A 72,089-nucleotide genomic window follows, 5' to 3' on the forward strand; every position below is an offset into this window, starting at 1 on the left:
GTGAAGCATTTCTACCTATGCTTCCATCTTGGTGGGAACCTGACAGTTAAATTCTTAACTGTGTGAATTCTTAACTGCTTTGTGTGTGTGTGAATTCCTGACACTTGAGGCTTAACCTGTTAAAAAAAATTCAGTTCAACTCTCAGATACCACTCTGGCTTTTACAACCTTTGACACCATCATTTACCCACTCTTCTAGAATGAAAGACCTAAAATTATTTTTTAATTCCTTTCTTTCAGTGTTTCTGTCTGCCATACTGCTATATCTAATCTAATCTAAATTCTAATGAGTCTTCTTCTACATATACATTAAAGTTATGATTTTTCCTATCTGATACTCAAATTTTTCATCTATAAAATGAGGGGTGTTGAACTTATGTTCTTTGAATTTCCTACTAGCCTTAATAATCTAGGATTATAGTAAATATATGGGAATGTTAATAGCTTCTATTTCTGGTAGTGTAATTGCTTCCATTATTTCTTAATTCAACAAATTCATATAGTAAGAGCTAGAATACAAACAGGCTTCCATTAATTACTTCAGAAACATGGGAAGGAAGTGGGTAGTATGATGCATCATAAAATAGGCTTTCATTTTATGTCTTTGAAATCTGTTTTCATTGATCTCCACAAACATGAGTCACTGTTGTAATTTGAAAAAAATAAAGGAACTAAATATAAAACAACCCATCTCTTCCTTCAAGAAGCATTTTTCAAGCATTCAGTACCTTCAAACTCTGTGGGATACAGTGGTGAACAAGACAGAAATGGCTCTTGTACTCATGAAACTTGAAATAGTGACTTAGAAACTTAAAATAGGTTCTTTGAAGAAGTATAATAGGGACTGCTGACCTACTTAAGACATGTTTCTTGGAGCATGTTCTGGAGACTGCTTGCATCAGAACCACTTAAGCCCTTGAAAAATTCAGATTCTCAGGCCTCACAATGAATTAATTGAATCAAAAATCTGGATGTGGTGTCTAGGACTCTCAAGTTTTTTTTTTTAATTTAAATTTTTATTTTCCAATTACAGTTTACTCTCAATATTGTTTGTATTGGTTTCAGGTGTACAGTATAATCATTAGACAGTCATACTTTTCAAAATGTTCCTCCTAAAATTTCCAGTAACCATCTGACACCATACATAGTATGATTGACTATATTCCCTATGTTGTTTAACAAACAGTGCAAGAGGTTTTTCTATGCATTGTAGTTTGAGAAGATCTGTTTTAAGGCATGACTAGTCTTACATTTTGTTCTTTTTATGTTCTTCATTATCTTACATTTTGTTCTTCATTATCTACAGTTTCTTCAGTAAATGTGAAATAATTAAGAAAAATCTTAAAATTTAAGAAAATTCAATCAAATGTGTGAGTTAGACTACTAGTTAACAGAAATCATTGGAGTGATCAGAGTGGGTTTTAAGATAAAGGATCAAAAGTTAGATTTTTGAAGGATGTGATGTCAATAGATTAGCTGAAAAATATTCCAAAAATACAACAGAGTCTGGTAAGAAAAATATAAAGATAAGAGTCAACAAAATAAAATTTGGGGATAAGTGAAGCAAATATTTTGAGAACAGAGTTAAGTCACGGAGGAATGGGATGAGGTTAATGGGCATAGGATAATATATCAATGAAAAGTCTTGTTTTCAAGCTGAGATGTTTTGATTTCATTTAGGTTAATCAAAGAATTTCTTTGAATAAGGGTGGATGAGATTATGCAAATCATGCTTTCAAAAGACGCATTGAGTAGTGTTATGTAGACTAGAGAGAAAATGAGAAAACTAGAATAAAGGAGATCAGCTAGAAAGACTAGTAGACTAATATATATCTTTTTATGAGATTTTGAACTGTAGTGATAGTTTTAAAATTTCTATTGAATGAGAGGTTAGGAATAGTGAATGATTTTTTTAAAATTTAGGTTTTAAAAACGATATTCTTCATTTTTTTTCTTATTTGTTTTTTTAAGACTTTATTTATATTTAGAATGAGGGGAAGGGAGGGAGAAAGAAGGAGAGAAACACCAACACGTGGCTTCCTCTCATGCACCCCACACCAGGGACCCAGCCTGCAACCCAGTCATGTGCCCTGGTGAAGAACCAAACCAGGGACCCCTTGGTTCACAGGCCAGTACTCAATCTACTGAGCTACATTCACTGTGGCTCTTGTTTTTTTCTTAATAGGCATAGTCTTTTCCTCTTTGATTAGAGGACAGTGTTTTCTATATTAGGATATTTGGCTCTTTCTTACATATGATGAGCTGATTTGCCATGTTTAAGGACTGGCCCATTTGAGCATTTGTTCTACATATTGTAAATTTTTTAGTAACAAATAATTGTTCTCTTTAAATGTCCAACAAACAAACAAACAAACAAACAAACAGAACTGTTATTCACTTTACCAGCATTTGTATTATGGGATTTTAAGGACAAAGCTCTTAGAAAGCATTATCCCATAGGTTCAGGGTACAGCAAACCTGATAAGGGAATTTTTTTTTCTGTATTTAGACAATTGTTTAACGAAGAGCTGAAGGGGACCATAGGGATTATCTAGTCCCACTATCTTACTTTACAAATAAGGAATTTGAAGAACAGAGAAGTTAAGCAGCTAAATTAGCATTAGCCAACAAGCCAGGGTCACAGTAGAATCCAGTACTCTGCCTCCCATGGGGGGAAAAGAGTTCATCTGTTAATGTGGCAGATGCCCTCTCATAAGCATAGTCATGGAGTACCATATTTGCTAATTTTAATCCAAATGAATCAATATTTCTGTGAGAAAACCAGGCATAAAATTTAAAGTCCTCTAGGTCCATATTTCCAGTTTTAACTTAATACACTACCCCCTCAATTAAATAGCCCTCTCAGAATGCTTCAGGACCTTAGCTTTAAAACAAAGAGAAAAGATTCTAGATTTTATAGTTTCATGCATTTAACATCACACTAGAACCACATGGGTGCCAAAAATATCCTTATGTTTAGATGGCCAGGGATAAGAGTATGAGGATAAAGAACAAGGGAAAATTTAGTTATGAACTGAACTAAATTTACTCAGAGAACCAAAATTGAAACAGTTGTTGTAGTACAGCTCATGTGTTGCCAGAAACAGTGCTGCTCTTGTACCAAATGAAGCAGCAATGCAGAGGGAGTGTGTCTATGTCTCTGAGTGGGATATTTCCTTCCTCCCATGGGGGATATGTTTCAAGTTATAATTATAAACTCTGGCCAGGAGATGATTTCTCTAGCACCTCACATACACGTGCGTGTGTGCACACACACACAAAGACAGAGAATGAACACACACCATCAAAGTTTATTTATGGATTTATCTCTTGATAAATCTAAGTCCGAGTTATTGAAGAGTGTTCACCTTTTACTGCGTGGCATCTTACTAAAAGATCCAAGACAACTGTCTGGTCCCCATTCCCACATCCACCCTTACAATGACCAATTACCCCATGGCCAAGTAAGGGTGCATTTATCTACTATGCAACAAGTGAACTTGCTTTGGGAGGAAACAACCACTTCTATCTATGTCTCTGTCATTCTGTCTCTCTATCTCTTACACACATATAGGGCAGAAACATCAAATAAGACCATTATCTTGTGTTTGGGTACTTGGAGCAATTACTACATACCCTTTACTTTGCCCAGACATAAAACTTTTTTTACTATTTTCAGAAAGTGATTCAGAGATAGAGATCCTCTAGAAGAGGAAAATAAACTATCTTGAATACTGGAAAATTCCACTTCAAATCTTACACATGAAAGCAGTTCATAAAAGCATACTCCCCAAAACATAGCTCCTTCTTAATTCCACATTTGCTCACCCTCCCTTTCTATTTTCACATTGTAATAATTTTCTCCACTGCTAGACTGACCTTAAATCACAAAGTTCCAGCCGTCCAACTTTTCTGTAGTTCAGAGCAGCTCTTCTGGGCTCTACTGATCTGTTTGCTTGAATATCAGCTTTAGCCCAACCCATTAAAATATTTTGGACAAACTGATTCTGCCATTATTGAACCACCAATTTAGCAACTGCTATTCTCAGGACAGAAATTTCTGTATTAGATATCTCATAGAAATAAACTCATCTATTTTGTATCAAGTAATTTCAATGTACTAAGTAATGGATTGACATTGTGTGCTTGTATGTTTGGAGGGGAACATGGGAGGGAGGTTGTTCAAGGACAAAATAAACAAGCTCCCTCTAATCTCATAATATTTTCAATCTGTTGAAAGAAAAAAATATTAAAGCTTTCTAGAATTTAAAACATTTTAAAAAATAACAGGAAAGAAAATAGTAGGGAAGTGTCACTCTAGCTGTACTTTAGATCCAACAGATGATAACAAAATTATTTAGCTACTTCATTTCAGTTCAAAGTAGATAAGACCCACAACATAATAGTTTTCTCTGAACTTCATCAACCAATGTCTTCAAACATTCTCTGGAAATTCTAATCCCTCTTTTCTGATACTAAAGGCTCATATCAATATTGCAATATATCAGATAAAATGTGAAGTATAAAACTGCCCAGATAGCAGTGATTTAAAGAATTTTATTGCAAAACTTCTTGGCATTTTTGATATGTCCACAAAATACACAAGATAATTTAAACTAAAAATTTGGGTTATAAATGTGTTACCTTGTTACTTAAGGCAAATATTTGTAAGGGAACATGTTCTTGGTGAGATTGAACATACAAAAATTCAATACTTGATCATACCATTGCTTCATTCTCATTCTCTCTCCCTACCCCTGCTTGACATGAAACATTCTTCCATGAAATGCCATTAATAACTATAGCATTTCCAGACATTCTGTGCAGCAAATCATTCAGATGACCAAAGTGGTAAGCAAGTACATGCAGCAAACTGAATAGGGTCATGGCTGCAAGTCACAAGCATTCAGATTCCATCTTTGCCATTAACTAGTTGTGTGACCTTGGGTAATTCCTGTAATTTCTCTGTGGCTCAGTCACCTATCAGTTAACTAAGGATGTCTGACTATATAATTTCTTCTACCACTTATAAATTTCAAAATCTATCAATTTAATTTAAAAGTTAGTCAACAGATACCAAAACTATCCTCTTACCTCTGAAATTTCAGTGTAATGTTTTATACATTTGTAGACGGCTTATTTGATGCTCATAAAAGCCCAGAGGTAGGCATACATCCTCACACCTACATTAACTATAAACAAGTTTAACCTCAGAATGTTTAAGAGTCCTTTAACTAAGATCACTCAATAAGTGATAGTGATTCAAAGGCAAATGTTTCTGTGATCCTTCTCATACCACTATACAATTAGTTCATTACTAATAAGGAAAGCAATTCCTCCAAGAGGCGGAAAAAATCTGGCTTACTTTTAAAAAATTAACTATATTCACCATGCTGTATAATATATCCCCATGACTTATTTTATAACTGGAAGTTTGTACCTTTTGTCTCCTTCAACTATTTCATTCACCACCTGCTTCCTCTGGCAATTCTGTTTTCTGTATCTATGAGCTTTTTTAAAATCCTTGACACTATTACAGATGTCCTCAATTTCCCCTCCATTAGCAGCTCTCCACCCAGCCCTCACCCCCTAGCCTTCACTACATTGTTGTTTGTGATTTAGATTTCACATATAAATGAGCTCAAACATTATTTGTATCTGACATTTCTTTTTTTAATTTAATTTTTTATTTTTTAATATTTTTTACTTTAACTATTTTTCAAGTACAGTTTTCTTTTACTCCCATCCCAGCCTACCCACCCCCAGTGCTCCCCATCTCCCTCCCATTTCCACCTCCCTTAGTTTTTGTCCATGTATCCTTTCTACTTGTTCCCGTGAATCCTTCCTGTTTTCCCCTGAAATTACTTCCCCTCTCCCCTCTGGTCCATGGCTACCTGTCCTCTATTTCAGTGTCTTTGGTTACATTTTGCTTGCTTCTTTGTTTTGTTGTTTAGGTTCCTGTTAAAGGTGAGATCATATGGTATTGGTCTTTCCCACTGGCTTATTTCACTCAGCATAATGCTTTCCAGTTTCATCCATGCTGTTGCAAAAGGTAGGAGATCCTTTCTTTCTGCTGTGTAGAATTCCAATGTGTAAATGTACCATAGATTTTGGATCCATTCATTTACTGATGGGCACCTGTGTTGCTTCCAACACTTGGCTATAGTAAATTGTGCTGCTATAAGCATTGGGGTGCATAGGCTCTTTTGGATTGGTGTTTCAGGGTCCTTAGGATATAATCCTAGCAGTGGAATTGCTGGGTCAAAGGCATATTCATATTTAGTTTTCTTAAAAATTCCATACTTTTTTCCATAGTGATTGTACCAGTGTGCAATCCCACCAACAGTGAACTACGGTACTATTTTCCCCACAACCTCTTCAACATTTGTTGTTTGTTGCTTTATTTATGATAGTCATTCTGACCAGTGTAAAGTGGTATCTCAATCTGGTTTTAATTTGCATCTCTCTAATAGCTAGCAATATGGAGCATCTTTTCATGTGCCTCTGGATCCTCTGTATGTCCTCCTTGGAAAAGTGCCTGTTCAAGTCATTTGCCCATTTTTTAATTGGGTTGCTTATCTTCTTAGAGTGCAGTCATGTAAATTCTTTGTATATTTTGGAGGTTAAACATATGTCTGAGGTATCATTGGATTGGCAAATATGTTTTCCTGTAGAGTTGGCTGTCTTTTTATATTAAAGCTGGTTTCTTTAGCTGAGCAGAAGCTGTTAATTTTGATGAGATCACATTCCTTTATTCTTTCCTTTATGTCCCTTGCTCTAGGGTACATATCAGTAAAAATGTTGGTGTGTGAAATATCTGAAATTATCCTGCCAATTTTTTTCTCAAGGACGTTAATGGTGTCACAGCTTATATTTAAGTCTTTTATCCACCTTGAATTAATTTTGGTGTATGGTGTAAGTTGGTGGTCAAGTTTCATTTTTTTTGCACGTAGCAGTCCAGTTCTCCCAACACCATTAGTTGAAGAGGCTATATTTACTCCATTTTATGTTGCTTCCCCCTTTGTCGAATATTAATTGCCTGTAGAGACTTGGGTTTGTTTCTGGGCTCTCTGTTCTATTCCATTGGTCTATGTGCCTGCTTTTATGCAAGTACTAGGCTGTTTTGATTAAAGTGGCCTTGTAATACAGTTTGATATCAGGTATTGTGATCCCTCCTACTTTGTTCTTCTTTCTCAAAATTGCAGCTGCTATTCGGGGTCTTTTATGGTTCCACATAAATTTTTGAAGTGTTTGTTCTATGTCAGTGAAATATGCCATTGGTACTTTAATAGGTATTGCATTGAATCTGTAAATTGCTTTGGGTAGTATGGACATTTTGATGATGTTAATTCTTCCAGTCCATGAACATGGTATATGTTTCCATTTGATGGTGTCTTCCTTGATTTCTTTCTTCAGTATTGTGTAGTTTTCTGCATACAGGTCTTTAGCCTCCTTGGTTAGATTTATTCCCAGATATTTTATTTTTGTTTTTGCTATATCAAATGGGATTTTTTTCTTAATTTCTGCTTCTGCTGTTTCATTGTTAGTATATAAAAATGCCTTTGATTTCTGGATATTGACTTTGTATCCCACAGTTTGGCCAAATTCATTTATTAGTTCGAGCAGTTTTTGGGTAGAGTATACAGAATTTTCCATGTACACTATCATGTCATCTGCAAACAGTGGCAGTTTTGTTTCCTCCTTTCCAATTTGGATGCCTTTTCTTTTCTTTTCTTGTCTGATCGCTGTGGCTAAAACTTCCAATACTATATTGAATAGACGTGGTGAAAGTGGACAACCTTGTCTTGTTCCTGATCTTAGTGGAAAAGCTTTTAGTTTTTACCCATTGAGTATGATGTTAGCTGTAGGTCTCTCATATATGGCCTTTATTATATTGAGGAATGCTCCTTCTGTTCCCACTTTGCTGAGTGTTTTTATCATAAATGGATGTTGTCCCTCATCAAAAGCTTTTTCTGCATCTATTGATATGATCATGTGATTTTTGTCTTTGCGTTTATTTATGTGATGTATTACATTTACTGATTTATGAATATTGAACCATCCCTGCATCCCTGGGATGAATCCCACTTGGTCGTGGTGTATGATCTTTTTGATGTATTGTTGGATGTGATTTGCCAATATTTTATTGAGGATTTTAGCATCTATGTTCATCAGCAATATTGGCCTGAAGTTTTCTTTCTTTGTTGTGTCTCTATCTGGCTTTGGAATTAGGGTGATGCTGGCTTCATAAAAAGAGTTGGGGAGTTTTCCCTCTTTTTGGATTTGTTGGAATAGTCTGTGAAGAATAGGGGTTAGCTCTTCCTTAAAAGCTTTGTAGAATTCTCCTGCGAAACCATCTGGTCCAGGGCTTTTGTGTGATGGGAGTTTTTTGATTACTGCTTCAATTTCATTTGCTGTTATTGGCCTGTTCAGGTTTTCTTCTTCTTTTTCATTGAGTTTTGGAAGATTATATTTTTCTAGAAATTTGTCCATTTCACCTAGGTTTTCAAATTTCTTGGCATACAATCCTTCACAGTAATTTCTTACAACCCCTTCTATTTCTATGGTATCAGTTTTAATCTCTCCTCTTTCATTTCTGATTGTGTTTATTTGGGTCCTCTCTCTTCTTTTCTTGATAACCCTACTTAAAGGCTTGTCTATTTTGTTTATCTTTTCAAAAAACCAGCTCCTGGATTCATTGGTCCTTAGAATTGTGCTTTTAGTCTCTGCGTCAGTTAGTTCTGCTCTGATCTTGGTTATTTCCTTCCTTCTACTTGCTCTGGGCTGTCTTTGTTGTTGTTTCTCAAGTTCTTGTAGGCATAGGGTTAGGTTGTTTGTTTGAAATGTTTCTATCTTCTTTAGGTAAGCTTGTATTGCTATGAACGTCCCTCTCAGGAGTGCCTTTGCTGTTTCCCATAAGTTTCGGGTTGCTGTGAGTTCATTTTCATTTGTTTCCAGAAATTTTTTGATTTCTTCCCTAATTTCATTTTTGACCCATTTGTTGTTTAATAGCATGCCATTCAATCGCCATGATTTTGTGTTTTGGTTGTTCTCCTTTGTGGTTGGTTTTCAGTTTCAGTCCCTTGTGGTGAGAGAAAAATGCTTGGTATGATTTCAGTTTTCTTGAATTTGTTGAGGCTCATTTTGTGTCCTATCATGTGGTCTATCTTTGAAAATGTTCCATGTTCATTTGAAAAGAATGTGTATTTGGCTTCTTTGGGATGAAGGGCTCTCTATATATCAGTTAGGTCCATTTCATCTAGGGCATTGTTCAATGCCACACTATCTTTGTTGATATTTTGTTTGGAAGATCTGTCCATTTTTGACAGTGGGGTGTTAAAATCCCCTACTATAATTGTGTTGCTGTCAATATCTTTCTTGAGGTCCTCTAAGATTTTCTTTATATATTTGGGTTTTCCTATGTTGGGTGCATATATATTTACAATGTTAATGTCTTCTTAGTGGATTCTTCCCTTGAGTATTATGAAGTGACCTTCTGGATGTCTTTGTGGCCCTCTTTTTTCGAGGTCTATTTTGTCTGATATGAGAGTATTGCTACCCCAGCTTTTTTTTTTCTTGTCCATTTGCTTGGAAAATTTGTTTCCATCCTTTCACTTTTAGTCTGTGATGGTCTTTTGTCCTGAGGTGGGTGTCTTGTAGGCAGCATATGTGTGGGTCATTCTTTCTTATCCATTCAGCTATTCTATGTCTTTTGATTGGAGCATTTAATTCATTTATGTTTAAGGTTATTATTATCAGGTACTTATTCATTGCCATTTTTGTACCTGTGTTCCTCTCTCTCTGTCTCATTTCCTTCCTTAAAGCAGTCCTTTTAGCATCTCTTGCAGAGCTGGTTTGGTGAAGGCATATTCCTTTAAACTTCTTTTGTCTTGAAAGCTCTTTATTTGGCTTTCTATCTTGATTGAGAGCTTTGCTGGGTAAAGTAGCCTCGGTTGCAGGCCTCTGGTTCTCATTATTTGGAATATTTCTTGCCATTCTCTTCTTGCTTGGAGCATTTCCATTGAGAAGTCAGTAGCTATCCTTATTGGGGCTCCTTTGTATGTTACTTCCTTTCTCTCCCTTGTTGCCATTAAGATTGTCTCCTTGTCTTGGAGTTTTGCCATTTTAATGATGATGTGTCTTGAAGTGGGCCTCTTTGGGTTCCTCTTGATTGGAACTCTCTGTGATTCCTGGATTTATGTGACTTTTTCTCTCATCTAATTAGGGTAGTTTTCCTTCATTACTTTTTCGAATAGATTTTCTGTCCCTTGTTCTTCTTCCTCTCCTTCTGTTATCCCTATTATTCAGATGTTATTATGTTTCATATTGTCTTGTATTTCTCGTAATCCCTCTTCATTCTTTCTGAGCCTCTTTTCCTTTTCTTGCTCTTTCTGGGAGATTTTTCCTTCTTTTTCCTCTAACTCACTGATTTGATCTTCTGTTTCATCGATTCTGATTTTCATTCCTTCTACTGTGTTCTTCAGGTCAGAAATTGTATTCTACATTTCCTCTTGGCCCTTGCTGATGGTTTCTATTTCCTTTTTCATGTTGATATAGTTTGCAGTGAGTTCATTGTAGCTCCCCTGTAGTTTCTGGTAGCTCATTGTGAGTTCCTCAAACTTCCTGATAACCAGTGCTTTGAATTTAATAGCTGACAGTTGACTTGCCTCTATTTAATCTAACATTCTTTCTGAGGCTTCTTCCTATCCTTTCATTTGGGGATTGGTTCTTTGTCTTCCCATTGTTTGTGAGACTCTTCTTGTTAGCCTCAGCTTCTTAAATTGATCTGTTCTGACTCCCTGTGTTAATGGTGTGAACTTCTGTGGTGGAATGCCTGTGAAATTCAGTGGTGCAGTCTCCTGCAGTATCTTGGTGTTCTCCACTTCCACCTACTCCCCCCTTTTTTGTGATCAGTTAGAGGAGGAGGCAAAATGATTTATTACAGCAGGAGAGTATTTTATGATATTTACAGTCACAGCCAGTAGAGAAGAGATAGAAAATCTGTAGGCTATATATAGTGTTAACTGTAATCTTTAATCCAAGTTGCCACTTTTAAGAGAGGATGAACACAAGTTAAGTCTCTTGTTGGAGAGGGAAGGCTTGTGAGTTTGATCTAGAAAGCAGTGAGCTTGTGGGCAGTCAGATTCTGAGGTAAGGCGAGAGAAAAGGATAGTAAGTAGGTGTAGCATGTGAGCAAATAGAGTTAATCACTACAGTAATAGAATTCAGGAAACTGTGAAGTTGACTAAGATGTGGGAGATGTTTTGTGAAGTATTTACAGTTGTATAGAACAGCTATTATTTGCAATAATATTAGAGCAAGAATCATATGACAGACTCTATGTGATCTGTATAACATGAATAGGGGGGATAGAACTTTGGGTAGTGTGCTAAAAGAAAACAAGTGGCATGAAGTGTAGAAAATTGGCAATACACTGTGGAGGAGAGAATAGGGGAAACCTGTCAAATGATACAGTATAACCTGCGAAGGCAAAGAAGCCTATACAGAAAGAGCCTATACATTCAGAGCCCCACACTGCACCTCTCAGTTCTCCCGGGCTGGTGTCCACAGAGTCCTTGGTTGATCTCGGCCCTTTGTCCTCAGTATCGTCTCTGTGAACTATAGCAAACAAGTTTCTACTGGCGCCCAACTTGCTTGGCCAGGAAAGAAGGGAGCTGATAACCCACCTCTCTCCCAAGGACCCTTTGTCAGGCCTGGGGCTTCCAAAAATTTCACAGGAGACGCACCGAGAGCCAAGGCTGAACACTGAGCACCAACCAATGGTGCCTGCTGAGGTGCACTGGGCGCTGTGCACCGGGCAGTTGGCTCTTAGCTGTGCACCGGCTGAAGCCACTACTGCTCCTGTCTTTGCTCTGGTCCCTGATACTCTATTGTACTGCAGCCCTCTCCTTATCATCTGGCTTTTCCGTGACCATTATGATTTCTCGTCCCTCATTTTCATATATGCTGGGGAACTGTTGGCTTTTTGTGCTGTTCCTCCATAGATTGGCCAGGATTTTCTCCCATTTGTACAAGGAAATGGAATCCACTTTGTCCACTCCTTCACCATCTTGGAAACCCTCTGTATCTGACATTTCTATTAGCATAATGTATGGAAAGTCTATCCATGTTGTTATAAATAATAACATTTCATTTTTTATGGGTTAATGGTATTCCATTTGTGTGTATCCACAAAAGGTCACTACTACAAATTCAATCTGCCCAGGAGTCTCTGATTTGAAGAGAGAAACTTTATTTTAATGAAAGCTGTTTGAGGAAAACAGCCTCAAGTGAAGCACCACAGCAGCTCAAATGAAAGTCTTAGCAGCTCAAATAGATATGCGTTACAGCTCTAATGAGACCAAACTAGGGGAAAAGCAGTATTCTATGGTAAACCAAAACTGAGCTCCACCAAGACTGAGGGTAAAGCTGAGTTATAAAGTGAGAAGTTCCCACCTCTTCTCCCTGATTGGTTCATTTATATGCAAATGAACATTCCATGTCCACATTAGTTTGAATGGTCCACAAAGCACTGTCCTGGTTGGTCCTTGTGGAACTACTGTGGTTGGTCAGTAAATGTGCAAGTGAGAATATAGCCCTGCAGCTCTGATTGAACTGAGTGTATCTCAGCCCATTGGGCAAAATGAGATTCCAGAAATTCCTTTAAGAATGATCAGCTTGGACAGCAGGAGTACAGTACAGGAGCCTTGGAAGTTCAATCTGTGGCCTTTATCTGATATTATGCGGTGCACATAAAAGACTTTAGTACAAAAATGAATGCTAGACTCTGATTATGAATTTCGGTCTGATTACTTCAAGGAGACCTTCTTAGTAGGTAAATTCTTTCTCAGCATCAAATATTATATGCATTGGTGACACTTAAGTTGTTTCCTATCTTGGCTATTGTAAATAATGCTGCTATGAGCATGGAGATGTATATATCTTTTGAAATTATTAAAGTTTTATTTATTTACTTATTTCAATTACAGTTTATTTCTGATATTATTTTGTATTGGTTTCCAATATAGACCATAGTGGTTAGAAAATAATATATTTTATCAAATGTTCCCCCTGATATTCCCAGTAATGGTATGTAAAGTATGGCATGGGGAATATAGTCTATTTAGTGCTTTTGTTTACTTTGAATATATACCGAGGAGCAGAATTGCTGTATCATATGGTAGTTCCATTTTTAATTTATTTTTTTCTTTTCAATATTTTATTTATTTATTTTTAGAGAGAGGGGAAGGGAGGGAGAAAAAGGGTGAAACAGCAATATGTGGTTGCCTCTCACACACCCTCTACTGGGGACCTGGCCTGCCACCCAGGCATGTGCCCTAACTGGGAATTGAACCCATGACCCTTTGGTTTGCAGGCCGATACTCAATCCACTGAGCCACACCAGTCAGGGCTATTTTTAATTTCTTGAGAGACCTTCATAATGTCTCCTTTTTTCTTTTTTGGGGGGGTCAGTTACCGATTTTATTTCTAGACGTTTCATGTTTGTCTTGTTTTCCTCTGGAAATATGCCAGTTACATGTCTGTGCTGAGAAACACTGTGATGTGCAACTCAGAACACATACAGACCCAACTACCCACCTGCCAGAGACTGTCACAGATATGCTAGCCACAGGACAGGTTCCACTGTGCTCTCACCCACCCCAGGCCTCTGAGCACATGATGTTCGCCCTCCACCAGGACATACCATGCCTTCAGGACACTGTGTGGTTCAGACACAGAGGCTACAGCTAGAATGGTTGAGGTAGGCAGACGCAGAGACCCTGCGGACAGGGTGGGGCCTAGGAGCACACCAGCCACACCACTGGGGAGGCTCACCAAATATGTAAATCTTTTTGGTTTGGCGGAGTGCTTGGTGATTGGGGCATATAGCACTATGGGCAGGCTTCAGTGAGATCTAGAGCCTCTTTAAATGAGCATCATGAGGCCCTGAACAGAACATACAGAACAGAGGTACACAACAAATTCAACACACCTGAAACTGAATGACTCCAGAAGCTAGTGACCAAGTGCTAGGCACAGCACCACAGTGGCACATTGAAACATACTTGTAGTAATAATAATAATAATAATAATAATAATAATGGAACTTTCATAGCTATATGCCAAGAACAATATGCTATATAATCTACCAGGATGGTCAGTGCCAGTTCAGATGGAGAGTCCATAATAACAGGAGCAGGGAGAGGATACAGACACGGGTTCATCCTCAGAGACACCAGGTGGCCACAGCTGGAGCCTGTCCCCACTAGGCCTATGTGAGGATCTCATCTGCATGTCTGTTTGTGGAAGCAGGAGGCCGTGGGAGATCAGCTAGCCACTGGTCTACCCATGGCTAAGTGAAGCATGAGGTACTGTGGAAGGACAACCTCTTTGGAATAGAGCAGTAATCACATTGTCAAAATTGATAACATAAAAAATGTCTACCAATACCAAAGGCATCTGTAATACATTTTTTCTATGAGAAAATTAGAACTACATGGCAGTATATAACATTGTAAAACAAACAAACAAACAAAAAACCCTGATCCTCCAATAGCAGCACAACAGTGTGAAAGAGATACAAACATTGTGAATCTGTTTCCCAACCATGCAGGAAAGTCATCAGTAGCAGTGAATGAATGAGAAAAGTAGGAAATGGGGCCACAGCCCACCCCTCCTCATCTAGCCTCCCACTCTCCATCCCTCACATCCCTTCCCAGTGTCCGCCTCACCACCTCCTGCCAAACACACCCTACTCAGTAATGATCAAAGGTGCAGAGCCAAGATGTGAAAACTGTCTACAGGCTGCTAATACTTTTTTAAAATGAGGGAGCAGGGGATAAGAATGTGCTAGAACCGAGCTTTATTTGAGCACCCTAATTTTCCGGGAACTCTGATGCCTCTCAGATCAGATTGTTTTGGGCAACACCAGACAGGCCGAATCACTGTGTTTGTGTTGTTTTTTTTTTTTTTCTGGGGATTTTCCCCTCCTATGAAAGGACCTACCTTTTCTAAATGGTATTAAACCTGCCCTATCAAAGGCAGCAGGCATGTGTGGGTTTAAATCAAAGGGAGATTGCATTACTTCATAAATCATGCTGGCCTCAGGAACATCCTCGGCAATAAATATCATTTTTAGCTTTCACTATAAATTAATATATTTTAGTGTTTAAAAAACTTCCTAACCATTAAACTATGTGTTCTTAAGGCAAACCTGTAAGGCCCCTACTTTCAAACACCAGTTGGCATCAAAGGATTCTTAACCTCCAACTTCTCTACAGAAAAAAGACTGTCGTGATGGCAATGTGAGGATGCACACTTTTTCCTGGAGTAGATCCTGGTCTTCTAAGCACCCACTTCACCCACCGCTGGCACACACGCTGGCCTCATGCTCCCATATGCATGTGAGCACATGAATATCCCAAACCATTCCATTAAGAAACTGCCCCCCTTCCACACACAATGTGAACAAGAGACCTTCCCTGGAAGTACCCCAAAAGTGTTTTGAAATGGAATGATTCTACAGCATGGAGTATAAATGAGGGAGTTATGGATTTCACCTAGACTAAGCAGGCTATACTAACACTAGGAGAGTTATAAAAATAGACTCTATGATGTCACTATTGCAGCTTCTCTCTAAAAGCTTGTTGGCATGGAAGGGTGGGTCAGTTTCCTGTGACTTCTCCGCTGGCCACACAGACACCCGCTTATGTGGCGGGTCCACAGGCAGGAAGATGGTTAGCACTCTGTGGTGCTCAAGTACACTACACTCCCCAATGGGTTCCATTAGCACGAATGAGGGGAAGGTTTACATGCTAACCTACAAATAAACTAAACACACAAATAACATAAAGTGACTACCTGCATGAGCAAGCAGGATACAGGATGCCTACAACTGTCTTAAAGCTGTGCTCCATAAGAAAAGCACAAGAACATGCCTATCTAAACACATACTTCTACCTTAAAAATTGGTCATTGAATTTTTGTATTTTTAAAGAACATTATTATGGTTTAAACATGCAGAGACTCGGATCTAAGCCTCTCCTGTGGACTCCTTCTTTATGGTAATGCCTATTCTCAAAACAGAGACACAAACACATAAAAATTGGGGTATAATATCCTCTATTTTGGTAATACAACCCTCTTCCCACCCCACTGAGCTCAAGGTTATGCAAATGTTATTTTTGTGTTTTTTTAAAGGAAGTTTTGCGATATCTTTTTTTTTCACTTACGTCAGAGACAGGAGCAAGAAAGACAAAAAGAAAAAAACCAACCGAAGGAGAAGGAAGCCTCCCCTTCTGCAGTGATTGGTCCAGGGGAGGGGCAGTTGGTTGCTTAAGGTGGGACCTGGGGCCGGCTTCTCCCTTGCTGTGGGCAACCTCAAATGTTCAAGTCTGAAACTTCAGTAGGCATACAGGCTAGGTCTGCTTCTTCCTCCTGCTCCTCCCACTCCCCTCCCTCGCCCCCCCCCACTCCTCCTCAGCAGTCTTGGGGTCCAGGCTCTGCTTCTGGGCCTGGTGCACACTGGACTCCAGCAGGACTTTGATCTGCTCCCAGCAGGCCCAGAGGCAGCCCGGGTCCCACGTGATCACTTTGGAGAGGGATCGTGGGAGGACCAGAAGCTGTTGGAAATTCCCAAGTATAAGCCTTGTGCTATGGACCACCACGCTCCCAGAAGGACTATGGAGAGCAGGTTGGATATGAACTTCATGTCTGTGGCACAGAGGGTGATGAAGGTCTGCCCGTGTTTGCGGATGATCTGTTTGTTCTCCTCGTTCACTGGCATCTTGGAGAGGAAGTGGTTGATGAAATTGTGCCGGATCATGGCAGCCAGGTTCTTTTTGAGTTTGTTCACCAGAAGCAGCTCCATTTGCCGCAGCTCGTTGGACCAGATGGAGTTGTCAGTGTAGATGCACACCTTCTCTGCTGTCAGGGGGATGGGCTCCTTCATCTTTGAAGCCATAACCAGGCAAGTGGCCCCCAGCAGCTGCAGGCAGCTCTTCTTCATGGGCTCCGGGGGTAGGAAGTGGTCCAGGTAGCTCATGGGCAGTTGGAAGACCTCCTCTTCATATTTCTGCTCTTTGCAGACCTCTGGCACCCACATGGACACAATCTTGCGCAGATGGCAGGACCCCCTTTTGCACACACTTGAAGTAGGACACGGAGGGTGCATAGGTCTCTTCCACCTTGAGTATGGCCTGGAGCACACTGTCATTGAAAAGGTTGGTATCTGGGTACGTTTGGGTACATTTGGCGGAAGGTCTCCACCTCACAGCACAGGGGCTGGGGCTCCATGGCTGGGACTCTACAGGTTCCCTGGGGCTGGTGGTGGCTCATGGGCTTGGTTCACACTCATCTCCAGCTCCTGTGCCCTGTGCTCCCCGGAGCTCTTCTGCCCCTTGCCTGAGAGCACTGACCCTGCTGCTCAGTGTTACTGTGCCAAGAGCCCTCTCCATACTGTTTTCTATAATGGCTAGACCAATTTACATTCTCAGCAATAGTGCACAAAGGTTTGCTTTTCTACGTATCCTTGCCAACACTTATTTGTTGTCTTTTTTATGATAATTATTCTAGGTGCGAGGTGATATCTCATGGTTTTGATTTGCTTAACACCAGACCCTGATGTTAAGCATCATTTCTTGCACCTGTTGGCAATCTGTGTGTCTCCTTTGGAAAAAATAGCCTATGCAGGTCTTCTATCCATTATTTCATTGATTTTTTATACTATTGAGTATTTTTATTGAGTTATTTGCATTTCTTATACACAGGGTCTGGCACAAATAATGCCCCTTTTATTACAAAATCTTTTATTACCAAATCATAAGCATGTAATTCTGTAACACGATATCACACTGAAGCACACCATATGACATTTTAGGTAAAACGTTCAGATTAAAACTATAAATTATTACACCCATGTGATTACCCTGCCACCCACACGGAAGCAAGTGTTTGTTCTGCTGGACCCTGTATTTTGCATATTAACCTCTTATCAGATATAATTTGAAAATATTATCTCCCACTTAGTAGGTTGATTTTTTATCCTATTGATGATTTCCCTTGCTGTGTGAAATATTCTTAATTTGATTATTTCAGCTGTTTATTTTTGCTTTTGTTGCCTGTGCCCTTGGAATCATTCCCCCCAAAATTATCACCAAGACCAATGTCAAAGAGATTACTGCCAATATTTTCTTCTAGGAACTTTATAGTTTCAGGTCTTAGATTCGAGTCTTTAATCCATTTTTGAATTAATTTTTGTAGATAGTGTAAGATAGTGGTTGAGGTTCACTGTTTTTCATGTGGCTGTCCAGTTTTCCCAAAAACATTTGTAGAAGAAGCTGTCCTTTCAAAAGTGCATATTCTTGGCTTCTTTGTCATAAACTAACCATATTTGTGTTGCTATATTTCTAGATTGTTTATACTACTCCACTGATCTATGTTTCTATTTTTATGCTAATACTATACTGTTTTTATCACTAACTTTGTGATATAGTTTGAAATCAGGGAGCATGATGCCTTGTTTTTATCCTTCAAGATTTCTTTGTCTGGCTACTAAGATTTTTGTGGTTCCATGCAAATTTTAGGATTGTTTGTTCTATTTCTGTGTAAAATGCCATTATAATTTTGATAGGAATTGCATTGAATCTGGTGATTGCTTGGGAAGTATGGACATTTTGACAATATTAATTCTTCCAGACCATGATCTTAGAATATTATTTAATTTATTTGTGTCTTTTCCAATTTCTTTCATTAGTATCTTATAGTTTTTGTTGTACAGTTCTTTCATCTTTGTTAAATGTATTCCTAGGTATTTTATGTTTTTGATGTAATTATAAATGAATCTTATCTTTTTCTGATAGTTTGTTATTAGAGTATTAGTGAATTTTCCAGTTCTCTTCTGGCTAAATCAGATTTACTTTTATGTACACTTGATATTTAGATAGAAAGACAGAGACCAGACCACTTCTCAGTGCTGACATAATTCCCTATGCCTACTCAAAATATCAACTTTACCTGAAATTTAACATGTCCAATAATGAAATAATGGTCTCTCTGCCATCACCATCACCAAACACACACATACACCTGGAGGGCAGTGTTCCCTGTCTAGTTTGTAACTTAAGCAACACAAGTGTCACCCTTAGCACCTTTTCCCCCTTACTTCCCATAATGTATCCATCACCAAAGCCTTATGTTTACTGCCTAAATTTATCTAAATATATCTATGTGTAACCAACTCTATTTCCAATACACTACCCAAAGTTACTCTGTCTAGAATAGGCAAGATAGTCACCTAATCTATCTCCTTGTTTCCACTCTCCCCCTTCCCTAAAGTATTTGCTTTCCATTCAGCAGATTCCAAATCATAGTAATAAATTCAAATTGCAAATTCAGCTATGCCACTCTTAAATCCATTCCTTGGTTTTTCACTGCATTAATTGTTACGCATTAATCTTTACTATAGCCTCCAATACTTTGCACTGCTTCTATGATCTAGAACATCTTTTAATGCAGTCTCCCCCTTGTTCTCTAGGGTGTTTCAGCCACATTGGCTCTCTTTTAATTTCCAAACTGCCATGTTAACTGCCTACAATGGGGTCTTCACACATACTGTTTCCTTTGCCTGGAATGTTGTTTAGGGATGTCTGAAGAAGAAAGTGGTGTCCTCTTTCTGTAGTAGCATACAAGGAAGGCAGCAAAACCCTAATGCAGTGATATGTTACCAATGGGATAGGCATGGGGTTCAACTTGAGACAGTCTTATGGATAAGAGATAAAACAGCATTTAATGGTGCTTTGGGGGCTTTAAAGAGAAGATAACATAGAAGTAAACTGTGTCCTAGCAGATGCCAGACTGGTAAATCAAGACCCACACAAATATCCCCCCTCTACAACTGATAACTACAAACCACATAAACCCAACCTAATACTGAAACTCAGAATCAACCCATGGGAAGATGAAACATTTAGTGGAATGTGGACTCATAATATAACTTCAAGTCCCTTATAAAAAGTGTTTTATTTCTTGCACACATGTTTTAGGACTGAAATCTCTACCCTATACAATATGCTGAATATGCATTACAGTGGAACCTCGGTTCTCAAACTTAATTTCTTCCAGAAGGTTGTTCAAGAAGTGATTTGTTTGAAAACTAAATCTCCTTTGTTTGCTGCCTGAAGGGATGTATGAGTGATTATACAAGTATCAGCATGAAAGGGTTGTCGGGTCGAGAACTGAGAACTGAAGTTTTGTTCAGCAACTGAGACTTTTTTCCCATGAACAACTTGGTGGAGATCAAAATTGTTAGAGATAGGAGACATTTGGGAACTGAGCTTTGACTATATTTATTTTGTGTGATTGTTCAATTAATGTCAATTCATCTCATAAGATTATAAAGTTCATGGGAATGGAGACTGCTCCTGTTTAATATATCCCCAACACTATCATATTTTCTGATACATAGTTTGCACAGTTTATTTTCTAAGTGTATGATTAGACAAAAATTACAATGATAAATGATTGATTTTAAAAAGAAAACCCTATATTAATTTTGTAGGGCTGCAATAACCAAGTACCACACCTGGGTGGTTTGTAACAACAGAAATGTATTGTTTTACAGTTCTGGTGGCTAAAAGTCTGAAGTGAAGGTGCTATTAGGGTCATGCTCCCTCTGAAATCAGTAGAGGAATCTTTCCTTGCCTCTCTTAACTTCTGGTGGTTTGCTGGCAATCTTTGCTATTTTTTTTTTGGCTTGCAGCTACATTACTATAATTTCTGCCATTGTTATCACACAGCATTTTCCCTATGTGTCTTTATCTCTTCACTTGGTCATTTTTTTATGAGGATACCAGTTATATCAGGAGTTGATCAATTGATGTTTCTCTCACGTTAATGTTTCTCTCTTTGTCTCTCTGTCCAAAAATCATCAATAAACATGTTTTTTAAAAATAAAAATCACCATGTGCTTAGTGCTACACAAGAGAACTTCCATTGTTAAAAATACAAAAAAAAAACACACAAATAAATTGGTTATATTGGCATTCTCTTTATATGGCCTTAGCAAGATAGCATGTTCTCAAGGTCTCAGATATACTTGTTGAGTGTTGGCTAATTACTCTTATTCCAAAAAACCAAAAAAATAAAAACAAACCACCAGCCTTTCACTCATACCTAACCAAGAGCCAACAAATTGCAAACTACCCAGCTTACAGACTGCAAAAATTATATATATTTAGAATTTTGACATTGTAGACAGAACATCTAGCATTGAGTTGGTTTATATTCATATAGCCATTACAAGTGTGCTTTCCTCTCCACACCAGACATTTAAACATTTCAGTGTTTAGGTTTATTATTGCTATATTTGGCTTCTTTAAATAAGTATATAATTCAAGTAACCAAAGATTGTCTCAAACAGTGGAAACTGCCATAGGTGTCATTGCTATTTTAAAGTATAATTCGTGCATGTGAAACACCCAAATCAATTATAAGACTAGTTATAAATCTTTGTACATATTTCTGTAAGTAGGCATGAGGTATGCTTAGTTTTTCATGTTTAAGATTTTTTCCAACTTTTCCCAGTGAATGGGAGTTGTGGTAGAAGTTACAGAGGGAAAGAGGGGATGAATAGGAGAAACTAAAACTACCTGGAGAGTAAAAGTAGTAAATTAATTCATGCTCAAACAGAAAAGTAATGAGAAGGAGACGTGTTAGGTAATATTGAGTTGAAAATCCTAAGCCTGTACAAAGCCCCAGGCAACCTTTTGAGGCTTGGTTATTGTATGTATATGTCCTCCTTTTTCTCTGCAAATGATTTATGCCTCATTACTGGTGTCTTCTCTACAAGATATTTTGACTTTTTGACAATAGAATTTTAAAGAGTGCTTTTGGGCCAGAAAAAATTTCTGTACATTTATAGTAGATAAACACATACCTGGTTCACTTTTGTTTTCTGGACCAACCTGGTATGTGTATATTGCTGTAAACCATCATTTCCTTTGGATTTAATTAAGACTATAAATTACCAACAGCATGAACCTCACCATCTCTATATTCTGATATACACATACTGTGATGCCATGAGACTTATCCTCTCAGGTGTCTAGGTAACATGTGTATTTGGTCTGATTATACTGGGGTAAACATGGTTCTTCATAATGATGTCTCCAGTCCTGGTTCTGGCTCTAATTCTAATCAGCTCTTAAGCCGAATGATTCTTTCTGCAGCCATGGCTACACATAGTCACTGACGCTGGCACCTATTAGGAAGTCTCTAAGAGGTATAAAAGTAAGGCATGCAGCTGATTATTGGGTCTGATATGATTTCCAGAGAATTTCTAAGGAAGCATACAAACTTTATTCATCACAGAAACTCTCTGTAGGTTTACAACAGCTCACAATCTATGAGTTCAAAGAATTGAAGCAAATAGAATTAATCAGGATTAAGTATCAACAATGTTGTTACTAAACTGTTTATTTCTCCCCCCAGGAATTATTTTCAATCCCAATTTAAACAGAATATGGTTTCCATCATTCTCAAATACATTACAGGCTAATTCCATATAAGTAAAAACAAATTAAAGTTATATTGCACCAGACAATTTTAAAAGGCTGCCTTATTTTTCAGTAGACAATGTATATGCAATATGAATTGATATAACAGCAAGCTCCTTTATGTTCTTAATATACCTGACCTTACAACTTTTAATAAAAAGTTTTATTAACTTTTACAATTTTTAATAAAAAGTAAATATATGCCAACTGCATAAAATTGATGAAACACAAAAGAGAACAAGACCAAAAACATCATTTTCTATATCACCATGCAGAGAAAATTATTGTAGACATTTTTGTATATCTATACAGTCAAATTTTGGTTCTCAAACATCTCCCATCTCAAAAAATTCCGTTCTTGATCAAGTTGTTCATGGAAAAAAATGTCTCGATTGTTGAAAAAACTTTGATTCTCAACCTGACAACACTTTCATTTTGATACCTGTATGAACAGTCACACATCTCTTAGGCAACATACAAAGCTGGTTCAGTTTTTGAACAAATAGCTTCTTGAACAGGCTTCCAGAAGGAATTAAGTTCAAGAACCAAGTTTCCACTGTATATTTTTAGTTACTTTTATAGCTACATTTCTGTATATATCCCAAAGTGGTTCCATATTGTGCAAACTTTTTTGAAGCCTATTATTTAATGTAGCATTTTTAAAATATAAAAAGCCTACATTTTAATTTAGCACTGGGTTGTATTTTCCCATGTTAATAAGTATTCTTCAACAACATGATTTTTAATGGCAGTATACCTTACCTCCATGTAGACTTACTATGGTTAAAATAATTTTCTAATACTGGACAGTTTGATTGTTTCTAATTTTTCAATATTATAAGTAATATGATTAAAATCTTTATGTATTATACTTGCATACATCTTTTATGATTTCTTTAGTATAAATTATTAGGAGAGGAATTGCTAGATAAAAGGTCATGCATATTTAAGACTTCTTATGTTTGTTTCCAAACTATTACTGGCATTATCATAACATGTTTACATTACATGTTTATATCATGTTGCTGCAGAAAGAAAACCCATCAGTTTTTTAATATGAAGAAACAGCTAGATGAATATTTAAATATTTATACTTGTTTTGTACATGATAAAACATCTGCACTTTAAATGCATTTATTTCTGTCTAACTATTAATTATGTGCCAAATTAATGTTGTACACTTTTTTTATTATATTCAGGACACTACACAGAAGCTTTTACCTTAATGCAGATATCACTAAATGAGAATGGAAAAAGCAGAGCACCAAGTAATTTTCCATCGGCAAAGTTGAGCATTTTCAGAGTGTGTGTTCTCTGGACATACAATGTAAATGAAAGTGTAGTGGGGTCAAAATGGCATGGGGCTTTCAACAGTCCTATATCAAGTGCCTATTTTGTACACAGTGTTATGCTAAATACCATGAATTTGCATGTTCATGGGGTGAGGGAGAATGGTGCAAATTTATATATAGAAACACAGAGGCTCTGCTTTCAACAACTGCCAGTAAATGGTTGCTAGAAAATGAGACACTTGATTAAAATGATTTATGGGGGATGTAGTAAAGCCATTTCACCAAACAAAAACAAATCTACATGAGTAGATTAAAACTATAACATTTGGTTTGTAATTATCATAATTAAAGTTTGTTCTAATAACTCTGTATTTTAATTTCAGTACCATACTCCTAATATGAGAAAGGACTTTCCAATTGCATGCTATAATGCAAAAAGAAGTAATCACAGAATGTAGAGAAATGGCATATTTTCAAATCAGTCTTGACGGTGTTGCTCCATTGTAAAAATTGTTGTAGAAGAAAAGAATAGATGATCATTAAAGGAAGACTGAGATGGGTATAAAGAGAGGCCAAATTCGTGGAAAGCATTTGTGCTATGATTTATTAAATTGATTCTTTACACTGGTTCTTTGATCACTTACTATGTTATCAGCACCGTGCTAGGCTCAATGGAGAGAAAGACAAATAAGGCAAGGTGCTGCCCTTATCTACTGCCCTTATCTATTATTTCCCATTGCCCTTAACAATGAGAAATAATAATAATAGATAATTTATGTTGAATGCTTAATATATGGATCGGGGTTCTTGGTTGCAAGAAAACAAATGACTGGATAAATTCAACAAAAGGGCAGTTCATATACTTTGAGTCTAATGGGACCAGAGAACCAAACTTGAAGTTTTCACAGGTTGCACTAATGAGATCACAGACACTAGAAACCACTACTAGATCTTATACTATTTCCAGTAATTTGTCATAGTTGTTGCTACTGCCTCCACTCATCACCAGAGTTATTTCTGGATGATCCCAATGTCCTCACATTTCAGAGTTTGGTGTGTGATTATGATTGGCAGAGGCTTAATATTCTCATGCCTTACTTGCAAGGGAGGTTGTGAAAATAATTTTCAGTTCCTATAGTAGGAGGTGAGATATGCCTCATAAAATAAAGGATTGCCAAAACATAAGCAGATTTTCAAGATACTATGCAGCTAAGAAATTATAGATATCCATTATGGTTACATACTATCCTAAGTAATACATATATGTGTGTATATGTATATGTGTATGTGTGTGTGTGTGTGTGTACATGTGTGTGTGTAAAAGGTTTGTCTGGAAAAAGTCCAGCCATTAATATAACAAGAATGGTTTGCACAACATTGATGTAACCTCTCTGCCAAGGAGAGTGGACTGGAATGCACACGCATGGACAATACCAGTCAGTGGGGGCAGTAGATGCCATTGAGTGAGCATGTGTACTGTGTGACTGTCACATTCAAAATGACTGAGTGAGTAGAGTCATGCATTTGCATCCAATTTTGCATTAAGCTTGAACATTCCTCTGCAGAAACTATTCAGATGATTCAGAAGGCCACAGCTATGGGCAACTGGTGATTGGCGGCTTCATCATGACAACATGTCCACTCATGCATCCTGTCTCCTGCAAAGTTTTTTGGTGAAACATCAAATCACTCAGGTGACTCAGTGCCCCCTATAGCTCAGATTTGGTGCCTTGTGACTTCTGGCTTTTCCCAGAACTAAAATCATCTTTGAAATGCATTAAATGATTTGGAAGTCAAACAAGTCAGCTCTACTCCCATTTTGTTGTTCAGAACTATACATGTAATCATGTTTATGTTAAAGGGGGTATAAAAGCATAATCCTCTATACATCTATAAATAGAGAGAGAAGTAGGCTTAGGGGGAATATTAGTAATGTCTACCACAGTAGACACTATTTTTAGTAGCACCTTCAATTTTGAAGGACAGTAAGCAGTGTTTAAGTAAGGTTGTAGTAAATAATAGAACTGGAATATGAATTTTTAAAGATTAAGTTTTACAACAACAATGATACCTGATATGCATTGAGAAACACTAAGCATCATTTAACTTCCACAACAATCTTGTCAGATAGGTTTGCATCATTGCCTCAATTTAATAGACAAGAAAGCTCGGACAGTTTCACTAATTTTCTCAACTTTACATAGCTGGTAAGTAACAGATGAAGCTTAGAAGCAGAAGTGTAATCTCAAAGCTCATATTTTAACCACTCTACAGCTTCCATATACTATGCTTTCTAACACAATATAAATAATGTGTAGTTTTCAGCTGATTTGAAATAATATAACTGACTACTCAAGTGCCTTTCTAATAATACATAAATCTTTAGAGCTCCAAGGAATTATAGAGGTTGTCTAGTTCAATTATTTTCTTTCACATTAAGAGATTAAGGCCAAAAGAGAAAAGGTTTTATGTAGAGTCGCTGTTTTTTTAAGATTTATTTATCTTTAGAGAGGAAGGGAAGGAGAGAAGGAGAGAAATACCAATGTATGGTTGCCTCTTCTGAGTCCCCTGCTGGGAACTGGCCTGCAACCCAGGCATGTGCCCTGACTGGGAATCGAACCGCGACTGTGTGGTTCACAGGCCCATGCTCAATCCACTGAACTACACCACCCAGGGCTGTGTAGAGTCACTGTTATTCAGTGGCAGATCTAGGACTCAAGTGCAGACCTGAAGCAATAGTTGGTCATACATTGAAGCCTGCAGAAGTTCTCTTAATCTTTAGATGTTAGGATTACCTGAGAAGCACGTCCTAGAACATATCTCATCCAGGCTCATCAATATGTCATTTTTCCTTTACTCACAAAGATATTCTCATTTGTTTGCAGGGAGACTTAGAGTAGGGAGAGAGAGTGGGAGAAAGGTAAACATATTTGGGTAGAGCAATTAACAAAATCTAAGAGGGAAGGATCTATTAAGAGACTTACAGTGCCTGTTTCTACTTTAACTGTAGAAAATTGTAGTGAATTGATTAAAGGAAAAGGGATAGAAAAGTGGCATATCATGGTCAGTTAATGAGTGTCTATCACATTGTACTAAATGGACCCAAATCAGAAATTGATATAAAAAGGTGAGATGAGAAAAGATGAGCAGGTTTCATGTTCTGCTGCCTAGAACCCTTTGTAGCATTTTATTACCCTTTCAATGTATATTTGTTGTGATAGAATAGCTTGTTTAGTAAATGTCAATCTTATAGTAAGTATTTCTTACTGTTATTTATATTTTAGTTAGGATAATTTTATGGGGATCTTAATTACACAGTTCTCCCAGTGCATTTTTGGAATTAGTGGGCAGAAAGCACTGTTTTAAAATCAAATCAGTATTTTTATCCCTTTATTATTAGTAGAAGGTACCACGTAAGGTGTTTCATCAACTTTTTTAAATAGCTTGAAATTCAGGGGCAGTGGGACCAGATAGAGAGAGGAGGAAGAATGTAATGATTGGTAATATAAGATCACCAGTGCTTAAGATGAAAGCTATAAATGTGTCCTTCTGATATACAAATAGTGGCTCTTATGAGAATGTAGTAGTTAGATAGATGTTGGACAGAGTCCATTTGTATTAATAGCTATACAATTAAGGTAGATGTTCTTTGATGGTTTTATGTGAGTGATTACAGCTATTATCATTGAAGCTTTAACATGAATTTTGCACCTCTTGGGAATTCCTAAAACCAAATTAAGAGCTATAAGAAACTTCCTCTAACCAAATTGTCACACAAGAAAAGCAGAAATCTAGCTAGCTAGCTAGCTATCTACCTACTCACCCATCTTTATCTGTTTAAATTAGGCTTGAAAAGTATCAAAAATAAGTTACGAGCTTTGAAAAAGTACTTTTGGTGACATCAACTGGAAAAGAACCTATCCAAAACCAAAATGATTCTTTCTCTCTCACTAGCAAGTCCTGACTTTTTATTTTTATTTTATTTTTCCTTTTCCTTACCCTCCACTCCAAGAAGTGGCTAAGTTCAGAACTATGGCGGGCGGGAGGGGGGGTCTCGAATCCATCCTTTCCTTGCACTTATGTTAACCCAGACTTTTAATAGCCTTTACTTAAATTTTTACAGTATCTTTCCCACCTTGCAGACACACCACTGCCACCTTGGACCTTCCAGCGCCCAGTCATGGTCAATCCCACCCTGTTCTTCAACATTGCTGCTGACAGAGAGCCTTTGGGCCGCATTACCTTCAAGCTGTTTGCAGACAAAGTTCCAAAGGCAGCACAAAACTTTCATGCTCTGAGCACTGACGAGAAAGGGTTTGGTTATAAAGGTTCCTGTTCTCACAGAATTATTCTGGGATTTATGTGCTAGGGTGGTGACTTCATACACCACAATGGCACAGGTGGCAAGTACACCTATGGGGAGAAATTTGATGATGAGAATTCATCCTGAAGCACACGGGTCCTTGCATCTTGTCCAATGCAGACAGTTCCCAGTTTTCATCTTCACTGCCAAGACTAAGTGGCTGGATGGCAAGCACATGGTCTAAAGCTAGGTGTAAGATGGCATGGATGTTGTGACAGCCATGGAGCACTGCAGGTCCAGCAATGGCAAGACCAGCCAGAATATCACCATTACTGACTGTGGACGACTTTAATAAATTTGACTTGTGTTTTATCTTAACCACCAGACCCTTCCTTCTGTAGCTTGGGAGAGCACCCTTTCACTCCCATCTGCTTGGAATGTTCTATAATCTTCATGCTCTCAATGCGGTTCATTGGGTTCCATGTTTTCCCTATGCCTTCCAAGTCTAGCTGGATTTCAGAGTTAAGTTTATGATAATGAAATAAAAACTAAACAACAAAAAATTTATAATATCTCCAACTGGTTTTCCTACCACTGACCATTTCTCTCTCATCTAGTGGTTCACAAAATTTATTGTGCATCAAAATCATACTTAAAAACATTAAAACACAGATTTTAGGTTCCTGTCCACAGTTTATGACTCAGTAGGTCTGTATGGGCTCAAGAATTTGTATAAGTAGCAAATCAATGATGTTGATGCTGCCGGTTCTGGGATCACACTCTGAATAGTCTGACTCTAATCCGTTCTTCTTCCTGTACACTTCTGCGAAGTCTACCTTCTTACTAAATAGTTCTGGTTGTGTTTTATTTTTTTACAGAATTTACTTAAAAATAACATTTTTTTTATTCTGAAAGCTTTCTTTTACCTTGTAGCCCCAACTATCTTTCCTGCCTTATCTTCTACCTTTACTCTAAATGATGTTAGGTTACATAAAAGAGCCTTAGAGTATATGTATTCAATACTTGAGTTTGAATTCTATCTCCATTTAATGAGCATGGAGATGAGGGACTATCTTTAGTCTTAGATTTCTAATTTGTAAAATGAGTATAATAGTACCTACCTCTTCAGTTCGTGTTAGGATTATATTAATTGATACACATAGAATACTTAGAATAATGTCTGGAACTCAGTTAATGGCAGTGGTCTAAATGACCTGCATGATCCAATACCTGCCTATACACATTATTCTGTCCCTATTTTGTGTATTTTGGTCAAGTTAAAATTTTCCATTCCTGGAAACCAACATGCTGTTTTTTTACTTCAGGGTCTTCACACATGCTATTCCCTCAACCCACAGCATTTTCTTCAGGAGCCCTTCCCTGCTATTTAATCTGGAAGTACCTTGTGCTTCTTTGTCACAAATGACACTACTTTTCTATGTAGTTGTTTCATGTCTGTTTTTCCCACTTCTCCATGAAGAAAAGGAACATCGTTTTGTTTAGTCTACTATTCCTTAATCTGCTTTATTCACCTAACTCTATATCATGAACATATTTAGAGATTAGTAATCAATACCTACAGATCTACACATTTATTTTAATGGCTGTACAATAGTCCATTTTATGGATGATCCATTATTTAACCTTCTATTTATGGACACATTGTTATGCATTTTTCAATCATTTAAATTAAACTCTAATGAAACTGTTTGTACACTTGCCTTCTTTTTTCTTAGAATGAAATCCTAACAAGATACCTTTTTTAGTCAAAGAATGTGAGCTTTTAAAATGGCACTGTGTAAAACAATATGGAATTTCCTCAAAAAACAAAATGGAACAGCCTTTTGACCCAGCAATTCCACTGTTGAAATTACACTCTAAGAATCCCAAAAGCACCAGTGCAAAAGAACCTATCCATGCCAATGTTCATAGCAGCACAGTTTACAATAGCCAAATGCTGGAAGCAACCTAAGTGCCTGCCCTTCAGTAAATAAGTGGATAAAAAAACTGTGGTACATTTATACAATGGAATACTACTCAGCAGAAAGAAGGAATTCCTACCCTTCATGACAAAATGGATGGAACTGGAGAGCATTATGTTAAGTGAAGTAAGCCAGGCAGTGAAAGACAAATACCATATGATCTCACTTATAAGTGGAACCTAATGAACAAAACAAGCCAGCAAGCAACGTACGACCAGAGACATTGAAATAAAGAACAAACTGACAGTAACCAGGGGGGAAGGGTAATGGGGGGGAAGAAGGGGAAGGGTCAACTCAAGGAACATGTATAAAGGATGCATGGACAAAGCCAAAGAGAAGGTGAGGGTGGATCGTGGGGGTGGATAGGGCAGGGGAAAGTGGTAGCAGGAAAATGGAGACAACTGTACTAAAACAACAGTGAAAAAATTAATAACATTAAAAATAATGTTAAGACTTCCAGTTTTTAGACACATAAAATGTCAGGAGTCATCACTCCTGTCCTTTCAACAAGAGAAGGCAGGGCAAATTGCAAATCAACTTTTTTTCCTTGGCCCATGAGAGGACTGAGGTCCCAGGACAAACTGCCACCCAGATATCAGCAAGGACAGGCAAACCCAGAGAGTAGCAGCAGAGATGATCATATTATCTGGATAGAAGTGCTGGAGACAAAGTTTACAAGAACACTTAATAATTTGGACAAGCTGCTGGAGGCTGAGCAAAAATAATACATCGCAACCAAGTGGGGTTCATTTCAGGGATTCAGGGCTATTTCAGTACTTATAAATCAACTGATATAATTCATCATGTTAATACCTAAATAAAAAACATTAATAGATGCAAAAAAAGCACTTCACAAAATAGAATACCCATGAAATTTTATATAAAATTCTCAAAAGCTAGAACTAGTGAGAAACTTCCTTAACTTAGTAAAGATTATAAGCAATTTGCCCTGGCTGGTGCGGCTCAGTGGATTGAGTGCCAGCTTGCAAACTGAAAGGTGACAGGTTTGATTCCCAGTCAGGGCACGTGCCTGGGTTGTGGGCCAGGTCCCCAGTAGGGGACACTTGAGAAGGAACAACACGTTGATGTTTCTCTCCCTCTCTTCCTCCCTCTGTTCCCCTTTCTCTAAAACATAAATAAAATCTTTTTTAAAAGACTATAAATCATGAAGTCATATCTAACATCATATAGTGAGAGATTGAGGGCTTTCTCCTTAACATCAGGAAGAAGGCAAAGGTATCCTCTCTCATCAGCATAGTACAGGATGCCTTAACCTGTGTGATTAAAGCATAAAAAGGAAATAAAAGTCATTCAAATTGGAAAGGAAAAAAATAAACTTTCTGTATTCACTGTTCACATGATTGTCTATGCAGAAAATGCCAAAGATATACAAAATGAAAAAACATAGAACTGTGAGTTGAGCTTAGTACAGTTGCAGGATAGATGAGCAATATATGAAAGTGAATTGCTTTCCTATATACCAGCAATAAATAACTGGAGTTTGAAATAAAAACTACAGTTGCATTCAAATAAGATACTTAAGTCTAAATCTGTGCAGGATCTGCATGCATGCATACAACTGAAAAACACTGATGAAATCAAAGTGGATATAAAGATTGGAAGACTCAATATTGTAAAGATTTAATTTTCCCCAGTATGATCTCCGCATTCAACATAATCCCAATCAAAATTCCAGCCGACACAGGAACAAGTATGGAGGACACACGGACAAAAACTAACAGGGGTGGGAATAAAGGAAGGTGGGGAGCACGGGGGGGGGGGCTGGGATGGGAGTAAAAGACAGAAAACTACTTGAACAATAATTTTTTTAAAAACCAAAAAAAGAAGCCCAATTTCAAGTCTGTGAATGTATCCTAATGAAATAATATAAAATTTAGCAATGGTAATACAGACATGTACACAAATAATTTAGTTAAAAATTGTTTAAGTAATAAGACATTGGAAACAGATGGTTAATAAACTCTTACAGTAAACCCATAAAAAAAATCCCAGCTGAACTTTTGTAGATGGAATTGAATGTACTATAAAATTTATGTGGAAAAGCAAGAGACAGAATAGCCAACAGAACTCTTAAAAATATGAACTAAGTTAGAAGATTCACATTACCTCATTTCAATACTTATCATAATCAAAGTTACCCGTTAACAGAATCTAAACAAAACAAACAAGCAAGCAAAATATGACCAATGACACTCAAATATGGAACAGGCTGACAGGGTCCAGAGGGGAGAGGGGAGAGAATCATAGGGGAAAAGGGGATGGACTCACATGAAAAAGTATAAAGGACACATGGACAATAACTGAGGTGGGGGACGGAAATGGGAGGGAGGTGAGGAGCACTGAGGTGGCAGGGCTGGGAATATAAGACAGAAAACTGTACTTGAACAAGAATTAAATTAAAAAAATTAAAAAAACAAAAAACAAAGTTACCCAAATCAAGACAGTGTTATATTGGTGAAAGAATAGACACATTGATCACTGGGAAAAGAATAAAGAGCGTAGAAATATACTCAAACCAATATAATTGAATTTTAACAATGGTGCAAATAGTCTTTAATAAAAAGTGTTAATCTATTCAACACATGATGCTAGAAAAATTGAAAATCTATATGCAAAAATTTGAACATAGACCCAGATCCTATACTTTACAGAAAATTTAGCTGAAAATGAATCATGGACCTAAATACAAATATAAAACTATAAAACTTGTAAAAGAAATCATAGGAAAAAATTCACATTTCCTTGAGTTTGGTAATGAGTTTTTAGTTACAACACCCAAAGCACAATCCATGAAATTAAAAAATAAGATAAATGGACTTCATACAAAATAAAAACTTTTGCTCTGTGAAAGAGGGAGAGAATATTCTCAAATTCAAAAACCTTTAAAGAACTCTTAGAACTTAACAAATAAAAAGCAAACAACGTGATTAAAAATGAGGAAAAGAGATAAACAGACACCTTATTAAAGATGATACATAGTTGTCAAGTATTTAAAATATGCTGAATAACATTTTCCATTAGGAACGTGCAAATTAAAACAACATTGAGATACCACTATAGTCTTAATTATAATGCCATTAATAGCTTTAAAAATGTGGCAAATAACAAGCAATAAAAATTAATGGAGAGAATGTGGATCAATGGCAACACTGTTTCAGTGTTGTTTTTTTAAAAAATTCACTTATTAGACTTCCGGCCAAGATAGAGGTGTAGGTGGAAACACTGTGCCTCCTCCAACAACCAAGTTTAAAGACGACAAAGTTTTAGTAACAAAAATGCAACCAAAACACAGAAAATTGAATTGTATGGAAATTTGACAACAACGAACCATTCATCCAGACTGGTAAGAGGGGCGGATTGAGCAGATGGCGGAGTCAGCAGCTGGTGGTGTGGAGTTGCACAGGAAAAAGCAGCCTGACCAACCCAGGCACGCAGGCGGCAGTTGGCAGATCCCAAGTTTGGGGTGGCAACAGCGAACCCAGTGAGGGCGTAAGTCTGCTGGCTGGCCATGGTCACACATTCACACTCAGATAAACCAGGCAAAGGAGTGAACAGTGAGACAGACTACACAAACTAGGGCCACAGCAATGGGAATTAAAGCCTAAAAGCACCAATTGCAAAAACTTTTCGGGTCAAGGTGCTGGGAGAAGCTCCCAGGTCCACAGAGAGTTCATTGGAGAAACCCACAGGGTCCTGGAGGGTGCACGGGCCCACATACCTGGGAGCCAAAACCAGGGAGGCCCAGTTTGCTTGCAGGAAGCAGCAGAGGGTACTGAAATCTGAGAGAGAGCATGAGACGAGTGCCATTTTCCCTCTCTGACCCCGCCCACATATAAGCGTCAGAACCCAGCGACTGGGTCACCATGACCTGGTGAACACTTAAGGCTCCACCTCTCATACGTAATAGGTGCAAACAGACCAAAACATTATGGCTAAAGAAGAACAGCTCACAGCCCAAGAGCCAATACTTCTAAGTGACCAAGAGATGGCCAACCTACCAGATGCACAGTTCAAAATACTGGTGATCAGAATACTCACAGAATTGGTTGATTTTAGTCACAAATTAGAGGAATAAATGAAGGCTAAACTAAGTGAAATGAAGGGAAATGCACAGGAAACCAATAGTGAAGGAAAGAAAACTGGGACTCGAATCAATGGAGTGGACCAGAAGGAAGAAAGAAACAACCAAACAGAAAAGAAGGAAGAAACAAGAATTCAAAAAAAAAATGAGGAGAGGCTTAGGAACCTCCAGGACATCTTTAAATGTACCAACATCAAAATTATAGGGGTACCAGAAGGGGAAGAGGAGTAGCCACAACTGGAAAATTTACTTGAACAAATAATGAAGGAGAACTTCCCCAATCTGGCAAAGGCAATAGACTTCCAGGAAATTCAGGAAGCTCAGAGAGTCCCAAAGAAGTTGGACCCAAAAAGGAACACACCTAGGCACATCATAATTACATTAGCCAAGATTAAACTGAAGGAGAGAATCCTAGAAGCAGCAAGAGATAAGGGGACAGTCAACTACAAAGGAGTTCCCATCAGACTGTCAGCTGATTTCTCCAAAGAGAGCTTACAGGCAAGAAGGGGCTGGAAAGAAGTATTCCAAGTCATGAAATCCAAAGACCTACAGCCAAGATTGCTCTATCCAGCAAAGCTTTCATTTAGAATGCAAGGACAGATAAAGTGCTTCTCAGATAAGATCAAATTCAAGGAGTTCATCATCACCAAGCCCTTATTATATGAAATGTTAAAGGGACTTATATAAGAAAAAGAAGATGAAAAATATGAATAGTGAAAGGACAGAAAACTCACAGTTATTAACAGCCACACCTAAAACGAAAGCAAATTAAGATGACAGCCAGATCAGGAGTGGAACATAGAAATGGAGATCACATGTAGGGTTAGCAATAGGGGAGTGGGAGGAGGAGAAGGGGGGAGAAGGTACAGAGAATAAGTAGCATAGACGGTAGGTAGAAAATAGATAGGGGGAGGGCAAGAATAGTATAGGAAATATGGTATCTAAAGAACGTGTGACACATGGACATAAATGAAGGGGGGACTGGTGGGGGACGGATGTGCAGGGTGGAGGGGAAAGAAGGGAGGAAAGTGGGACAACTGTAATGGCATAATTAATAAAATATATTTAAAATTTTCACTTATTACATGGAAAATCCTATAGCCTCTACTAAAAAACTGCTCAAACTATTAAATGAATTTGGCAAAACAGCGGGATACAAAGTCGATATCCAGAAATCAAAAGCATTTTTGTATACCAACAATGAAATAGCAGAAGCAGAAATCAAGAAAAAATCCCATTCGGTATAGCAAAAACAAAAATAAAATATCTGGGAATAAATCTAACCAAGGAGGTTAAAGACCTGTATGCAGAAAACTACACAACATTAAAGAAAGAAATCAAGGAAGACACATAAAAATGGAAACATATACCATGTTCATGGATTGGAAGAATTAACATCATCAAAATGTCCATACTACCCAAAACAATTTACAGATTCAATGCAATACCTATTAAAGTACCAATGGCATATTTCACAGACATAGAACAAACACTTCAAAAATTTATATGGAACCATAAAAGACCCCAAATAGCAGCTGGAATTTTGAGAAAGAAGAACAAAGTGGGAGGGATCACAACACCTGATATCAAACTGTATTACAAGGCCACTGTAATCAAAACAGCCTAGTACTTGCATAAAAACAGGCACATAGACCAATGGAATAGAACAGAGAGCCCAGAAATAAATCCAACTCTCTACCATCAATTAATATTTGACAAAGGGGGCAATAACATAAAATGGAATAAAGATAGCCTCTTCAACTAATGGTGTTGGGAGAACTGGACAGCTATGTTCTGTTAAAAAATGAAAGTTAAAAAATGAAGTTAAAAAAATGAAACTTGAGTAACATCTTACACCATACACCAAAATAAATTCAAGGTGGATAAAAGTCTTAAATATAAGCTATGACACCATTAAAGCCCTAGAGGAGAACATTGGCAGGAAAATCTCAGATATTCCACACAGCAATATTTTTACTGATATGTCCCCTAGAGCAAGGACTGTAAAGGAAAAAATAAACATATGGGATCTCATCAAAATAAAAAGCGTCTGTGCGGCTAAAGAAACCAGCATTAAAATAAAAAGACAACTAACTGCATGGGAAAACATATTTGCCAGTGATACCTCAGACAAAGGTTTAATCTCCAAAATATACAAAGAACTCACAGGACTTCACTCTAAGAATTCAACTAACCCAATTAAAAAATGGGGAAAGGACTTGAACAGACACTTCTGCATGGAGGACAGACAGAGGATCCAGAGACACATGAAAAGATGCTCAATATCACTAGCTATCAGAGAGATGGGAATTAAAACTACAATGAGATATCACTTTACACTGGTCAGAATGGCTATCATAAACAAAGCAATAAACAACAAATGTTGGAGAGGGTGTGGGGAAAAGGGGACTCTGGTCCACTGTTGGTGGGATTGCACACTGGTACAACCATTATGGAAAACAGTATGGAATTTTCTCAGAAAACTAAAATTGGACCTGCCCTTTGACCCAGCAATTCCACTGCTAGGATTGTATCCTAAGAACCCTAAAACACCAATCCCAAAGAACATATGCACCCCAATGTTCATAGCAGCACAATTTACAATTGCCAAGAATTGGAAGCAACCTAGATGCCCATCAGTAAATGAATGGATCAAGAAACTATGGTACATAAACACATTGGAATTTTATGCTGCAGAAAGAAAGAAGGAGCTCCTACCTTTTGCAACATCATGGAGGGAACTGTAAAGCATTATGCTGAATGAAATGAGCCAGGTGTTGAAGGACAAATACCATATAATCTCACCTTTAACAGGAAGCTAAACAACAAAACAAACAAGCAAGCAAAATATAACCAAAGACACTGAAATAGAGAACAGGCTGACAGTGACCAGAGGGGAGAGGGGAGGGAATTTCAGGGGAAATAAGGGAGGGATTTAGAGGAACCTATATAAAGGATACATGGACAACAACTGAGAAGGGTGGAAATGGGAGGGAGAGGGGAGCATGCGGGGTCAGATGGGATGGGAGTAATAGACAGAAAACTGTACTTGAAAAATAATTAAATAAAAAAATGGAGAAAAAAATAAATAAATAATGAGGAAAGGTCTTGAACAGACACTTCTCCAAGGAGGACATACAGAGGATCCAGAGACATATGAAGAGATGCTCAATATTACTTGCTATCAGAGAGATGCAAATTAAAACCACAATGAGATACCACTTTACCCCAGTGAGAATGGCTATCATAAACAAAGCAATAAACAACAAATGTTGGAGAGGGTGTGGGGAAAAGGGGACTCTAGTCCACTCTTGGTTGGATTGCAGACTGGTACAACCACTATGGAAAAATGTATGGAATTTTCTAAGAAAACTAACATTGGACCTGCGTTTTCACCTAGCAATTTCACTGCTGGGATTGTATCCTAAGAACCCTAGAACACCAATCCCAAAGAACCTATGCACCCCAATGTTCATAGCAGCAGAATTTACAATAGCCAAGAGTTGGAAGCAACCTAGGTGCCTGTCAGTAAATGAATGGATCAAAACACTATGGTACATATACACAATGGAATTCTATACAGCAGAGAGAAAGAAGGAGCTCCTATGTTTTGCAACAGCATGGATGGAACTGGAAAGCATTATGCTGAGTGAAATAAGCCAGATGTTGAAGGTCAAATACCATATGATCTCACCTTTAAAAGGAACCTAAAGAACAAAACAAACAAGCAAGCAACATATAACTAAAGACACTGAAATAGAGAACAGGCTGCCAGTGACTAGAGGGGAGAGGGGAGGGAATTTCTGGGGAAATTGGGGAGGGATTTAGAGGAACAAATATAAAGAATACGTGGTCAACAACTAAGAAGGGTGGAAATGGGAGGGAGGGGGGAGTGCAGGGGGGTGCGATCAGATGGGAGTAATAGACAGAAAACTGTACTTGAAAAATAATTAAGTAAATTAAAAAATAAAGAAAAAATAAAATTTTCACTTATTAATATTATTATTCTACTACAGTTGTCTGATTTTCCCCCTATTGCCCTCCTCTGCTCATCCTACCCCCTGCCCACACAATTTCCACATTATAGTTCATGTCCCTGTGTTATTCATACAGGTTCCTTGACTAGCCCCTTCCCCTTCTTTCCACCCTTTTCCCCTTCCTTCCTCCCCTCTGGTCACTTTCAGTCTGCTCCATGTTTCCATGTCTGTGGTTGTGTTTTGTTGATTAGTTTATTTTATTCATCAGCTTCCTCTTATCGTTGAGATCGTATGGCATTTGGCTTTCACTGACTGGCTTATTTCACTTAGCATAATATTCTCCCGTTCCATCCAGGCTATCATGAAAAGTAGGAGTCCCTTCTTTCTCTCTGCTGCATAGTATTCCATTGTGAAATTATAATGAAGACTGTACATGAATATTGTACTTTATTGATATTTGTTTCCCACAGGATATGAGTTAATGATTCTAAAACCATTATACTTGAGTTGAATGATGAAGTAAATGATGGCAGACAGTGGGAGCCATCCACTCATTGTTGCAGTGGGAAGTTAAAGACAAGTATGGGGGAAAGGCTAGAATGATCCTTATGGTCATGGATCAGTGTTGGAGACATTACTATAAACTCATATTTAGTTTAATATATTTACAAATTAATATGTACAGAAATAGTACAGATGTAAATATACATATGGGTTAGTATACAAATGTCTATTTCCTCATTCTGCCACCTGAAAGCGTCTAGAAATAATAACACTGCAGTAGCAATGAGCACACCTAAGAACCCATATTTGATTGCTGATACCATTCTCAACAAAAGAAACCTAGGCTCCTTCAAGAGATGAATGATTAGAAAGCTGAAGCAGGGAATACACAAGATGAGCCTGGAAAATGTTTTAGTCTCTGAAAATAAAGAAGTACTCAAACACATACACAGATAAAGAGATTGAGAGATATTGAGAGAGAGAGAGATATACCGAAAGAGAGGAGAGAAGATGTGAAAGGATAATAGCAGACAAATGAAAGCATTCAGAATTAACAAAGCTAGAATCATTTGAACAACAAAGTAAGTAAAATGGAATTGAATTATAATCCAGAATATAAAATAAGTATCCATGAATGAATACTAATTTAAATAAATAGTTGGATAAGTAAATAAATAAATAAAAACTAGACAAAACTTCCATTCAGAATAATTCCAAATAATTTATCTGGATAGCCCACCTCAAGGAAATATAGTTTCCACTACTGAAGTGTGGACTACATAAAGTACAGTATGAAACAGAGGAAAAACAGTAACTTTACAGTGGAAAAGCCTGACAGGTGCTACTTCAGTGATAACTCATTTGGTGGCATGTACACTTGATATGATGGGATGAGAACTGCCTTTTACATCTGTGAGCTTCTTCCCCAAAATACATAGTGCCAGTCTAAGCATGAGAGAACCTTCAGGCAATCTCAAATTGAAGTACATTCTACAAAATATCCAACCAGTGCTCCTTAAAACTCTCAAGTCATTAAAAACAAGATTCACAGCTGTCTAAGGGGAGGGGGTACTGGATGAAAGAAGGTTAAGGGATTAGCCAGAGTTCCCATAAGACTGTCAGCTGATTTCTCAAAAGAAACTTTTTTTTCAATTTCCTCTATTCACTTTATTTGCCACACATAAAATATTTTTTGAGTATTAAAAGTCAAACTTATATTAAAATATGAGTATCCACATTCTAATTGAATTCTCAAACATTTTCATGTCTTCATTGTTACTTTTTATATCACTTTTAGATTCATTTCTTAGAACAAAGAAGATGCTACATTTACTCCTAAGACCCAGAGACAGGGTAGAATATTTACTACCTTCCACTTGCTCAACTACTTTTTCTAGCTGAAGAAAATAAGTTCAATAAATCAGATTATGTATGTACACCAGTCCTGTTAAATTTTGACTCATTACTTAAAACCAAAGTACATTTACTATCTAAATTCTGAATGTTATTGACTTATTTTTATTTTACTTTTTTCTTTTTAAAAAATTTATTTAATTGTTGTTCAAGTACAGTTTTCTGTCTTTTACTCCAATCCCAGCCCCCCCACTGAGTGCTCCCCACCTCCCTCCCATTTCCACCCTCCTTTGTTGTTGTCCATGTGTCCTTTATACTAGTTCCTGTAAATCCTTCCCCTTTTCCCCTGAAATTCCCTCCCCTCCGCTCTCCTCTCTGGTCACTGTACACCTGTTCTCTATTTCAGTGTCTTTGGTTATATTTTGCTTGCTTGTTTGTCTTGTTTAGGTTCCTGTTAAAAGTGAAATCATATGGTATTTGTCTTTCACTGCCTGGCTTAACTTTTGCAGGCTTGGACTGGCAAGAAGTATTCAAAGTCATGAAAAGCAGGGACCTACATCCAAGATTGCTCTACCCAGCAAAGCTATCATTTAGAATTAAGGGCAGATAAACTGCTTCCCAGATAAGATCAAGTTAAAGGAGTTCATCATCACCAAGCCCTTATTATATGAAATGTTAAAGGGACTTATCTAAGAAAAAGATCAAAACTGTGAAAAATAAAATGGCAATAAATTCACAACTATTAACAATTGAATTTAAAAAAGAAACCAAGCAAACAAGCAGAACAAGAACAGGATCATAGATATAGAGATCATTTGGAGGGTTATTAGCTGGGAGGGGGAAGGGAAAAATGGGGCAAAAGCTACTGGCATTGTTAAGTACAAATTTGTAGGGACAAAATAGACAAGGGGATGTTAAGAGCAGTGTAAGAAATGGAGAAGTCAAAGAACTTACATGCATGACCTGTGGATGTGAACTAAGGGTGGGGGTTACTGGAGGGAATGGGGGTACTGGGTGGAAGGGAGCAAAAGTGGAAAATTAGGACAACTGTAATAGCATAATCAATAAAATACACTTTTAAAAAAGAAAGAAATAGAATACCTTTAGGATCACCTTTCATGATTCATCTCAATCACTATTTTCTGTCTCTCTGTTCCTCCAATTGTAATATTTTCCCACCTCCTTGTTTTTCTTTAGCTTAATAATTACAGTATTTTGCCATGTATAATGTGCACCCACATTTTTGGCCCAAACTTTCAGGAAAGAAACCTTTAATTTACATTTTTTAGTTCAATTATTTATTTATATTTGGAAACGAAACTGATTATTTTATTCAGGGTATTATTTTGAATACGGATATCATTATTGCTTTGTAGAGTTACACTTTAATGCATAAGCATGAATAAAATAATTAAAAACATTTACATAGATATGGAATTAGAACTACCCATGTATAATGTACATCCTTATTTTTCCCTAAAAAATTTGGGCAAAGAGTATGCATTATATATGGCAAAATATGGATAAGTATGTGTTCCTAAACAAAAGTATTCAGTTTTTCCTTGTTTTGTATTTTACATAAATGAAATCATTTTATGTAATGATTTAGGATAGCTTCTTTTGTGTTCAACAGTAAGTTTCTGAAATTTATGCTGTATGTTTCTGTAGTTTGTTCATTTTTACTGCTTTATACTTTTACATTCTATGTAAATAACCACTTCTTTAACAACAACAACAACAACAAAAATCTCCACCAAAATTAGTCTGAAAAAATCATCACAACCCATAGGAGCCTGATGAAACATGATGAATAAATGTATGGTAATATCCTGAATAGGACCTTAGAATAGAAAGAGTATTAGATACAAACTAAGGAAATGTGAAGAAAATATGGATTTTAGACAATAATAATGTACCAGTATTTGTTCATTTGTTGTGATAAACTATAATGATGTTAGCAATAAGGAAAAATGAGTGTGAGGTGTACACAACTGTCTGTAATATTTTTAACTTTCCCTTAAATCTAAATTTTTAATTTACTAATTATTTTTTAAAAAAGAAAGTGAGCCCTGGATGGCATATCTCAGTGGATTGATTGCGGGCCTGCGAACCACATGATCACAGTTCGATTCCCAGTCAGGGCATGTGCCTGGGTTGCAGGCCAGTTCCCAGCAGGGGACTCACAAGAGACAACCATACATTGATATTTCTCTCCTTCACTTCCCCTCTAAAGATAAATAAATAAAATATTTTTAAAAAGAAATGGGCTAGAGTATAAGATTTCTACAAGTAAATATAATTTAGCGATTACAAGTTTTAGTGGTAGGTCAAGAAGAGGCAAACCAACCAAAGACAGAGAGTAGAACTCAGGAATTACACTAATGGAAAGAGTACAAGCTTAAGGTGCCATTTCACTAAATCTGCTAAAAATGTGGAATACTTAAAAAATGATGTTGGAACATTTAAAAAAATTCAAGGTATGTTTAACAAAAGATAAGACGTTTGAAGTGACTGAGGGATGAAATATGTGGTGAGGAATAAAGAGAAAAGATAGGACAGGGATATGGGAGAAATATCAGAGTTAGTATAATAGTAGTTACAAGCTTTATTCTTTGAGACAGGCTTACTGAATTTTGAGTGCTGACTCCACCAATCAGTAAATATGTGACTTTTGGTGCCAAAGTTTTTAAATATTGGAGAGGGCAGTTGATCTGTAAAATGAATATAATAGCTTCCTTTCTAATAAGGTGCACTAATTGAGACAATTCATGAAAAAATCTTAAAGACTACTTAGTGCAAGGAAAATGCTAAATAAATTTTGTTCTTTGTTTTTTTACAACAATTAGTGTTTATTTTCCATTAATTTTCCAACACTATAATTATCAATTTTTTTCCAATTTCATAGGTGAAAAATGTCACCTTGTTGCTACGATTTATATTTCTTAGATTATTAGTTTAGAAAGAATACTTTATTATGTCATTGACTATCTATATTTCTTCTTTTTTGAATTTCTCATCAAAACCCCAAAAAGCGATTTTTTCTGAATGATTTATATTATTTCTTTATATATTAAGAGTAGTCAAAATTTCATATTACATATGTTGCACATAGTTCCCCTAAGCTAACCTTTTGCCTTTTAAATTTATTTGAGGAGAGCAAGCTTTTGATAAGGTACAACACCCATTTATGATAAAGGTACTCAGAAAAATGGGAATAGAGGGAACATTCCTCAATATAATAAAGGCCATATAGGAAAGACCTACAGCCAATATCATACTCAATGGGCAAAAAATAAATCTTTTCCACTAAGATCAGGAACAAGACAAGGTTGTCCACTTTTACCACGTCTATTCAATATAGTATTGGAAGTTCTAGCCACAGCAGTCAGACAAGAAAAGGAAATAAAAGGCATCCAAATCGGAAAGGAGGAAACAAAACTGTCATTGTTTGCAGATGACATGATAGTCTACATGGAAATCCCTATAGCCTCTACCAAAAAACTGCTCGAACTAATAAATGAATTTGGCAAAACAGTGGGATACAAAGTCAATATCCAGAAATCAAAGGCATTTTTGTATACCAACAATGAAATAGCAGAAGCAGAAATCAAGAAAAAAAATCCCATTCGATATAGCGAAAACAAAAATAAAATACCTGGGAATAAACCTAACCAAGGAGGTTAAAGACCTGTATGCAGAAAACTACACAATACTGAAGAAAGAAATCAAGGAAGACACAAACAAATGGAAACATATACCATGCTCATGGATTGGAAGAATTAACATCAACAAATTGTCCATACTACCCAAAGCAATTTACAGATTCAATGCAATACCTATTAAAGTGCCAATGGCATATTTCACAGACATAGAACAAACACTTCAAAAATTTATATGGAACCCTAAAAGACCCCGAATAGCAGCTGCAATGTTAAGAAAGAAGAACAAAGTAGAAGGGATCACAATACCTGATATCTAATTGTATTACAAGGCCACGGTAATCAAAACAGCCTGGTACTGGCATAAAAACAGGCACATAGACCAATGGAATAGAACAGAGAGCCCAGAATTAAACCCAACTGTCTGCAATCAATTAATATTCACCAAAGGGGGCAATAACATAAAATGGGGTAAAGATAGCCTCTTCAACAAATGGTGTTGGGAGAATTGGACAGCTACATGCAAAAAAATGAAACTCAAGCACCAACTTACACCATACACCAAAATTAATTCAAGGTGGATAAAAGTCGTAAATATAAGTTGTGACACCATCAAAGCCCTAGAGGAGAACATTAGCAGGAAAATCTCAGATATTCCACGCAGCAATATTTTTACTGATATGTCCCCTAGAGCAAGGGACATAAAGGAAAGAATAAACAAATGGGATCTCATCAAACTTAAAGCTTCTGCATGGCTAAGGAAAACAGTATCAAGATAAAAAGAGAAGCAGCAGTTTGGGAAAACATATTTGCCAGTGATACCTCAGACAAAGGTTTAATCCCCAAAATATACAAAGAACTCACTCGACTCCACTCAAAGAAGATGAGCAACCCAATTTAAAAAACGGGCAAAGGACTCGAACAGACATTTCTCCAGGGAGGACATACAGAGGATCCAGAGACATATGAAAAGATGCCCGATATCACTAGCTATCAGAGAGATGCAAATTAAAACCACCATGAGATACCACTTTACACCAGTCAGAATGGCTATCATAAATAAAGAAACAAACAACAAGTGCTGGAGAGGTTGTGGGGAAAAGGGGACCCTAGTTCACTGTTGGTGGGATTGCAGACTGGTACAGCCACTATGGAAAACAGTATGGAACTTTCTAAGAAAACTAAAAATGAACGTGCCTTTTGACCCAGCATTTCCACTATTAGGAGTATAATAAGAACCCTGAAGCACCAATCCAAAAGAACCTATGTGCTCTGATGTTCATTGCAGCAGAATTTACGTAGCCAAGAGCTGGAAGCAACCTAGATGCCCATCGGCAAATGACTGGATCAAAAAGCTATGGTGCATTTACACAATGGAATTCTATGCAGCAGAAAGAAAGAAGGAGCTCCTACCTTTTGCAATATTATGGATGGAACTGGAGAGCATTATATTGAGAGAAATAAGCCAAGCGATGAAAGACAAATACCATATGATCTCACCTTTAACAGGAATCTAAACAAAGAAACAAACAAGCAAGCAAAATATGACCAATGACACTCAAATATGGAACAAGCTGACAGGGTCCAGAGAGGAGAGGGGAGAGAATCACAGGAGAAAAGGGGATGGACTCACATGAATAAGTATAAAGAACACATGGACAATAATTAAGGTGGGGCGGAAATGGGAGGGAGGTGGGGAGCACTGGGGGGGCAGGGCAGGGAATATAAAACAGAAAACTGTACTTGAATAAGAATGAATTTATTTGAGGACAGGTCATTTTAGAGGTATCTTAGTAGTCATACATTATAAGAGGATTTTATTTGAAGCAAAACAACCTTCAAATCAGAGTTAGAATATACTTTAGTTCTTATAGCCTTATGACCCATTTATCTCTACCAAACCCAAACATAACACCAGAAATGTATTCTATAACTTTCTTGAGAGATGATCATCCATGCTCTGCTTGAATGCTTCCAATTATGAGAGTTCTTTACATTATGACACTGAGTGCATCACTTTGGACAGTTTTAGGTATAAAGTTATTTCTGATATTGAACTCAAACTTATCAGTTTACAATCTCTTTAAGTTAAAGGGAAAACAGTTACTTTTTCTCCATACGACAGCCCTTCAAAATGCATTAAGGCAAACTTCATTGTTCTCCTCAGCTTTATTTTTTTCCAATCTAAATAGTTGTAAATATAGAATAAACGTTTGACAGTTAAGGCTGTGATTGTGAGGAGTAATTTATTTTTCACTGGAATAAAAATAAGTAGATGCTTCCTGAACCTATGAATCTTTCATTTATTCACAAGATTCTTCAGATAGAAAGGCAGTAGGACAAAATTAAATTTGCCCCATTGTTTGAAATTTGCCTCACTTTTTTCCTTTATTAAATAGTTATTGTGATATGTATATATATGACATTCATTGTGTCACCTTTTTGGGCAGTTGCAATCACACTGAAAAGGTGCATAAAATAAAACATTTAATAATTTACAGGAAATCTCCATATCCTCAAGTTTAGCAGCTAGTCATCCCAGTGTGATAGCTCTTGATGTGCCTTCTATTTATGTATATAAAATTTGAGAGCAAAGTAAAAGTTATTCAATAAAATGTTTATGTAGTGCACACAAATCTTACAGATAGCTTAATAAACCACATAATAATAACAAATAAGAAATAACATTTAATTTTAACAGAAACAGAATATTTCCTAGCATCCTAACAATGTTATTTTTTTCTTTTTATTATTTTGGCTTTATTTTTAACATTTGAATGTTTAAATATATGAGCTATATTTTGTGCACTAACTGTTATTTTTCAAAGTAATAATAACTAGAGTTTTGTAGCAATGAAAATTATCATTTTTAACCATTTAAATAATGCATTAAAAAGGAATGCATTAAAATTTATTTATATTGTATTTTTCCCCGTTACCACTTACCCCCTTATACCCTCTTCCACCTCCTCTGCCCCCTCACCAATCACCACACTGTCGTCCATATCAATGAGCCTTTTTTCCTTTTTACTCAATTCCTGCACCCCTTGACTACCTGTCCCAGAGCTGTCATCCTACTCATAACTATGAGTGTGTCTCTGTTTTGCTTGTTAGTTCAGTTTGTTCATTAGATCCCACATATGAGTGAAATCATATGGTATTTGTCTTTCTCTGACAGAGCTTTCTCTGACAAAGCTCTCTCTAGCTTATTTCACTTAGTGTAATATTCTCCAGGTCCATCCATACAGTTGCAAGGGGCAACATTTTCTTCTTTTTTTTGTGGCTGAGTAGTATTGCGTTGTGTAAATGTCCCATAGTTGTTTTATCCATAATTATAGTTATCCATAGTTATAGTCATCCATAGTTATAGTTTTTCAAAGAATGAGCTCTTGGATTCATTGATGTTTTGTATAATTTTTTAGACTCTTTCATTTATTTCTCCACTGACCTTTATTATTTCCTTCCTTCTACTTACTTTAGGCTTTGTTTGTTGCTTTTTTTCAGGTTTCTTTAAGTGCAAAGTTAGATTGTTTATTTGACCTTCTTTTTGTTTTTTTTTTGTTTTTTAGTTTGGCCCGTAATGGTATGACTTTCCCTCTTAGGATGGGTTTCCCTGTGTCCCAAAGATTTGGTGTTGTTGTGTTCTCATTTTCATTTGTTTCAAGGTATCTTTTTTTAAAGACTTTATTTATTTTTAAAGAGGGGAACGGATGAAGAAAGAGAGGGAAATATCAATGTATGGTTGCCTCTCAAGAGCCCCCCACTGGGGACCTGGTCCACAACACAGGCATGTGCCCCGACTAGGAATCAAACCAGCAACCCTTTGGTTCATAAGCTGGTGCTCAATCCACTGAGCCACATCAGCCAGGGCCATTTCAAGGTATCTTTTTATTTCTTCTGTGACTCATTGTCAATCCATTAATTTTTTTTACTGTTTCTTTTTTTAAATTTAATTATTGTTCAAGTACAGTGTTCTGTCTTATATTCCCAGCTCTGCCCACCCCCCAGTGCTCCCCACCTCCCTCCCATTTCCACCCCCCATCTTAGTTATTGTCCATGTGTCCTTTATACTTGTTCATGTAAATCCTTCCCCTTTCCCCCTGTGATTCTCTCCCCTCTCCCCTCTGGTCCCTGTCAGCCTGTTCTGTATTTCAGTGTCTTTGTCGTATTTTGCTTGCTTGTTTGTTTTGTTGTTTAGATTCCTGTTAAAGGTGATATCGTATGGTGTTTGTCTTTCACTGCCTGGCTTTTTTCACTCAGCATAATGCTTTCCAGTTCCATCCATTATGTTGCAAAGAGTAGGAGCTCCTTCTTTCTTTCTGCTGCATAGAATTCCATTGTGTAAATGTACCATAGTTTTTGGATCTATTTATTAACTGATGGACATCTGGGTTGCTTCCAACTCTTAGCTATTGTAAATTGTGCTGCTATGAACATTGGTGTGCCATTCATTGTTTAATAACGTTATTTAGCTTCCATGGCATGGTGTATTTTTCAGTGTTCTTCTTGTGCTTGATTTCTAGTTTCAAAGCATTGTGGTTAGAGAAGATGCTTGACATGATTTCTATCTTCTTAAATTTACTGAGACTTGTTTTGTGTCCTAACATATGGTCTATCCTAGAAAGTGTTCCATGTAGAGTTGAAAAGCATTTATATTCTACTGCCTTGGTATGAAATGCCCTGAAGATATCAATTAAATCCATTTGATCTAGTAATTTAAGGCCACTGTGTTATTGTTGATTTTGTGGCTGGAAGATCTATCCTTTGAAGTCAATGGGGTGTTAAAATCACTTACTATGACTGTATTTCTGTCAATCTCTATTTTTACATCCATCAAGGTCTGAATTACATATTTAGGTACTCCTATGTTGGGGTGCATACATCTTTACTAGGGTTATATCCTCTTGTTGGATTGTTAATTTTATCATTATGTAATGTCTTTTTTTCTCTTTTAAATAGCCTTAGTTTTAAATTCTATTCTGTTGGATATAAGTATTGCTATCCCAGTCCCCCCCCCCCATTTCCATTAGCATGAACTATCATTTTCCATCCCTTATTTTTATTTCTTCTGTGTGTATCTTCTGGTCATTATTTCTTCTGTGTGTATCTTTTTTTTCCTGAGGTATGTTTCTTGGAGACCACATGTATAGGTCTTGCTTTCTTATGCAGTCAGCAACCCTATATATTTTTTATTGGAATATTTAAACCATTTATATTTAAAGTGATTATTGATAGATACATATTTATTTTCATTTTAGTTTTTAACTATTTTCCTCTGATTTTTTCTTTTTCTTTCTGTTCTTAAAGCAAGTCCTCTCACATTAGTTGCAATACTGTTTTGGTGGTAGCAAACTCCTTTAGTTGTTTTTTTTTTTTTTTTTGAGAAGCTATTTCTCCTTCAATTTTAAATGTTATCCTTGGTAGGTAAAGTAGCCTTAGTTGTACTTCCTTGCTTTTCATCACTCTGATTATTTCATGCCAATCCCTTCTGGCCTAAAATGTTTCTGTTGAGAAATAAACTGACAGTGTTATGGAAGCCCCATTGTAGGTACCTAACTGCTTTTTTCTCATGGCTTTTGAGGTTCTGTTCTTGTCTTTAAGCTTTGCCATTTTAATTATGTTCTGTCTTGGCATGGGCCTCTTTGGGTCCATTGTGTTAGGGACTCTCTGTGCATCCTGGACATGTGCATGTTTTTCTTTCACGAGGTTAGGGAAGATTTTGGTCATTATTTCTTCAAATATGTTCTCAATCCCTTGCTCACTTTCTTCTCCTTCTGTTGTTCCCACGATGCTGATGTTGTTATACTTCATATTGTACCAAATGTTCCTTAAATTCTCCTCATTTTTTAAAATTCATTTTTCTTTTTGCTGCTTTGCTTGGGTGTTTTTTCTACTTTGTCTTCCAAATCACTGATTTGATCCTCTGCTTCATCTAACCTACAGTTTATTCCTTCCAGTGTTTTATTTACTTTAGATAATGCATTATTTATTTCTGACAGGCCCTTTTTATTCTTTCTATGTTTTTTTTTCATGCTGTTAAACATCCTCATAATCATTACTCTTAACCTCTGTATCTCATAAATTGCTTGAGTCCATTTCACTTAGTTTCTCATCTGAAATTCTCTTGTTTTTTATTTGGGGCCTGTTTCTTTGTCTTTCCATTTTTTGTGTTTTTGTTTATTTGTATTAGGTATATATGCAAAGATCATAGTGTAGTTCTTTGTCAGACACTGCCTGTGACTGGCCCTAGGCAATGTATTTGGAGCTATCAGTGATCCACAACATGGGGCTTCCTCTGCTAAGGCTGAGTATTTGAAGAAAGAACAAAGCTATGCACAAGGCCAGCTTTTATCAGCACCAGTCCTGGTGAAGGGTCAGTTGAAGTCTCAGAGCTTCCAGAGATCTTCCTTTGCCTAAAGGCTTTCTGTTAGGCTTAATCACTGAAATAGCCTTTAGCTGTTCTCCTCTGCTGTAGGGATTAAACATTGTAGCCTAGGGAGGAAAGGTCATCAAGGAACATTTATAAAGGACCCATGGACAAAGCCAAAGGGGGTAGGGTTGACGGTGGGAGGTGGGAATGGGTGGGGGAGGGGAGAGTAGTGGGAGGAAAGTGGAGACAATTGTACTTGAACAACAATAAAAAAGAGGAAAAGTTTATCCATGATATTTCAAATGGCAGTATTTCGTGTTTTCTTATGGCAGAATAGTATGAATTTAACCCCAAAGGCAAGGGAAGTAAAAGTAAAAATAAATAAACAGACTATATGTAACTAAAAAGCTTCTGCACAATGAAACTGTTAATAAAACAAAAAGGCAACTAACTGAATGAGAGAAGGTATTTGCAAACAATAGCTCAGACAAGAGGATAATATCCAAAATTTATAAAGAACTTCTACAATTTAATGCAAACAAATAATCCAGTGTAAAAAATTGATAGAGGACCTGAACAGATACTACTCTGAAGAAGACATACAAATGACTATTAGATATATGAAAAGATATTTAACTTTACTAGCTTTATTAGAGAAATGCAAATTGAAACTACAATGAGGCATTGAAATTAAGAACAAACTGACAATAACCAGAGGGGAGTTGGGAGGGGATAATGGGGGGGGGAGTGGGAAAGTTTTTAGGAATATCCATAAAGGACATATGGAAAAAAACCAAAGGAGGGTAGGATTAAGGATGGGAAGGGTGGATGGCTGTGGATGTAGTGATGGGAGAAAAATGTAGACAACTGCACTTGAGCAACAATAAAAAATAAATAAAAATTTAAAAAAACAGGCTGACAGTGACCAGAGGGGAAAGGGGAGGAAATTTCAAGGGGAAAAGGGAAGGGTTTAGAGGAATATGCATAAAGGACACATGGACAAAAACTAGGGGAGGTGGAAATGGGAGGGAGGTGGGGAGAGATGGGTGGGTGGGCTGGGATGGGACTGAAAGACAGAAAACTGTACTTGAATAACAATTAAAATATTAACAACCACACCTAAAACAAAAGCAAACCAAGAGGACAGCTAGATCAGGAGTGGAACCATAGAAATGAAGAACACATGGAGGGTTAGAAACAGGGGGGTGGGAGGAGGAGAAGGGGGGAGAAGGCACAGAAAATAGCATAGATGGTAGGTAGAAAATAGATAGGGGGAGGGCGAGAATAGTGGGGGAAATATAGAATCTAAAGAAATTGAGACACGTGGTTATAAACTAAGGGGGGGAGAATAGTGGGGGAGGGAGTGTGCGGGTGGAGGGGAATGAAGGGGGGGAATAGATCAACTGTAATGGTATAATCAATAAAATATATTTTTAAAAATAAAATAAAATTTTAAAAATAATTATCTTTCTTATCTGAATTTTCCAAATATAATTTAGATTTTTTTAAAAGATTTTATTTATTTATCTTTAGAGGGGAAGGGAAGGAGAGAAGGAGAGAAATATCAATGTATGGTTACCTCTCGTGAGTCCCCTGCTGGGAACTGGCCTGCAACCCAGGCATGTGCCCTGACTGGGAATCGAACTGCGATCCTGTGGTTTGCAGGCCCGCGCTCAATCCACTGAGCTACACCAGCCAGGGCTAGATTTATAAAATAAATGTTATTTCAAGGAAAAAAAAATTTAAAAGAAAACGAAAAAAGAAAAAAATTAAAAAGATATTTGGAGCATTTTCACAGTCTTGGTACAAGCAAGCCATGAATAAATATTTCTTTACTGACAAAAAAAACTACAATGAGATACCACCTTACACCTGTTAGAATGGCTATTATCAACAAACAGGTAGTAACAAATATTTGAGAACTTGTGGAGTAAGGGAAACCTCATTCACTGATGTTGGGAATGTAAACTGGTACAATCACTGTGAAAAACAGTATGGAGGTTCCTCAAAAAAATTAAGAATAGAGTTACCACATGACCAAACATCCTGTTGTCTGGTTACCTATATTAAAAACTCAAAAACTTTTATTCACAAAGATATGTGCACCCCTATCTTCATTGCAGCATTATTCATGGTGGCCAAGACATGAAAGCAACAAAAGTGTCCTTCTATAGATGATTGGATAGAGAAGATATGGAACATATGTAGTATGCAATACTACTCAGCTATAAGAAAGTCATACTACTGCCATTTGCAACAACATAGATGGACCTTGAGAATATTGTGCTAAGTGAAATAAGTCAGTCAGAAAAAGCTAAGAACCATATGATTTTATTCATATGTGGGATATAATACTGAAACTTATAGAACCTGACAACATTATGGTGGTTACCAGAGGGAAGGGGTTGGAGGGTGGTCAGTGTTAAATGGGGGCAAATATAAGGTATGGCAAAATGATTTGACTATAGTTGGTGGGCACACAATGCAATATACAGATCATGTATCACAGTAATGTACATTTGAAACCTATATGATGGGTTTAACCTATGTCACCCTGATGTGTTTAATAAAAAAGGAAAACATAGGCAGTAAAATCTCAGACATATCTTGTAGGAATATTTTTGGCAATATTTCTTGTTGGTCAAGGTAAATAAGGAAAAAAATAAACTAATTGGGATACATAAAACTGAAAAGCTTTTTCACAGCAAAAGAAACCATCAATATAATGAAAAAAGAACCCCCCTGTATAGCAGAACGTATTTGGCAATGACATACCTGACAAGAGGTTGATTTCCAAAATATATGAAGAATTTATAGAACTCAGCACCAGTAAAACAAACAATCCAATTAAAAATGGGCAAAGCAGGTAGTGAAAGACAAGTACCATACGATCTCACCTTTAACAGGAACCTAAACAACAAAACAAACAAGCAAACAAAATATAACCAAAGACACTAAAATACAGAATAGGCTGACAGGGACCAGAGGGAAGAGGGGAGGAAATTTCAGGGGAAAAGGGGAAGGATTTACAGGAAAAAGTATAAAGGACACATGGACAAAAACTAACAGGGGTGGAAATGGGAGGAAGGTGGGGGGCACTGGGGGGTGGGCTGGGATGGGAGTAAAAGACAGAAAACTGTACCTGAACAATAATTAAATTTTTAAAAATGGGCAAAGGACCTAAGTAGACACTTTTCCAAAGAGGACATACAGATGGCTAATAGGCATATGAAAAGATGCTTGATGTCACTAATCATTAGAGAGATGCAAATTAAAACCACAATGAGATATCACCTCACACCTGCCAGAATGGCCACCATCAATAAATCAACAAACAAGTGCTGGTGAGGATGTGGAGAACAGGCAACCCTAGTGCACTGTTGATGGGAATGCAGACTGGTGCAGCCACTGTGGAAAACAGTATGGAACTTCCTCAGGAAACTAAAAATGGAACTGCCTCATGACACAGTGATTCCACTTTTGAGAATTTATCATAAAAATTCTGAAACACAAATTTGAAAGAATATATGCACTCCTATGTTTATTGCAGCATCATTTACAGTACCCAAGATTTTGCAACAGCCCAGGTGCCCATCAGTAGATGAGTTGAGGAAAAAGCTGCAGTACCTTTCCACAATGGAATACTATTTGGTTGTAAAAAAAACAACAACAAAAGTTTACCTTTTGTGACAGCATAGATGGACTAGGAGATTTTTATACTAAGTGAAATAAGCCAGTCAGAGAAAGACATACACCATATGATCTCACTTATATGTGGTACCTAATGCACAAATTAAACTAATGAGCAAATTAGAAGCAGAGGCATGGACATATGCAACAGACTGACAGCTGTCAGAGGGGAGGTGGATTGGGGGATTGGATGAAAGAAGGGGAAGGGATTAGCCAAAGGACATATATGCATAACTCATAGACACAGCAGTGTGGTGATGTCCAGCAGGAAGGGGTCCAAGGCTGGGTGGAGATGGGCAAATGGAGAGTGGGGACATCTATAATAATGTCAACAATAAAAATAAAGAAAGTATAAAAAGCACTATGATACTCCCAACAAGAAAATGCCTCATGAGAAAATTATTTTTCTCCTTTGTCTACAAGAGAGATAATTTTGTTCAATGTGGGAAACATCAGCTTATTTGTTTCTGCTTTTCAGGAGTTAACAAGCGCTGAGTTATTTCATGTTCATCTTGAGAAAATTGCTAAGGGCTCATGTTGTATCAAGTTAGCTGTGTGAACTCTCTCTTGTGTGTGCATGTATCAACATTTTTTTCTATATTGAAACTTTCTTCTTTCTATTTGCAAAGAGGAAATAATTAGTTATTTGCTTGAAGCTAGTACCCTCTCATTTTTTCTGTTTTACTTCCTACTTTTTCTCTTCTCTTGGGAAACTTCAAAGATTAACTGACCAAAAATGACTCAGTTGTTATGTGCACACTATAAGAATATCTAGACCAGATAAATAGACTGGTCAATTTATTATGTCATGTTGTTTCATTTAATATTGTTATAAGTTAATTTTATTTTAAAGCTATAGTTAAACATCTTAAATTATTACTTTTTGTATACTTTCACTTCTGTGTATGCCTAATTATACATACTGTACATATAAATATAGATTAATAAACAATTTACTACAAACTGTGACATAAATAATGTACCAAAGAAAAAGCCTTGGAGAAATTTAAAGAGGCTATAATTAATTGTCAGAAATAATGCTGATTAAGAAAAAAGAAATGGGAAAAATTAGCATGCTGTTTTTCTAAAGATAATACTTGAACAGTTCCTTATGGTGACTGTTCTCAGTTGCTGCAATAAATAATAAATCCAAATTTTCAATTATAGGTGTGTTCTGGTGGTCTTCTTAACAGGCATTTTGTGTGTATAATTTCACTATAATAAGGCACTGTTATGTGAATTTGTTTCATTCAACATACTGAATTAATTCCTTGATGATTTCTTCTTAATCTTTCTCTCTTTCTGTTTTTGGAATACCTATTAATTAAGTGTTGAACATCCTGGGATAATTGTCAAATTTTGTTATCTTTTTCCAGGTATTTGTCATGTCTTTGATTTCTTTTGTATGCTTAGGGACATTCAGTAAACTTCACCTTTTTAACCTTTCCCTTATACTTTGATGTCTGGACAAAGTTATGATATTTAGAGTATGGAGAGAACATGTGGAGAATATGTAATTACCTTGGAAAGGCCAAGTGTGATACCTCAGAGAAAATATTTGAACACCAAATCTAGTTAAGTCTATTGATCTAATTACCACTATGGAAGGAATTAGAGGTAAAGATAAACATTAAAGTCACCTGAGGGTCAATCAGCCAAATCTGGAATGTGGGAAATTCTACATGGCAAATGACTCAGTTTATTCAGCCAGCAAACGCTATGGAAAAAACTGAGAGTGATCTAAAGATGTGAAGATATTTAAGAGAGATAGCAACTAAATGCATCAGGTGGTTCTGATTTAAATCCTTATTCAAACAAACAGCTATGGAAAGAGAATGCTCAAGACAATATGGGAAAATGGGACAAAGACTGGTTGTTGGAAGACAGTAAAGCATTACTTTTAAGTTTTGTTGGATGTGATAATTGCATTAAATATGTACTATTATCTTTACATTTTTGTATGTTTGAAAATTTCTATAATAAAAATATTTCTAAGACTGCAAGGAGAGAATGATTGTTTTTAAATAATCTTGTCCTTTAAAATGTAAGATACTACTTATCATTTCTTTTATAGTCGAGGCAACTGAAACCCATAGAAGTTAGTGACTTGCTTATGTCACTTCATTATATGAATCATTAAAATTGTGGTCTTTTATTAAAACACAGTGCCATTTTTAATTAGAAAGTCATATAATATACAACATTCCTAGGAAAACTTGGCCCAGTATCATGAAACAAGTGAAGTATTGGCATTTGCACATATGACTGAAATCTGATAAAAAGAGAACAATCATTATCACCAACAAAAAAGACTGGTATTCAAAGTGTGCCATTTATTATTGTGAGAAATTGTAGCCCAGTTAATGAGGTAGAGTGTCATGGGAAAACTATAAAATATAACCTAAACTTCAATTCCACATTCTGAAAAGTTAGCCTCTTGCTATCCTGATTGGTAATGTAAGTAATGCTTTTTCAAGCAAAAAAATAAAACATTTGTTGAGTACACTAATACTGGAACAAAAGGATCTCTACTTCCCCTAGAACTCTGGCCTTCATCCTTCAGTTTATTTTTCTCTATTTCCTGCTGTTCTGTTGATTTTTTTTTAATTTAAAGAAATGTTGTTAATGCATGCTATATTGTCTTTTTATCATTTTATTTTAATTGAATTTATTGGAGAGACATTCGTTAATAAAACCAAACCAGTTTCAAGTGTAAAACTAAAAAAACCTCATAATCTACACACTGCATCATATGCTCAATACCCGAAGTAAAGTCTCTTTCTGTCCCCATTTCCCCCCCTTTGCCCTCTTTCACTTACTCTGCCCCCTTTTCATCTAGTGATCACCATACTATTGTCATGTCTCTGTGTAATATATATATGTGTGTGTATTCACATACACTAAAGACACTCTCTTCAATAAATACTGTTCACAAAATTGGACAGGTAAATGCAAAAAAAAATGAAACTAGACCATCAACTTACACTATAGAAAATAATAAACTCAAAATGAATAAAAGACAAATGTAATTTGCAAAACCATAAAAATCCTAGAAGAAAACATAGGCAGAAAAATCTCAGACATCTCTTATAGGAATACTTGGCTGATATATCAACTCAGGCAAGGAAAACAAAGGAAAAAAATAAACAAATGGGACTGTATCAAACTAAAAAGCTTGTGCACAGCAAAAGAAACCGTCAACAAAATGAAAAGGGGACCCACTGTATGAGAGAACATATTTGCCAATGGTACATCTGATAAGGGTTTAATTTCCAAAATATATAAAGAACTTATACTCAACACCAAGAACACAAACAATCCAATTAAAAAATGGGCAAGGACCTGAATAGACACTTCTCCAAGGAGGACATACAGAGGGCTCAGAGACGTATGAAGGATGCTCAGCATCACTAGCCAGAAGAGATGCAAATTAAAATGACAATGAGATACCAAGTCATACAGGTGAGAATGGCCATCATAAGTAAATCAACAAACAAGAGCTGGTGAGGTTATGGAGAAAAGGGAACCCTAGTGCACTGCTCCTGGAAATGCAGATTGGTGGAGCTACCTGTGGAAAGCAGTGTGGAGCTACCTCAAAAAATTAAAATGGCGCTGCCTTATGACCCACTGATACTATTTCTGGGACTATATCCTAAGAATCCTGAAATACTAATTTGAAAGAAAATGTGCACTTTGTTCACATTTTTGTGCAATTGTTCACCACTATGTTCATAGCATCGTGGTTTACAATAACCGAGATCTGAAAACAACCCAAGTACCTATCAGTAGATGAGTGGATGAAAGAGCTGTGGTACATTTACACGATGGAATACTATTCAGTCATAAAAATAAAATCTTATATTTTGAGTCTTTATTAATTAACCTGGAGATTATTAAGCTAAATGAAATAAGCCAGTCAAGGAAAGACAAATGCTATCTCATCTCACTTACATGTGGAATCTAATGAAAAAATAATATAACAAACAAATGTTTATTTACCAGCATTAGATCTGATACCAACATCAAATTTGTTAATTACTTTATAGCTTCTTATGTCCTCTACCCAAAACATAAATTTTTTTTCTAGTAGTGAGGAACACCAAATCAGAATCAGGAAGTTGTTTGTTGAGGTAGAGTTACCAAGAGAAAAAGAGGTCATACAATGGTTTTCAGGGATATTTCATTTCATTAAAGGTAATAAACTCTTTATTGTATTTTAGAGTAAAGTTTTTAGTACTCTAAAACATAGTCAGAATATTATATCTGGATAACACAATAACTATTCAGGAGGACAGGACTGAGAGACACATTGAGCATTACTTCCCCAGGTTTATGTTTCTTGGAATGCCAGTCTCACCATTCAGTTATTTTACTGACTTTGATTTTTCCTATATAAATCTCAAGCCTCTTTGTAGGTACTCGTCCTACTTTGCAGTAATCCTGTTTTGGAAGGATGTCCTTAGTGGCTTCAGGGAAGGCTTCTAGAAATCTATTTGCTATATTTAATTATTTGAAACCAGTCCAATTTCTTCAATCTAGAGCTGGAAAAGAGAAAACTCCAGAGAGGTCTCAGCAAATAGTAAAATTCCATACCAGACAGCAATCACTTATAAACTGACTTGGAGGAAGCAGGGGTAGAAGAAAAGAGGGTGTCCTTTCCTTGACCTAGTATTCATCTCATTTTACCACAAAGGTCCTTAAAAAGGGAAGTACATATAACTGTTATTCTATCACTTTGTCTGTAATACATAGGGATTAAACATCAACTTTTAAAGAGTTTTCTCCTCCTTAAAAATCATAGCTTGAGCCCCCTAGTTTTATGTGCTTGTTCTCTCTCCCTCTATCTCTCACAAAGTGGGGGCACACATACCAATACTCTTGTCCTTAGATATGATGATATTCCTTTTCCAATATGATATCCAGTCTTCCATTCCACCCCTAAATCCTATTGCTACTCCTACTAGCTCAGAAATACCAGAGAGGGAGAAAATAGTCCCTAACTACTGATTCAGACTTAGCTCAAGCTCTGGAATCAACCTTGTTCCTAATGAGGAAGAACTTGTGGAGCCTAAATCAGTAACACATAAGTTTAATACCAAATTAGTCTTTCTGCTCCAACTTTCTATTGTGGTAGAAAATACTGTGGGAAATGGGTTCTTGCTCTATACTCCTCCTTCTATTAATTTTGCCTTGTTCTTCCCTTAAGTCAAGTTCTTCTCTGATATACTGTGGTCAGACACTCTCTACTGGCTCAAAGTGATACTGACTACTTGCATATACAGGCATCTCATGAACAAGTATAAAGGACACATGGACAATAACTAAGGTGGGGGGTGGAAATGGGAGGGAGGTGGGGAGCACTGGGGGGGCAGGGCTTGGAATATAAGACAGAAAACTGTACTTGAACAAGAATTAAATAAAAATACATAAAAAATAAAATAGTAACAAAGAAAAAATAAAATAAAATAATCACTAATTCCTGGGACCTCTTCAGGTTTGCCTCTTCTTTATGTCTGGACTGCTCTTCTATCAAATGATTTAACTTCATAGACTTTTGATATTATTTCAAGGATAGTTATTTCCTAAGTAAGACAGTGTCTAAAGGTATTTTAGAAGAAAGTTATTTGGCCAGCTCATATTGCTGAGTCCTACTCTTAACTGGGTATTAGGAGGTATTAAAGAATCGTTGTTAACTTTTTAGCTGTAATAATAGCATGAGAGCAGTATGTTAAAAAGAAAACAAAGTCTTGCCCTGCCTGGTGTGGCGCAGTGGACTGAGCACTGGCCTGTGAACCAAGGGTTCAACCAAGGGTTCACTGGTTCAATGCCCAGTGGGGGGCTGGGTCCCCAGTGGGGGGAATGTGGGAGAGAGCCACACATTGATGTTTCTCTCCCTTTCTCCCTCTATTCCCCTCTGTCTAAAAATAAATGAATAAAATATTTTTAATATTTTTCTTTTTAGATATATTTTATTGATTATGCTATTACAGTTGTCCCATTTCCTACCTTCATTCACCTTCCCCCTGCACACCCCTTCCCACCCACATTTCCCCTCTTTAGTTCATGTCCATGTGTCATAAGTCCTTTAGCTTCCACATTTTCCGTACGATTCTTGCCCTCCCCCTGTATATTTTCTACCTACCGTCTATGCTACTTATTCTCTGTACCTTTCCCCCCACTCTCCTCCTCCCACTCCCCTGTTGCTAACCCTCCATGTGATCTCCATTTCTGTGGTTCTGTTCCTGTTGTAGTTGTTTCCTTAGTTTGTTTTTGTTTTTGTTTTAGGTATGGTTGTTAATAATTGTGAGTTTGCTGTCATTTTACTGTAAATGTTTTGTATCTATTTTTCATAGATAAGCCCCTTTAACATTTCATATAATAAGGGCTTGGTGCTGATGAACTCCTTGAACTTGACCTTTTCTGAGAAGCACTTGATCTGTCCTTCCATTCTAAATGAAAGCTTTGCTAGATAGAACAATCTTGGATGTAGGTCCTTGCATTTCATGACTTGGAATACTTCTTTCCAGCCCCTTCTTGCCTGTAAGGTCTCTTTTAAGAAATCAATTGACAGTCTTATGGGAATTCCTTTGTAGGTGACTATCCCCTTATCTCTTGCTGCTTCTAGAATTCTCTCCTTCATTTTAATCTTGGGTAATGTAATGATGATGTGCCTTGGTGTGTTTCTTCTTGGGTCCACCTTCTTTGGGACTCTCTGGGTTTCCTGGACTTCCTGGAAGTCTATTTCCTTTGCCATATTGGTGAAGTTCTCCTTTATTATTTGTTCAAAGAAGTTTTCCACTTGTGGCTGTTCCTCTTCCCCTTCTGGTACCCCTATAATTCAGATGTTGGGATGTTTAAAGATATCCTGGAGGTTCCTAAGCCTCTTCTAATTTTTTGAATTCTTGTTTCTTCATTCTTTTCTGTTTGGTTGTTTCTTTCTTCCTTCTGGTCCACTCCATTGATTTGAGTCCCAGTTTCCTTCCCATCACTATTGGTTCCCTGTGCATTTTCCTTCATTTCACTTAGTGTAGCCTTCATTTTTTCATCTAATTTGCGACCAAAATCAACCAATTCTGTGGGCATCCTCCTGATCACCAGTGCTTTGAACTGTGCATCTGATAGGTTGGCTATCTCTTGGTCACTTAGATGTATTGGCTCTGGGGCTTTCAGCTGTTCTTCCATTAGAGCCATTTCTGGGGGGCCTGGTCGCACCTGTTACATAGTAAGGGGCAGAGCCTTAGGTGTTCACTGGGGTTACCATGGCTAGGTTGTGATGCTGTATATGGGGGTGGGGTCAGAGAGTGAACAATGGCACTTGTTCCTCTCTCTCTTGGATTTCAGTCCCTTCTCCTGCTTCCCACAACTAAATTGGGCCCTTCTGTTGCTGGTTCCTGGGTGGGTCAGCTTGTGTACATTCTAGGACCCTATTGGTCTCTCCAACGAACTCTCCTGTGAGGCTAGGAATCTCTCCCAGCATCTCAACCCCAACAAGTGTTTTCAATCAGTGCTTTTAGGCTTTCTTTCCAGGCACTGGGGCCCTGGGTTGTGCAGTCTGTCTTGCCCGTTTTTGCCTGGTTTATGTGCATTCGAATATGTAGCCGCGGTTAGCCAGCTGCCTTGCACACCTCACTGGATCTGCCCATTGCCACTCCCCGCCCGGATTTGCCAGCTGCCACCTGCATGCCTGGTTCTACCAGCCACCATTTTTTCCTGCCTTGACCCCTCTCCACTGGCTGCTGACTCTGTCCCTCCTACCAGTCTGGATGAATGGTTGTCAGACTCTGTACTGTTCAATTTTCTGTCAGTTCTGCTTGATTTTTTGTTTCTAAATTTTTGCTGTCCTTAATTTTGGTTGTATGAGGAGGCACAGTGTGTCTACCTATGACTCCATCTTGGCTGGAAGTCCTAAATGAATAAAATCTTTAAAAAAAAGAAAACAAAATCTTTATTAGTAAAATCTGCATACCTACATATTTTGATATAAATGACATATTTTAGATTTGTTTTAGAATACTCATGGGAAAAAAGGTAAATGTGGAAAGGTGTGGGGTGAATATATGAAATAAGATAGGTAAAATGTAAAAAATTGTTGTAAATGGGTAATGGATACATTGGAATTAATGATACTATTATTTCTAGTTTTCTACATATTTTACAAATATTACTCTCTCACCCAAATATTAAACACATGTATGTATAAGTATGTATATATATAAATATAGATTTATATATAAATATGTATATTTTATAGATTTATATATAAATTTATTTATTTATATATGTATGCATACACATGTATGCATATATGTGTGCATACACATGTGCATATATATGTGCAAACACTTATCCAAACACATGTGTGTATAAGTATGTATATATATGTATAAATATATATATATGTTTATAATTTTACATTTTTTTGTACGGTTGAGAGAACATGGACTTTGGTATTAGTTACAATACATCTGGTTCCTAATCCAGACTTTACAACTGATAAACTGTGTGATCTGAGAGTAAACTGCTTAATCTCTTTAAACTTTGTTCTAGTCAATTGTAAGATGGCAATGCTAATACCTACCTTGTAGGATTGTTGTGTGGATAAAATAGTATCTAGTACATAGTATGTATGTATGTATCTATCTATCTATCTATTTATCATAACTAGAAGTTCTACAGAATTCCCTGGTCATTCAAAAATATATGCACACTTATATGAAGCACATAAATATGACATGATTAAATCAGCTTTTCTTATGTTCTGTCTCACAAAAATGTCTTCACATTTGAGTTGTTGGATTAGGTATTATTTTCGCTTTTTTTGGGGGGGTTATTCCCATGACAAAACATCTTCTAGCATTTTGCAAATGGGAATTGAGACCTGGAAAGGTAAAGGCACTTTCTTAAATTCACACAGATAATAAATGGCAGTGTTGTGAATATTATGTATTCTTAGATATACTATTTATGTCTTCTAGTTTTTTCTACATCATTAATTTTTTATGTTTAATCTTTGAGTTACCTTAGTTGTCTTCTCCATGTACTAGGTAGGAAAAGAAGAAGAAACATCAAAACACCATCTTTGGCTTTTAAAACTCCAGTGATGAACTAAAAAATCACCTTTTTTTCTTTTTTATTGAATTTATTAGGGTGATGCCGGTTGACAAAATTATATAGGTTTCAGGTGCACAATTCCATAAAACATTGCCTGTACACCTTATTCTGTATGCACTACCTCAAGTCAAATCGCTGTCCATCACCATTTATCCCCCATCCCCTCCTCCACCTCACCCCAAACCTCTCCCACTGCCCATAGAAATCTTAAAGATGGAGTGCATTGAAAATAATAGAAAAGTACACACAACTTCTCTGGACCAATGAAAATGTCATAATATGAAAAACCTCAGACTTCTTTGTGTGGCAAAATGCCAACCCACCGAGAAATTAATATTTTGGTAAATAGCATTTACAATCCTAATGAAAGCTTAACAAATTCAATAGACAATTAACCTTCATACAATCACTCTTAATGAATATGTTTTATTTTAAAAGAGTGGTTGTTTTGACTTTAAGCTTTGCTCTCAAAAATGCTTTCAATCTATTCCCTATCTTGCAAGTAAATGTTTTTTTTATTTATTTTGTAAACATCCCACTGAACTTGGACTCAGCAAAATAGATTTACCCTGGGGACTGCTTTGCTTGAAATTAACTAAATCACACACTCACACACATGTGCATTATACAAATTATTCTTAAAGTATTAACCATTCAACCCATTTGTCAAATATAAACCTCAACTGTTTATTTCCTAAATTGAAATTAGAGAACACTGACTGGCTTAACTAGATGTAAACAAAGCCTCATCAGTCTGGTCACTAAGAATTTCCCTAGCTGGAAACAAGGGCACCATGATGGTTTTCTGTCCAGTTAGTCTTACCTACCCACTTGCCTATGGAAGGGAAGAGTGGATTGCCAGAAATAGTTGGGACTAGGCATTAAAACTAAAGGAAGGTCATTATGCTAATGTGACTAGATCATTATTAAAGGAGGTCATGCAATTATTTTCTATTATATTATTTTAAAGATTTTATTTATTTATTTACCTTTAGAGGGGAAGGAGAGAGGGAGAGAAACAACAATGTATGGTTGCCTCTCATGAGTCCCCTGCTGGGAACTAGCCTGCCATACAGGCATATGCCCTGACTGGGAATTGAACCTCGAGCCTCTAGTTCGCAGGCCCGCACTCAATCCACTGAGCTACACCAGCCAGGGCTTTGTTTTCTATCCTATTGAAGGAAGAAAAATACTTGTGTCTTTGAAAATAACAGCATAGGAAAGAGGCAATATTATGAATGGCCCACAATAAAAATAGTGATTGAACCCTGATTATTTCTATCAGAAGGGTTCTTAAAATAATACAAATAAAAGTAGGACACAGTAGACTGTAAGCTCTTCTTGTTTACTTGTATCTTTATAATGAATTATGCATATGAAAAGGATAGAATGATATATAGGAGTCCATATATGATTTAATTATGAGAAAGCAAAGCCAGTATTTATCTTTGCAAATATAAAAAGTATTATGCAAATTAAGGACTACTCTACAGAAATACATTTGTGTGTACATGTGTATGCACATAACTATAAATGGCTAAAGCTAAAAAAGGCTTTTGAGAATATTGAACTCAAAATTATTATTTTACATATGAAGAAACTGAAGTACAATGAGTTGTAATTACTTGACTAGGGAATAGCAAAGCCATGATTAGAATTCAGCTTTCTTCAAACTTGAAAGTACTGTCTAAAGTTGAGAAACAGTGATGAGGGATTTTACTCAGAATACCTAAATATGCAATCTTAGCTCTCGCCTTTCTAAACTGTTTGACCTTACCCAAGCTGCAAATCTCATTGTGATTGGTTGACATTTTACAAAATGGGCATAACATTGGCTCCCCATTATTAGTGAACAGGAGATTAAAAGAGTCCCTGGTGCATAATAAGCACTCAATAGATGTTAGTTATCATTATTACTAATGAAAGTCTTTTCTACTTACATGACACCCTCTACACTTTAGAAAAACATAAGGTAGCTTTTCTTTTTTAAAAATTTTTATTTATTTAATTATTGTTCAAGTACAGTTTCCTGTCTTATATTCCCAGCCCTGCCCCACCAGTGTTCCCCACCTCCCTTCCATTTCCACCCCCCACCTTAGTTATTGTCCATGTATCCTTTATATTTGTTCATCTGAATCCTTCCCCTTTCCCCCTGTGATTCTCTCCACTCTCCCCTCTGGACCCTGTCAGAACGTTCTGTATTTCAGTGTCCTTGGTTACATTTTGCTTGCTTATTTGTTTTGTTATTTAGATTCCTGTTAACGGTGATATCCTATGGTATTTGTCTTTCACCGCCTGGCTTATTTCACTCAGTATAATGCTTTCCAGTTCCATCCATGCTGTTGCAAAACATAGGAGCTCCTTCTTTCTGCTGCATAGAATTCCATTTTGTAAATGTACCATAGTTTTTTGATCCAGTTATTCACTGATGGGCATCCAAGTTGCTTCCAACACCTGGCTATGGTAAATTGTGCTGCTATGAAAATTGGGGTGCACAAATTCTTTTGGATTGGTGTTTCAGGGTTCTCAGGATATACTCCTAACAGTGGAATGGCTGGGTGAAAAGGAACGTCCATTTTTAGTTTTCTTAGAAAATTCTATACTGTTTTCCATAGTGGTTGTACCAGTCTGCAATCCCACCAACAGTGAACAAGGGTCCCCTTTTCCCCACAACCTCTCCAGCACTTGTTGTTTGTTATTTTGTTTATGATGGCCATTCTCACCGGTGTGAAGTGCTATCTCATTGTGGTTTTAATTTGCATCTCTCTGATAGCTAGCGATATCGCGCATCTTTTCATGTGTCCCTGGAATCTCTGTATGTCCTCCTTGGAGAAGTGTCTGTTCAAGTCCTTTCTTCATTTTTTAATTGGGTTGCTTGTCTTCTTAGAGTGGAGTTGTGTAAGTTCTTTGTATATTTTGGAGACTAAACTTTTGTCTGAGGCATCATTGGCAAATATGTTTTCCCAAACAGTTGCTTCTCTTTTTATCTTGATATTGTTTTCTTTGGCCATGCAGAAGCTTTTAATTTTGATGAGATCCCATTTGTTTATTCTTTCCTTTATGTCCCTTGCTCTAGGGGATGTATCAGTAAAAATATTGCTGCGTGGATTATCTGAGACCTGCCAATATTCTCCTCTAGGGCTTTAATGGTGTCACAGCTTATAATTATGTCTTTTATCCACCTTGAATTTATTTTGGTGCATGGTGTAAGTTGGTGCTTGAGTTTCATTTTTTTGCACATAGCTGTCCAGTTTTCCCAACACCATTTGTTGAAGAGGCTATCTTTACCCCATTTTATGTTACTGCCCCCTTTGTCAAATACTAATTGACTGTAGAGGTTTGGGTTTATTTCTGGGCTCTCTGTTCTATTCCATTGGTCTATGTGCCTGTTTTTATGCCAGTACCAGGCTGTTTTGATTAGAGTGGCCTTTATACACTTTGATATCAGGTATTGTGATCCCTCCTACTTTGTTCTTCTTTCTCAAAATTGTGGATGCTATTCGGGGTCTTTTATGGTTCCATATAAATTTTTGAAGTGTTTGTTCTATGTCTGTGAACTATGCCATTGGTACTTTAATAGGTATTGCATTGAATCTGTAAATTGTTTTGGGTACTATGGACATTTTGATGATGTTAATTCTTCCAATCCATGAACACGGTATATGTTTCCATTTGTTTGTGTCTTCCTTGATTTCTTTCTTCAGTGTTGTGTAGTTTTCTGCATACAGGTCTTTTACCTCCTCAGTTGGGTTTATTCCCAGATATTATATTTTTGTTTTTGCTATATCAAATGGGATTTTTAAATAAAGATTTTTATTTTTTATCTTTAGAGGGAAGGAGAGAAGGAGAGAAATACCAATGTACGGTTGCCTCTCATGAGTCCCCTGCTGGGAACTGGCCTGCAACCCAGGAATGTGCCCTGACTGGGAATCGAACTGCAATCATGAGGTTCGCAGGCCCATGCTCAATCCACTGAGCTACACCAGCCAGGGCTGGGATTTTTTTCTTGATTTCTGCTTCTGCTAGTTCATTGTAGGTATACAAAAATGCCTTTGCTTTCTGGATATTGACTTTGTAACCCGCTGTTTTGCCAAATTCATTTATTAGGTGAAGCAGTTGTAATAGACGCTATAGGATTTTCCAGGTACACTATCATGTCATCTGCGAACAATGACAGTTTTGTTTCCTCCTTTCCAATTTGGATGCCTTTTCTTTTCTTTTCTTGTCTGATCGCTGTGGCTAAAACTTCCAATACTATGTTGAATAGAAGTGGTGAAAGTGGACAACCTTGTCTTGTGCCTGATCTTAGTGGAAAAGATTTTAGATTTTTCCCATTGAATATGATGTTGGCTGTAGGTCTCTCATATATGGCCTTTATTATATTGAGGAATGCTCCCGCTATTCCCATTTTCCTGAGTGCCTTTATCCTAAATGGGTGTTGTATCTTATTAAAAGCTTTTCCCCCATCTATTGATATGATCATATGATCTTTGTCTTTGCTTTTGTTTATGTAATGTATTACATTTACTGAGTTGCACATATTTAACCATCCTTGCATCCCTGGGATGAATCCCACTTGGTCATGGTGTATGATCTTTTTATTGCATTGTTGGATGAGATTTGCCAGTATTTTGTTGAGGATTTTAGTGTTTATGTTCATCAGCGATATTGGCCTAGAGCTTTGTTTCTTTGTTGTGTATTTATCTGGTTTGGGGATTAGGATGCTGCTGGCTTCATAAAAAGAATTTGGGAGTCTTTCATCATTTTGAATTTTTTGGAGTAGTCTGTGAAGAATAGGGGTTAGCTCTTCCTTAAATGCCTTGTAGAATTCTCCTGTGAAACCATCTGGTCCAGGGCTTTTCTGTGACAAGAATTTTTTGATTACTTCTTCAATTTCGTCTGCTGTTATTGGTCTGTTCAGGGTTTCTGCTTCATCTTCATTGAGTTTTGGAAGGTTATATTTTTCTCTAAATTTATCCATTTCACCTCGGTTTTCAAATATCTTGGCATACAGTTCTGCACAGTAATTTCTTACAATCCTTTCTATTTCTGTGGTAGCAGTTGTAATCTCTCTTCTTTCATTTCTGATTGTCTTTATTTGGGTCCTCTCTCTTCTTTTCTTGATGAGCCTACTTAAAGGCTTGTGGATTTTGTTTATCTTTTCAAAAAACCAGCTCCTGGATTCATTGGTCCTTAGAATTGTGCTTTTAGTCTCTATGTCATTTAATTCTGCTCTGATCTTGGTTATTTCCCTCCTATTACTTACTCTGGGCTGTCTTTTTTATTGTTTCTCAAGTTATTGTAGGCATAGGGTTAGGTTGTTTGTTTGAAATGTGTCTATCTTCTTTAGGTAATCCTGTATTGCTATGAACTTCCCTCTCAGGAGTACAATTGCTGTTTTCCATAAGTTTTGGGTTGTTGTTTTTAGAGTTCATTTTCATTTGTTTCCAGAAATTTTTTGATTTCTTCCCTAATTTCAATTTTGACCCATTTGTTGTTTAATAGCATACCATTCAGTGTCCATGGTCTTGAATGTGTTGTGTTTTTTCCTTTTGGGTTGGTTTTCAGTTTCAGTCCCTTGTGGTCGGAGAAAATGCTTGGTATAATTTCAATTTTCCTGAATTTGTTGAGACTCATTTTGTGTCCTATCATGTGGTCTATCTTTGAAAATGTTCTATGTGCATTTGAAAAGAATGTGTATTTGGCTTCATTGGGATGAAGGGGTCTATATATATCAGTTAGGTCCATTTCATCTAGGGTGTTGTTTAATGCCGCAATATCTTTGTTGATATTTTGTTTGGAAGATCTGTCCATTTTTGACAGTGGGGTGTTTAAATCCCCTACTATAATTGTGTTGCTGTCAATATCTTTGTTGAGGTCCTCCAGAATTTCGTTTATATATTTGGGTGCTCCTATGTTGGGTGCATATATATATTTATGATGTAAATGTCTTCTTGGTGGATTCTTCCCTTGAGTATTATGAAGTGACCTTCTGGATCTCTCTCTATGGCCCTTTTTTTGAAGTCTCTTTTTTCTGATATGAGAATTGCTACCCCAGCTTTTTTTTTTGTCTGTTTGCTTGGAAAAGTTGTTTCTAGCCTTTCACTTTTAGTCTGTGATGATCTTTTGTCCTGTGGTGGGTGTGTTGTAGGCACCATATGTGTGGGTCATGCTTTCTTATCCATTCAGCTATTCTATGTCTTTTGATTGAAGCATTTAATCCATTTACATTTAAGGTTATTGTCGATAGATACTTATTCATTGCCATTTTTGTACCTGTGTTCCTCTCTGTCTCTCTTTACCTTCCTTAGAGCAGTCCTTTTGGCATCTCTTGCAAAGCTGGTTTGTTGGAGGCATATTGTTTTAGACTTCTTTCATCTTGGAAGCTCTTTACTTGGCCTTCTATCTTGATTAAGAGCCTTGCTGCGTAAAGTAGCCTTGGTTGTAGGGCTCTGGTTCTCATTACTTGGAATATTTCTTGCCATTCTCTTCTTGCTTGGAGTGTTTTTATTGAGAAGTCAGTAGCTAACCTTATTGGGGCTCCCTTGTATGTTACTTCCTTTTTCTCCCTTGCTGCCTTTAGGATTCTCTCTTTGTCTTGGAGTTTTGCCATTTTAATGATGATGTGTCTTGAAGTGGACCTCTTTGTGTTCCAACTGATTGGGACTCTCTGTGATTTCTGGATTCGTGTGATTTTTTTTCTCTCATCAAATTAGGGAAATTTTCCATCATTACTCTTTCAAATAGGCTTTCTGTCCCTTGTTCTTCTTCTTCTCCTTCTGGTATTTCTAATATTCGAGTATTATTATGTTACATATTGTCTTGCATTTCTCTTAATCCCTCCTTATTCCTCTGAGCCTCTTTTCCTTTTCTTGCTTTTTCTGGGAGATTCTTTCTATTTTGTCCTCTAACTCACTGATCCGATCTTCAATCAATCATTTGCCTCATCAATCCTGTTTTTATTCCTTCTACTGTTTTCTTCAGTTCAGAAATTGTATTCTTCATTTCCTCTTGTCCTTTGGTGATGGTTTCTATTTCCTTTTTCATGTTGGTATAGTTTGCGGAGAGCTCATGGTAGCTCCCCTCTAGTTTCTGGTAGCTCATTGTGAGCTCTTTGAATTTCCTGATAACCAGTGCTTTGAATTCAATATGTGATAGTTGACTTTCCTCTATTTCATCTAACATTCTTTCTGAGACTTTCACCTTTTCTTTCATTTGGGGATTGTTTCTTTGTCTTCCCATTATTTGTGAGACTCTTCTTGTTAGCCTCAGCTTCTTAAATTGATCTGTTCTGACTCCCTACGTTTATGGTGTGAACTTCTGTGGTAGAATACCTGTAAAATTCAGTGGTGCAGTCTCCTGCAGGTATCTTGGTGTTCTCTGCTTCTACCTACTCCTTGTTTTTGTGCATGTGTGATGAGTTGGAGGGAGAGGCAAAATGGTTTATGACAGCAGAAGAGTATTTTATGTTATTTACAGTCACAGCCGGTAGAGAAGAAATAGAAGATCTTTAGGCTATATACAGTGTTAATCATAATCTTCGACCCAGCTTATCATTTTTAAGAAAGGATGGAGAGAAGATAAGTCTCTTGTTGGGAAGGGAAGGCTTGTGAGTTGAATCTAGAAAGCAGTGAGTTTGCAGGCGGTCAGATTTTGAGGTAAGGTGAGAGTAAAGAATAGTAACTATGTTTAACATCTGAGCAAGGTAACTTTTCTGAATCATTGTGGGATCTTTATAAGGGAATCTCTGTGCAATAAACAAGAATTATAGATGAATGCTGTTGATGTTATTTTCATTAACTAACATGTTCATGCATATCCTCCTTTATATAATCTTTACTGTATTTTTTCCATTACCATTTAGTCCCTTTTTACCCTCTCCCCACACTGTAGTTACCACACTGTTGTCCATGTCCATGAGTCCTTTTCCCTTTTTGCTCAGTTCCTTCTCTTGCTAACCTTTTCCCCCATCTGTCACCCTGCTCTCTATGATCTGTCCACAATGTCCTTGTTAGTTCAGTTTGTTCATTAGATGCCACACATGAGTGAAATCATGTGGTATTTGTCTTTCTCTGACTGGCTTATTTCACTTAGCATAATATCCTCCAGGTCCATCCATGCAGTTGCAGAGGGTAAAAATTTATTCTTTTTTATTACTCAATAGTATTCCATTGTATAAATGTCCCATAGTTGTTTTACCCACTCATGTACTGGTGGATACTTGTGCTTCTTCCATATCTTGGTGGTTGTAAATAATGCTGCAATGAACATAAGTGTGCTTATATGCTTTTCAATTAGTGTTTTGGGCTCTTTAAGATATATTCCCAGAAGTGGGACCACTGGTTTGAAAGGCAGATCCATTTTTAATTTTTTGAGGTATCTCCATAATGCTTTCCACAGTGGCTTCACTAATCTGCATTCCTACTAACGGTGCACAAGGATTCTCCTTTCTCTGTGTCCTTGCTTGCACTTATGGTTTGTTGATCCTTAATTGGAATGTTGTATGCAGCCATAAAATCCACAGTTGCATGTTCCAGTACTTATAACTTCCATCCTCAGAACATCAAGACAGCAGTGGTAACTTCAAGGACATTAAGTTGGTCTTTAGCGAGTGTATCCATTAAGTAGTAGCCTGCTGTGTTCCAGGAAGGTGCTGGTGGTAGGGTGGGGTAGAGGGAATGAAAAGGAAATTTGACTTTAAGAATGGGGAACAAATAAAACCTATCACTCTGGCTAGTAGTTGCCTTGGAAACAAGCCAATAATGACCAGTGCATGAAGTATACAAAATACGTTCCTTTAAATGAGTTTAAAGCTCCGTCCAGCAGGTCAGAACATGAGTCTGGGTCAAGTTACCCCTTAGTTAAGTGCATATGAAAGTAGTGCTGAAGAGGGACAAGGTACTGTTCTCAGCTGGTTTTGGAGTGCTACTTTCCTATGTTTTTAATGCTCACCCAAGGATATGTCTTTTAATTGATTTTATTGAGAGAACAAGAGGTGGAAGAGAGAGAATCCAGCCAGGCATTTTTTTTTTTTTGATCAATACAACGCTAAAGAGTAAAACACTAGCTAAACTTTTCAAGTTATTGGTGTACTTAAGGCTTAAATCTAGAGATCTTGATTTTTTTTTACCCAATGCTCTTTCTACAAATAACTAATATTTACTCAGTTCTTACTCTATGATCTTCAGTTTCT

The 72,089-nt window shown here is 36.9% G+C and overlaps 2 pseudogenes; one reads left to right on the top strand and one right to left on the bottom strand.

Moving 5' to 3' along the window:
* Positions 1-16,380: 16,380 nt before the first annotated feature.
* On the bottom strand, positions 16,381-17,295 carry LOC118981549 (G1/S-specific cyclin-D1-like; annotated as a pseudogene).
* Positions 17,296-28,025: 10,730 nt separating this feature from the next.
* On the top strand, positions 28,026-28,500 carry LOC118981537 (peptidyl-prolyl cis-trans isomerase A-like; annotated as a pseudogene).
* The last annotated feature ends 43,589 nt before the right edge of the window (positions 28,501-72,089 follow it).

The sequence above is a fragment of the Sturnira hondurensis genome, unplaced genomic scaffold (genome assembly GCF_014824575.4).
Source record: "Sturnira hondurensis isolate 20B ecotype Veracruz unplaced genomic scaffold, ASM1482457v3 Scaffold0024230, whole genome shotgun sequence".
NCBI lineage: Eukaryota > Metazoa > Chordata > Mammalia > Chiroptera > Phyllostomidae > Sturnira > Sturnira hondurensis.